Source organism: Apium graveolens, chromosome 2 (genome assembly GCF_009905375.1).
Source record: "Apium graveolens cultivar Ventura chromosome 2, ASM990537v1, whole genome shotgun sequence".
NCBI lineage: Eukaryota > Viridiplantae > Streptophyta > Magnoliopsida > Apiales > Apiaceae > Apium > Apium graveolens.
In genome coordinates this window covers 22,901,713-22,962,573 of record NC_133648.1, presented here as the reverse complement: position 1 = coordinate 22,962,573, position 60,861 = coordinate 22,901,713, and the positions used below count along the sequence as shown (strand labels likewise).

At 38.0% G+C, this 60,861-nt stretch overlaps 2 protein-coding genes across 2 annotated transcripts; both read left to right on the top strand.

Moving 5' to 3' along the window:
- Positions 1-20,784: 20,784 nt before the first annotated feature.
- LOC141686543 (uncharacterized) lies at positions 20,785-21,891 on the top strand. Its single transcript, XM_074491572.1, has 2 exons — positions 20,785-20,979; positions 21,346-21,891. The coding sequence occupies exons 1-2, from the start codon at positions 20,785-20,787 to the stop codon at positions 21,889-21,891; spliced, it is 741 nt and encodes a 246-aa protein (XP_074347673.1).
- Positions 21,892-24,400: 2,509 nt separating this feature from the next.
- LOC141686538 (uncharacterized) lies at positions 24,401-24,913 on the top strand. Its single transcript, XM_074491567.1, has one exon. It carries the CDS (start codon positions 24,401-24,403, stop codon positions 24,911-24,913), a length of 513 nt encoding a protein of 170 aa, XP_074347668.1.
- The last annotated feature ends 35,948 nt before the right edge of the window (positions 24,914-60,861 follow it).

Sequence of the window (60,861 nt, the reverse complement as noted above, 5' to 3'; positions counted from 1 at the left end):
GCAGCCAGCATGAGTTCATGTTCCAAGGGCCTCTCAGACATTTTATGTTCAGCACTTACCTCACCAGAAGCAGAGGAAGAGTGTAACACCCCCAAATCCGGGATCGGGGATCTGGGTTGTCACGAGTTCCATTTCCCTTAATAACACCCAATCTTAATAAATAATCAACTACTCTGTACTGTGTCCCCACAATAAACACACACACCACAAGTTATAGTCTCAGAGATGAATATCCAAAAATAATCACAAGTCGTTTTATTCCACCAATATGCCAATACACCTAAAAAGGGTTTTATGAATAAATTTACATTTCTTTGCCATTATTACAATTCATAAATATACATAAATCTGGTACATCAAAAGTTGAAAGCCTAGCCTATTGGTAGCTCCTACCTCAGCTACAGCGACATCAACGCCTATAGGAAACTGCGGAACGTTTCCTATCCGCTCGCGAATTGGGAGCTTGGTCCTGTTCATCTTGTCTATCTGATGTTGTGTGATGAAAGAAGAAAGCAAGGGTGAGCAGCAAGCCCAACAAAATAATATGTATAATGATTAACAATATATGAGCCTTCTCATAGTACTCATGAAAGTCTTGGTCAAAAGAAATGAACCAAGTTGATATCTTAATGCGATGAAGTCGCAAAACATTCAATATATATATATACATATATACTTTTCAAAATATTGGAAGTCCTCTTCCATGCATAATACACACAGAGTTCTAGTGTATAACTGTATAAAAATATCGTTGCAAGGTAATCTCATATATCTAACCTTGTCTCAACATTTTTCTGAAAATCTTTGTCATGCATAAGATAATCATTTACTAGATATAAGTTTAAAAGATGAAGTTACAAGATACTCCAATATACTTATATCTTTTCCAAATACTACTTGAACTACGACCATTCAAGTTATAATTAGTTTCCAAAGTTCATCACATAGATGAGACTACAAGACCAGATTTGAATAGATTAAATCTTTAAAATATCATCAAAATAAAATGAAGTTACGAGATACTTCATTTGATGCAAACATCATTTTGAAAACTTGACCCTGCCAACACTCAATAATCGCTCAACCGTAGCCTTTCTATCGAAGTGCTCTGGGTAGTGTTGCAGAAATATCCAATTGGATGATGAACTCATTACGGGAGTTTGCCGCGCCAGGAAGACCACTTACGATGATCAGTCGTAGTAGTGCAACCCCACCATTTTCTACATGTAGAGGAGAACCTGTCGGATTTACTTGTCAACCGAACACTGAACTCCTAAGGAATGGACCGCCTTAGCGGAACTTCCAGGCCATTTGGGCCAATATAATAAGGCTGGGCCGGCACCACTCGACCACTTACGCCACTCCTAGTTCAGATGAAATCCATGACTCTGAAACGTAAAGCTCGTTCCCCCTTTCCCCAAGTAGAAACTTGTTGATACGGCTCCACCAAGAAGTCGTATCTAGTTGGAAAGGAAAACTCACCGATATTTCCCAGGCGATGCCTGTTAATGGATTAACTTGTTCCAAGAATTTTACTTCCCGAGTTTTGGGTAAGTAATCAATTCATTTATCAAAACAGCAACCTTGTTGCGAATATAAAACACACCACATAGCCGGATCCCTCAGGTTTTGAGCGAGTATTTAAATCCCCTTCGAAAGGAGGATCTTAAATATAAAAATGAGTTTTGGGATCCGCTCTAACTTTTAAAAATCATTTTGAAGACTCGCAAAACATTTTTAAGAATGTTTGGAGTGGTGCTGATTTAACAAGGTAAATCAGTCCCAATATATTACAAAATATCTGAATATTATTATTTAAATAATATTCCCATAAAGAATAATCTTTATAAAAATAATTGAAGTAGAAGTTTTAAAACTTATACTTGAAATGAATATTAAATAACCAAAGATATACCTATACGAAAGTACTATCTTTATTTGAATAATCAAAAGTGAGTTTGATTATCGACACCTTATTCTTTAATAAAATAAAGAATATATCTCAGCAAATAATCGGAGTCATAGATCCTCAAATGAATATTCAAATAATATTCAATAAATAAAATAAGCTGAGTCATAAGCCCTCGAATGAATATTCAAAATAATATTCAATAATAAAATAAAAGAGTCATAAGTCCTCGGAAGAATATTCGAAATAATATTCAATAATAAAATAAAGGAGTCATAAGTCCTAGGATGAATATTCGAAATAATATTCAATAATAAAATAAAGTTATCGAATAAACCTTATTCGATTAATAGTTTTGAAAACTATAACCATAAATAAATATAAATATATATATATATATATATATAATCTACTCGGGATCCTCGACTCCCGGTTTTAGAAAATGTTTTCACCTTTGGGTCCCTATACTAAGGGTATATGCAAATTACTGATATTCTCTAGCATAGGTATTATCAACTGAACCAACAGATATATATGGCAAGAATACGAAACAGGCATGCATATATATACCATATCAGCATGCTTCAATATATCGCAACATTTGCTAATTAACCAAGATGCATCTATCACAAGATAATGCATATACATATATTTACATCACAACAACAGTATAATGGGTAGAAAACTTGCCTGAGCGACTGGGGGTTACAAATGGCTCGGGACGAGTCTGGTAACCTATAAACAACAAGTAAGTTGGAATTAAGCCAAAGTCACTTGTAAATCTATACATTAACCAACTTAGACTCTAACGCTCGCTTTGCGCTTACTGATTCTCTTAAGTCACTCGAGTACCCTCGGCTCCACCATTTTTAATAATTTAACCATTACGAGTTTTAAGGCGATTCTTTCGCGAGTGTCTTACCAACTTCCTAACACTCTTACCATAATTGTTTCATACACTAATTAACCATTTTTGGTCGTTAACCTATGTTTCAAAGTAAGGTGAGGGAAAAAGTTTCGTTCGCGAAACGCCGTTACTTAAAACGGTCGTTTCTCCTAAACCGTACATCGGAATCAAACGAAATACATATCAAAACGAAGCTCGTAACATGAACTATCTAAACATGGCAATGGTCAAAATCTATCAGGGAGTTCTCGGGTCCTAATGTTATGAACAAAAGCAGTCTAAAGTAAATTGGACATTACGATGGCTATGTTTACGCGATTTCCCAAATTTAAACCATTCCAAATCCACCACAATTCAACTACCAATCAACAACAACTCAAGATACACATCAATGCTACTGATTTCAGTCATAATAAGCTCAAGGATCTCAATCCAATCATATATTATAACATCTCCAAATTCAACTAAACTACTTAACAATTAAGCTCGAATCATGCTTATCATTCAAATTACTACTCATCCATCCAAACCATCTCCAAACTTCAACATTCAAACTTATTACTAAAGGGTGTGAAGATTTATACCTTCTTTGGGAGGTGTTAATTTGCTAGGAAGCCTTAGGGAGCCTCCTACAAGCTTGATCTTTCCAAAGAAATCAAGAACACAAAGTTAGGCTTTGAAGTTTCTAAAAGTCCGATTTAAAGAACTGTAAAAATGAGGGTCTTACCATGCTTATTTGGAAGAGACTTGTGAAGAAGAGTTGTAGGAAATCTCAATACCTTTCCAACGAGCTATAGAACACAACAATTGAGTGAGTATTGAAGGAGATATGGCAGTTTGAAGTTGCTGGGTTTGTTTTAGCCGAGAGCTTTCTTCTTGAAATGGGAAAGTCAACTTCTAATTTTTGTGTTTTATGATATTTGCTTGGTTGCTTCTCCTTTTTGGCCTTGGAAAATGTTTTAGCTTTTTACCATGGTAAATTTTACATGGCCCAAAATCAACCAACAAAACAAAACCCCTTGTCATGCTTATGTCATCTTGCACATGTCATAATGCTTCCACTTGTCCACACCTTGTTGATTTGATGACATCATCATCCCTAACCTCCTTGATTAACTCCTAATTACTTGCCTAATGACCGCTGATCTGTTATACGGTTCGCTTAACTTTCGTTTTCGTTTATCGTTTGAGGGATCATACCCGGGATCTTATTACTTAAGTTTCTTTAACCTTTCTCAATACATTATATTCCTTTCATGATCCTCTCTTATAATCCTTGAATTTAAATCATTTTTATTCTGTTACCTTATACTCAATTCTTTCTGTATCTGGTAGATTTTCGGGAAAAATCAAAGTATTCGGAATTGGATTCTGACGATCTTTACATACACTTATATACCATATAGAGTACTAATAAAATATCAGAATATCCATAACAGAACCCCTACATAGTGTGGCATGAAAAGTTTTCTCATTCAGCAAAAACACTATTCATAAGGGTTTCAAAAATTTCCAAAAATTGGGGTTATTACAGTCTCCCCTCCTTAAAAGGATTCCGTCCCGGAATCAAATAGAAAATGAATAGGGATACTCTCTTAGCATTGCACTTTCTAACTCTCGAGTAAATTTTCCCACATTGTGGGTCTACCATCAAACTCTGACTAGTTTGTTAACCCTTTTCCTAAGCAATTGTTCCTTTTTCAATCTATAACCCTTCCTGGTTGCTCCATATAGGTTACGTCGGGTTGCACGTCTATGTGCTTATATGCCCTTATTTATATGGAATCCGAATTACAATTTCTTAACATTGATAGGTGGAACACGTTATGAACTTGCTACATGTTCGGGGGTAGGGCTAGCTCATATGCTAACTTCCCAAAACGTCTTAATATATCCAAGGGTCCAACAAATTGTAGACTTAGCTTTCCTTTCTTTCCGAACCTCATCAATCCTTTCCAAGGGATACCTATAACATTACTAGGTCCCCTATTTCATACTCTTTGTCCTTTTGAGTCAAATCAGCATACCTCTTATGTCCATCTTGGGTTACTACCAGCCGTCCTCTGATTAGATCTATTATATCCCTGGTCCTTTGGACTACTGCGGGTCTGAGCATCTTGCGCTCTACAACTTCATCCTAACATAAGGGAGATCGACATTGTCTTCCCTCAAGGATCTCATAAGGCGATATCTCAATACTAACATATGATCTATTATCGTAAGAAAATTCGATCCGTGTTAAGTGATCATTCCAATTTCTTTCAAGTCTATGGCACATACTCTCATTATAGCTTTTAGCATTAGAGCTTTTGCTTCTTAATACCTATTCTTTTCCAGTTCATAATCGCTACTACCTTCCGTTCCTACTATTATACTGGTTATACTTTTGCTCGTTAGCGTTCTATAACCTTTTAATAACCACGTCAACCTTAGTATCACGAACGCGTTAGAATCGGAATACCACCGTACTGATACTACTTCCTTTAGCTGCTTCCATCTTCGAAAGCTTGGTCCTTCATATAGAAGTAAAAGAATTTATTGAGAGATCACTATGATCATGAACACTTGTTATATCGCATAGTTAGTACATAAGGTGGCCAGCCTTTAGTACTTGACAAGCAATTAAACAATAGCTGGTATCCTACTCAGCTTCTATCACACAGATAGATAGTCATTCGGCAATACCTCCCCTTCTGGAAGGGCTGTTCTTCTCAGCTTATATGAAATGAAAAGAAGAGAAAAGAACGAATTGAAGAGAATTGTATATATGAAAAAAAATATACTGCCACAAAATATCTGGCTTGGAACCTACCTCTGAATTATAGAGGTTTGTCATAGGAGAACAAAACATATGTGTATATATATCAACATCAAGCATTATAGCATCGTATTTCACATGCCTAAATATTTGCTATTCCGTCCATCTTTCTATGGACCCATGCTCTTCCTCGAGCTTATACACAATCACCTTTGAAACTCCCTCGATATCGAAAATCGAACCTGGGATCTCATTCTAGACATCATCGTTACTAGAATTCTATGCTTGCACCGCAACCTTCCTCGTATAATAATACGACTCTCTATTGATAAGAAAGAATAAATATTCAATAGGTAGATACTCTACTTAATTAGTCTATCAATGATAACTTATACACTACCACGACCCAATTAGTGGTACTCAATCTCAACATCCATTCCAATACAACTCTCACGGTTGTAACCAGCTCATTACTCGCAGAATCATTGTTGCATTACTATGGTCCACTACTGACCTACTGTCGTCATTCATTTTCCATAAAATCTTAATATCTAACCATACGGAGTCCATATATGTCGTATCAAATCCTTCTAAGGAGGTAACATAATCACCATTCCTGATTCATGAAGAACACTCCTGATCCTGACATACATACATGACATGAAGCAGATAAAATTGCAGAAGAGTTTCAGTCAAAGCAACGATAGCAGGTTAATACCATTCTTAATCGTATGCCTTAAATAGAAGACTTAACTCAAGGGTCCGTCTAGTCCTTTTTGAAACATGGTCCTGGCTATCTCAAGATAGTATCTTCTGAGATAGATAGCCCGCTCATGGCGATTACACGAATTAAACCTTTACCAACTACTATTACGGTTGGGTATTGCACAGTCATCAGAAGGAATGTCAATCTTCCAAACCATAATACAACCTTCTTAGCTTTAACCATCATCATTGTATTCCTTTGGCACAAGCGCCTATAATTATCCTCTTACCTTTAAAGTGTCGGCCACCTCTTTGGCCTTTCCTGATAGTAAAATTTCCTTACAGTCAATGTCATTTTAACCACCTCCAAATAAATTTTCTACCTCATTTCAATCACAGCTTATGTGAAGATGTTTTCCTTAACATCTGATGAGTAAAAAAAAAATCACCATTTTTCCATAAGTTATTGCCTCAGTCTTTAGAGGTTAATCACTGTCACGACTGACTCTCAATCATACTTAGAACATCTTTTATCTTAAGTCCTAATTGCCCTGAACAATTTCGACCATTACTGGTTCGATCCATACTTTCTCGTGGTTTAACACGTGCCCCACTTGGCATCATTATAATTACGTCATATTTCCTTTATCAATATTTCTATTCTTGAGAATTTTGAATATTACCTTTCTTTCTTATAAAACCTCTTAGGTTATTTTTGAATCGTTCCTCCTGCATTCCCTAGATACAGGGCATATCAAGATACCGTTTATTAATACCAGAATCATTGTCTATATACTTCTGAAAAATTTCTCCACTGATTCTTAAAGGTTGTTGTTACCTTAACCCTTTCCAAATCATACTGTCAAAACTCATACTGTCCCTATTAAGGGTGAAATGCCAACCTTTATGCATTCCCCTAGGATTCATTTTAAGTTACCGATGTTCTATCCTTAATTCTATCTTTAAAAAGGTACATGCATCCTTCCATGGATAAATCAAGTCATATATCCCTGATAAGGGTGTCTTATTCAATCATTCTCACCTCGATAGTATATGCCTAGTTTCACAATAACATCTGCATTCAAAATGAGGTCAATCAATATGGCCTCCAAAAGATAACAACGGTTATCCGCTTTTCTTTCCTAATTTGGTAATGATAACAAGGATGTTCTGGAAGATATTGGTCGTGTTCAACGTGAACCTCTTCTTAATAATTCCTTATTTACTTTTGTTGTTTATCTCAACAGTCACCTCAATGTTGGGATATCTTTCATATCTGGCGTCTCCCTTTCTGGGTATCATGCCACCGGTCTTACACTTCACCTTCTTGAAGGTTACTTCCTTCATCCAATTTTCTTAATTTCTTACTTTCTTGTCTCCTCAGTCTATCCGCGTCTCATTATTTATCCTTCGAATTATCTCAAGGTTTCCTCGAATCTTCCCAACTTACAGGGGATAAAATATATGTATCTCTTATGCCCTCAACCATCAATTTTAACTCATGGTGAATCACCCTCATCCTGACGATTACATACTTTTCTATTTCTATTGCTACGAGTCTTTAGGGTTTCCTCATACCCAACTCCCTTATCATTCCTCAAACTCTATTGCCTTTATATTCCTTTCCACTTCAGTTTCTTTTTATTTTCCTTTCTCTTATCATTATTTCATGAACCAACCCAACATAAACATCGATTTCAAACATCCCGTCATTCTGGATTCGTGTCCTCAGAACGAATCTTGACAACTTTTACCACTTAGATTTATAATTCATCATACTCTTCTGCCTTTGTTCTGTCTCTAAAGCTTTTACACTATCTCCATAACCTTGGGAAGTACTTTCCTAAAAACAATTGACTGAACTTAAATCAGTTTATTCTAACCTCTGGCTCCGTGCCTTCCTTGGCCTTTCACCAGCGGGTGGCCTCTCTCTTAGGAGGGTAAGTGACAAAACAGTCTTTTGTGATTCGTCAATCATTTAGAATCTCAAATGATTCCTATATTTCCTTTAGTCAGGCTCTTGCCTCGACTGGGTCAACCTGTTCCTTGGAACTCTGAGAGCTTAGCGATTTAAAGGTCATGAAAGAATTTCCTACCGCATTGTTTCCTCAAGGTGGTGGTTGGGGATAATAGTCTAAGTTCTTTTTAGACAGGTCCATGAATTGCCGTATAGGAGTACCGTCTCGGGTCTCCTTTCCTTACTCGACTTTCTGTTTCCTTAGTATGAAATGTTTCATCCTTCTCCCATACTTGGGGTTATTTTATACGTTAAAATCCTCATTTTCCACTTCATTATGTTATGGGTTCCTTCTATCTTGATGGCGACCTCCCTGACTATCACGTTCAGGGTTTGCTCTAAATCTTATTCCTCAAACTAGCTTTCATCTAAGATTTCATCTTTAGGCTCTTGAACATTTGGAACCCAAATTCTGTAGGAATACCTCATTATTCCCTTATCATCTCTCTCGGTATTAATCTCATATATATTTGTTGGCTCTCTGCCTTCATTCATCACTTTTACTGGCACAATATGTTCTTTTCCAATAATTCGGGCTGTATTGCAATCTCAAACAGCTTTTCAGTACCGGCTCCGGTTACCTTCTTTTCTATTTCCATTTTCTCAAAATCTCTTATAAACTCCCCAAAAGATATTATCATCTTGAGTCTCTCCTTTTTACTAAGGGCATCAGCCACCATATTGGCTCTCCCCGAATGATAAAGAATCTCCCAATCATAATTCTTGATTAGCTCTAACCGCCTCCTCTGGCGTATGTTGATCTCTTTCTACGTAAAAATGTACTAGAGCTCCTATGGTTTGTGAATCTCGCACTTCTCTCCATACAAGTAGTGCCTCCAATCTTTAGGGCAAAACTATTGCCACGAGCCTAAGCTCATGGGCGGGGATATCGAATTTTATATTCCCTTAATTGTCTTGACACGGACGCGATTATCTTGCTGTGCTGCATAAGAAGCACCCAAATTCCTTATGCGAAGCGTCATTACAAATCACAAAATCTCCTTTTTCCATCCGGCAACGCCAACGTAGGGGTCGTCACCAACCTTTGCTTCAGTTCTTAACAGCAGTTCTCGCATTTCTCTGTCTATTCGAACTTCTCAGTCTTATGAGTAAGCCGCGTTAAAGGGGCTACTATCTTTACAAACTTGAACGAACCTCCGGTAGTGACCGACCAATCCTACCTCTGGTAGTCGCTCTAACCATGGTTATCAATTCCACAGTGGTCCTTTATTCATTCTTGTCAGGATCCTCCACGGGATCTTCCTCAACCACAATCCCTTCTAGGACAGCATCCTCAACTGCTACATCCTCAATATGAACATCATCTGGTCCTGCGTTAGGACGCTCTATCGGATCCACAATCTGATCTCCAATAAGTAATAAAACATCATCGCGTTGTTGCTCCTCAACCTCAGGGTTCGGAGTCCCGCTACCATCTACGATAACGAACTACGCTTCTATCACGATATTTATAAGGGTTCCCATAAGGGTTTTAACTGTCAGTACTACATTAGGTAGTCCGACTATGAACTTGGCAAGAGTTCTTATTTATCTTAGTGAACTTATTATCTTAACGTCACATCATCTCTGAGGTTTACAATGCTTAGCTCTGATACCACTTCTGTAACACCCCCAAATCCGGGGTCGGGGATCCGGGTTGTCACGAGTTCCATTTCCCTTAATAACACCCAATCTTAATAAATAATCAACTACTCTGTACTGTGACCCCACAATAAACACACACACCACAAGTTATAGTCTCAGAGATGAATATCCAAAAATAATCACAAGTCGTTTTATTCCACCAATATGCCAATACACCTAAAAAGGGTTTTCTGAATAAATTTACATTTCTTTGCCATTATTACAATGCATAAATATACATAAATCTGGTACATCAAAAGTTGAAAGCCTAGCCTATTGGTAGCTCCTACCTCAGCTACAGCGACATCAACGCCTATAGGAAACTGCGGAACGTTTCCTATCCGCTCGCGAATTGGGAGCTTGGTCCTGTTCATCTGGTCTATCTGATGTTGTGTGATGAAAGAAGAAAGCAAGAGTGAGCAGCAAGCCCACCAAAATAATATGTATAATGATTAACAATATATGAGCCTTCTCATAGTACTCATGAAAGTCTTGGTCAAAAGAAATGAACCAAGTTGATATCTTAATGCGATGAAGTCGCAAAACATTCAGTATATATATATACATATATACTTTTCAAAATATTGGAAGTCCTCTTCCATGCATAATACACACAGAGTTCCAGTGTATAACTGTATAAAAATATCATTGCAAGGTGATCTCATATATCTAACCTTGTCTCAACATTTTTCTGAAAATCTTTGTCATGCATAAGATAATCATTTACTAGATATAAGTTTAAAAGATGAAGTTACAAGATACTCCAATATACTTATATCTTTTCCAAATACTACTTGAACTACGACCATTCAAGTTATAATTAGTTTCCAAAGTTCATCACATAGATGAGACTACAAGACCAGATTTGAATAGATTACATTTTTAAAATATCATCAAAATAAAATGAAGTTACGAGATACTTCATTTGATGCAAACATCATTTTGAAAACTTGATCCTGCCAACACTCAATAATCGCCCAACCGTAGCCTTTCTATCGAAGTGCTCTGGGTAGTGTTGCAGAAATATCCAATTGGATGATGAACTCATTACGGGAGTTTTCCGCGCCAGGAAGACCACTTACGATGATCAGTCGTAGTAGTGCAACCCCACCATTTTCTACATGTAGAGGAGAACCTGTCGGATTTACTTGTCAACCGAACACTGAAATCCTAAGGAATGGACCGCCTTAGCGGAACTTCCAGGCCATTTGGGCCAATATAATAAGGCTGGGCCGGCGCCACTCGACCACTTATGCCACTCCTAATTCAGATGAAATCCATGACTCTGAAACGTAAAGCTCGTTCCCCCTTTCCCCAAGTAGAAACTTGTTGATACGGCTCCACCAAGAAGTCGTATCTAGTTGGAAAGGAAAACTCACCGATATTTCCCAGGCGATGCCTGTTAATGGATTAACTTGTTCCAAGAATTTTACTTCCCGAGTGTTGGGTAAGTAATCAATTCATTTATTAAAACAGCAACCTTGTTGCGAATATAAAACACACCACAGAGCCGGATCCCTCAGGTTTTGAGCGAGTATTTAAATCCCCTTCGAAAGGAGGATCTTAAATATAAAAATGAGTTTTGGGATCCGCTCTAACTTTTAATAATCATTTTGAAGACTCGCAAAATATTTTTAAGAATGTTTGGAGTGATGCTGATTTAACAAGGTAAATCAGTCCCAATATATTACAAAATATCTGAATATTATTATTTAAATAATATTCCCATAAAGAATAATCTTTATAAAAATAATTGAAGTAGAAGTTTTAAAACTTATACTTGAAATGAATATTAAATAACCAAAGATATACCTATACGAAAGTACTATCTTTATTTGAATAATCAAAAGTGAGTTTGATTATCGACACCTTATTCTTTAATAAAATAAAGAATATATCTCAGCAAATAATCGGAGTCATAGATCCTCAAATGAATATTCAAATAATATTCAATAAATAAAATAAGCTGAGTCATAAGCCCTCGAATGAATATTCGAAATAATATTCAATAATAAAATAAAGGAGTCATAAGTCCTCGGAAGAATATTCGAAATAATATTCAATAATAAAATAAAGGAGTCATAAGTCCTCGGATGAATATTCGAAATAATATTCAATAACAAAATAAAGTTATCGAATAAACCTTATTCGATTAATAGTTTTGAAAACTATAACCATAAATATATATAAATATATATATATATATAAAATCTACTCGGGATCCTCGACTCCCGGTTTTAGAAAATGTTTTCACCTTTGGGTCCCTATACTAAAGATATATGCAAATTACTGTTATTCTCTAGCATAGGTATTATCAACTGAACCAACAGATATATATGGCAAGAATACGAAACAGGCATACATATATATACCATATCAGCATGCTTCAATATATCGCAACATTTGCTAATTAACCAACATGCATCTATCACAAGATAATGCATATACATATATTTACATCACAATAACAGTATAACGGGTAGAAAACTTGTCTAAGCGACTGGGGGTTACAAATGGCTCGGGACGAGTCTGGTAACCTATAAACAACAAGTAAGTTGGAATTAAGCCAAAGTCACTTGTAAATCTATACATTAACCAACTTAGACTCTAACGCTCGCTTTGCGCTTACTGATTCTCATAAGTCACTCGAGTACCCTCGGCTCCACCATTTTTAATAATTTAACCATTACGAGTTTTAAGGCGATTCCTTCGCGAGTGTCTTACCAACTTCCTAACACTCTTACCATAATTGTTTCATACACTAATTAACCCTTTTTGGTCTTTAACCTATGTTTCAAAGTAAGGCGAGGGAAAAAGTTTCGTTCGCGAAACGCCGTTATTTAAAACGGTCGTTTCTCCTAAACCATATATCGGAATCAAACGAACTACATATCAAAACGAAGCTCGTAACATGAACTATCTAAACATGGCAATGGTCAAAATCTAGTAGGGAGTTCTCGGGTCCTAATGTTATGAACAAAAGCAGTCTAAAGTAAATCGGACATTACGACGGCTATGTTTACGCGATTTCCCAAATTTAAACCATTCCAAATCCACCACAATTCAACTACCAATCAACAACAACTCAAGATACACATCAATGCTAATGATTGCAGTCATAATAAGCTCAAGGATCTCAATCCAATCATATATTATAACATCTCCAAATTCAACTAAATTACTTAACAATTAAGCTCGAATCATGCTTATCATTCAAATTACTACTCATCCATCCAAACCATCTCCAAACTTCAACATTAAAACTTATTACTAAAGGGTGTGAAGATTTATACCTTCCTTGGGAGGTGTTAAGTTGCTAGGAAGCCTTAGGGAGCCTCCTACAAGCTTGATCTTTCCAAAGAAATCAAGAACACAAAGTTAGGCTTTGAAGTTTCTAAAAGTCCGATTTAAAGAACTGTAAAAATGAGGGTCTTACCTTGCTTATTTGGAAGAGACTTGTGAACAAGAGTTGTAGTACATCTTAATACCTTTCCAACGAGCTATAGAACACAACATTTGAGTGAGTATTGAAGGAGATATGGCAGTTTGAAGTTGCTGGGTTTGTTTTAGCCGAGAGCTTTCTTCTTGAAATGGGAAAGTCAACTTCTAATTTTTGTGTTTTATGATATTTGCTTGGTTGCTTCTCCTTTTTGGCCTTGGAAAATGTTTTAGCTTTTTACCATGGTAAATTTTACATGGCCCAAAATCAACCAACAAAACAAAACCCCTTGTCATGCTTATGTCATCTTGCACATGTCATAATGCTTCCACTTGTCCACACTTTGTTGGTTTGATGACATCATTATCCCTAACCTCCTTGATTAACTCTTAATTGCTTGCCTAATGATCGCTGATCTGTTATACGGTTCGCTTAACTTTCGTTTTCATTTATCGTTTGAGGGATCATACCCGGGATCTTATTACTTAGGTTTCTTTAACCTTTCTCAATACATTATATTCCTTTCATGATCCTCTCTTATAATCCTTGAATTTAAATCCTTTTTATTCTGTTACCTTATACTCAATTCTTTCTGTATCTGGTAGATTTTCGGGAAAAATCAAAGTATTCGGAATTGGATTCTGACGATCTTTACATACACTTATATACCATATAGAGTACTAATAAAATCTCAGAATATCCATAACAGAACCCCAACATAGTGTGGCATGAAAAGTTTTCTCATTCAGCAAAAACACTATTCATAAGGGTTTCAAAAATTTCCAAAAATTGGGGTTATTACAAAGAGGGTCGACTTCATGGAGAGAATGAGGCCTACGAATAGAGGAGAATGAAACCCTTCCACGAGAATCAACCTTGAGATGAGGCTGGGAGTCTGAATTGATTAAACATGCCCACAATATACACACACAATTTTTACCGTTCAAACACTAATATACCAACTTTACCAATCAAACACTTAGCGTTAACGGTCATATTTTACGGAAAATTACAAAAGGGGTGTAACATGAAATGGGTTTTAAAGTTAAAGGATACAACTACAATCTGCAATTTATCAAAACAGGTATACAACTTTGAATTTTGGCCAAAGTTAAGGGGTGCATTCTGCAATTCTCTTTAAATCAAAATACATGATATTTGTAAGCATACACTGGGCAAGAAGACTCAAGCATGATTTGGGCCCAGATGGAATTGCTTGAGACTTGAAAGCAAGAGTTTAACCACAAAACCTCTCACGAAAGTTATCTTGTGGATAAGTTAACAGTAGAAATATCTCAAAAAAGATATGTCATAACATTTACGTGTTTGAAATGATTATGTGCATAATAGCAGGAAAATATATTCTAGAGAAACTAAGAGAATTATTCGTGAGCACAAATATTTAACTATTACAAACCACTTATTTGAAATGATTATGTGCTTAGTAATGGGAAAATATATTCCCGAGAAACTAAGAGAATTATTCATAATTATAAAATTGAACAATTAAAAATCACAAGATTAAAGACCCTAGTACAAGTCAACCTTAATCTAAAGGCATAGGGCATGACACATGAGCACCCTCAAACCATGATAAGTTAGAAAATTATGCAACCTTATAGACATAAGAGAAGGAAAGGGTAATAATACCTCCTGTAAATATTAGGGATTTGTTGATCCTGGATATAAACTCGATTCAATAACGGGGATTGACACTTATTAAAAAGATTAATATAGTCCCAATGGATCATTAATGTTTTATTTTAAGAAATATATTACAACTGGAAATATATTAAATGAAGAAATTTTACAAATACGGGTGACTTGCTCATAAGGAAAAGGAGTATTGGTCCACCAAAAAGTACGTGGTCTTAATTCCTATATAATGATATATAGGCACCTTGAAAATGGATCCTAAGCACAGGACCAAGTCATAAAAAAACTCTAATTGTTTTTTCAAAATTACCAATCTCTAATTTTTTGGCTCTAAAATAATACTCGAACAAAATCTTAATTTGATTCCTGTGATGAAAATTGGCATCAATAATGTGTTAACAGTTTCAGCTTCAAGATCAAAAAATTTTATACCAAATACAAATGCATTGCATATTTAAATAGCATATGGTATACTTTCAAAATCAATATGAACAAAGTAGATATTTGCGGACTATATTTAATTGCAATAAGACATGTACAATGCTACAACACAAGATCACCTTGCAGTGATCACAATATCTTCTCCACTATCACACTCATTCTTTTTCATTACTTCATTTTTTTTGAGAAATTATATTTCGTACTTCTTTTTATATGTTTCGTTACTCTCAATATCTCCCTTAACCATAGTGAAGTACAAATTTATATATACGGCGCTCCTTGTAAATTCTTGTGAAACTTCTATACTCTAGTTAAACATGATATTTATTTATGTACTTATAGAATAAACACTTAGAGTTATTTTGAGTAAGTTTAAATACTTATAGAATAAACACTTTGAAATATTGAGTAATCTGGAAACTTTACATAGAGAAAGAGGTGGTGAACTTTACCAATTATGTTAGTATAAAACTTACATTTGAAAATACTATTACAAATACTTCAATTTTTTATTAAAATATAGATGACGAGGATGAAACTGATAAAGTTTAATAACAATTATACTTGACATTTTAAATCTAATTTAGAATCTCATAAAAAAATATATATGTTATATATTTTATTACGATTTAATATAGGTTTTCATTAAACCCCCCCCCCCCAATTACATGTTATGTTTATCAAATGTGTTTAATATGATTCATTAAATAACTGATATCATTTTATTAAGATTATTGAAAATTTTAAATTTAAAAATTAAATATAATATTAAATAAATAGATTCATCAACATTACCCTTAGATATATCATATGTTAATATTTTTAGTACTCATTATTTGTTAGTACTTAAGTTGAAAAATTTTATGAATTAGAAATATCAGTCACAAACATCATATAATATCTGAGCCGTTCGTTTAAAGTGCATATCATGTGTTTCATATTGGTCACAATCATTTCACGCGGATCGCGCTAACTTCATATTAACTTGTGATAAGTTACGTTTATTCTAAAGTTCTATATTATACCATACATGAGAAATATATATTTTTATGTCATTTATAAATTTATGTATTAATAAATTTGCATACATGTGATCGTTGACGATAACACGGGGGTAATAATAAATTTAATCCTAACTTGTGATCCGTTAAAAATTACTTGGAGAGAATAAATTTTAACCATCATGTACAACTTCAATATTGAAGTAATAAATCAATTGGTGCAAAGAATATGTACAATTTAGTGAGCAGTCCAAATCAAAAATATTTATAAACACTTTGAAAATTGGAAGCACAAATTAGCCGAAAAATTGTATTTAATGTTATGATAATTCATATATCGGGGACGACTTACCAGAAGATGAGATGAGATATCGGGGATGACTTACCAGAAGATGAGATGAGGTATTGGTAAGTTGAGTCCTTGGATAATTTTGTGGCTTATAGATGACTTCATCAATGTGCAAGTGGAATGGAGTATGATATTTAATAATTAAAACACATGATGTTTGGAAGCATACACTGCGCAAGAAGACTCAAACATGATTTGGGCCCAAATTGAATTGTCTAAGGCTTGGAAGCAAGAGTTTAACCATAAAACCTGTCACGGAAGTTAACCTGTTGATATGGATGCTTTTATTGGGCGGCGTTATGAAAGAAGAAGAAACAAATATGCATAATAAAGGAAGGAAAGGATTATATTTGATATTCTGAGTTATCTGATTTATCTGCTTTCCACTATTGCTATTATTTCACTAGTTATGATCCTAAAATATTGCCTGTAATTTAGGATATGGTCAGTGTATTACATGTAGCTTTTATATAAAGCATGGAACAGGGAATAAGAAAAGTAATTTTTCTGGATTCAAAGTTTTGTGTAAGAGGGCTCTGTCAAGGACGAGTCTTGCTTAGACTAGTTCACTATAGATTTATCTAAATGAACCTTTGTGTCAAGGCCTGTGACTAGATTCTACGCCAAGGAACATAACATCTTGGTATCAGAGCTTGGCGTCATGGGTGACACAACGAATCTGATAACCAAACTTGAGGCCTTCATGGAACAGATGGCTATACGATAACGAGCGCTGGAAGAACAGATGGCAGAGTTGTCAAATTCAGTCAGAGAGAAAAGTAAAGTGGGTGAAAAGCAGATCTGAATCACAGATGGGAGGAACTATGGTACCTCAATATTCTAAAATGGAATTCCCTACATATGATGGCACTGATGACCCTTTAGGATGGTTAAAAAGATGCGAGAAGTTCTTTATCAACCAAAAGATTGCGGAAGGAGATAAGATAGGATTACTTGGCACTGATGACCCTTTAGGATGGTTAAAAAGATGCGAGAAGTTCTTTATCAACCAAAAGATTGCGGAAGGAGATAAGATAGGATTACTTGCTTTTCATTTATTAGGAGAGGCACAATTGTGGTTTGATCAGATAGAACAAGAAGAGCCATAACTGAACTGGGAACAGTTTAAGGAATTTTGTCATGTGCGATTTGGACCACCCATGAGTAATAACCCTTTGGGGGAGTTAGTCAATTATAAACAAGCCGGATATGTCGAAGATTATCAATGCCAATTTCAATCATTATTGGCCAGGTGCTTAGATCTTACCCCACGTCAGCAAGTGAATCTTTTTACTGCTGGATTGAAAGAAGAACTTAGGATTGATATTGAGTTGCAGCAACCAGGGAATCTTGGAATTACGATGAATATGGCACGTGCCTTGGAACGGAAGCAAATAGTTTCACAAGGAATCTTAACATCACGAGCTAATTTAAGTTATCCTGTTCCCAAATCTAATAACAACGAATCTGTTGCTACTTCTAACAAGAATATAGGTACCAAAGGCGGGGGACAATCTGGAAAACCAAGTGGAAGCAGTAACAAGGTGACCACTTCTACACAGTTTATTAAAAGGTTAACGCGAGCAGAAATGGCTGAACGAAGGGCTAAGGGACTCTGTTATAACTGCGATGAATCCTATGAACAAGGACATAAATGCAAGCGATTATTTTGGATCGAGGTTCTTGATGATGATGTTGAATCAGAAGAAGACCTAACGGCAGACCTCAGAATTTCTTTAAATGCCATCAATGGAACTCGCAATTCTCCTACCATGCAGGTATTTGCTGAAGTATCTGGTGTATTATTTCCGTATTGGTAGACTCCGGCAGCACACATAACTTCTTGCGAGAGGGGTTAATTCCCAGTTTGGGACTGAAAGTGTGGAAAAGACCAGGACTACAAGTATGTGTGGAAAATGGAGAACGTGTACCAAGCATGGGAATATGTAAGTCAGTTTTCCTTCAAGTTGCTAATAATAATTTTCAAGCAGATTTTTATACTATTCCACTGGAGGGGTTTGATGTGGTCTTAGGAGTAAAATGGTTATGCACCCTCGGACCGATTTTGTGGGATTTCAGTTCTTTGACTATGCAATTTGTTCTAAACGGACATAAAGTTTTATGGCAAGGGAAGCCTCCTATAGCAGAACCATGACTTAGTTTGATGCAGACATATAATTCAGCTACAGTAATATTGGATAATTTGTTGTCCGAATTTACAGATTTATTTATGGAGCCTTCAGGTTTGCCTTTTAGTCGTGATAGTGATCATCATATACATCTTTTACCTGGAAAATGGCTTGTTATAGTGCGACCTTATCGGTACCCGCATTTTCAGAAAGATGAAATTGAAAAACAATGCGAACAAATGTTATATCAAGGGACTGGCCGGCCAAGTAAATCTCCCTTCTCTTCTCCGGTCCTTTTAATGAAAAAACAAGATGGCACATGGCATTTTTGTGTGGATTATCTTGAGCTTAATTCTAGCACTGTTAAGGATAAATTCCCCATACCAACAGTGGATGAGTTATTAGATGAACTCCATGGAGCGCAGTACTTCACAAAGTTGGATGTACGAGCAGGTTTTTATCAAATCAGGGTGGCCTTGGAAGATATAACGAAGACAGCTTTTAGAACTCATCATGGTCATTTTGAGTTTCTGGTCATGCCCTTTGACCTTACAAATGGCCCATCCACCTTTCAGAGTTTGATGAATGAAGTTTTCAAGTCCCATTTACATAAGTTTGTATTGGTCTTCTTTGACGATATATTGATTTATAGTAACACGTGGGTTGAACATATGTAACATATAAGAATAGTCTTTGAACTCTTATGCTCTAACTTGTTGTTTCTTAAGAAGTCTAAATGTAGGTTCGGCGAGTCAAAAGTAATTTATCTTGGACATGTCATCCATGGGGTTGGTGTTGAGGTTGATAATACAAAAATTAAGGCAATTACTGATTGGCCTACTCCTCAATCTACCAAGGCTTTACGAGGTTTTCTTGGTTTGACCGGATACTACCGAAAATTTATTAAGGATTATGGACATGTGGTTGCGCCATTAACTAGTTTATTGAAGAGAAATTCGTTCAAGTGGAGCCCAGAAGCTGACAATGCATTCAATAGCTTAAAGAACTCTCTCTCAACCATCCCCCATCTTGAAGCTACCCAATTTTGAAGAGGAGTTTGTAGTTGAATGTGATGCTTCTGGCATCGGGTTTGGGGTTGTGCTACAGCAAACTGGTCATCCTATTTCTTTTTTCAGCCGTAAAATTGTTGATCGTCATATTAAACTTGCTGCATATGAGCAAGAATTGATAGGTTTGGCAAATGCGATTTCTCATTGGCGACCGTGTCTATGGGGCAGACACTTCCTTGTCAGAACTGATCATTTTAGCCTTAAATATTTGCTGGAAGAACGGATCACTACATCCCCACAACAACACTGGATCAGCAAACTAATGGGTTTTGATTTTCGCGTTGAGTTTAAGGCAGGAAGGTTAAATAAAGCTGCAGATGCGTTGTCTAGATGCGATGAAAACTCCATGCAACTTATGGCAATCTCTTTTCCATAAGTTGAAATCCTTGATGCAATTCGAAACGAAATATCAACCTCTCAAGAATTACTACAATAGCAATAGCGTATTGAACAGGGGGAGTTAGGGGCAGCTTGGTATGTAAGGGAGAAGCTGATATTTTATAAGGGAAATGTATATCTTCTACCTACATCACCGCTTATTTCTACCATTATTTCAGCCATCCATGATATGGCTCATGAAGGTGGGCAAAAAACTACTCAACGCATCCATCATGATTTTTATTGGAAGGGAATAAAACGTGTTGTACTGGAATTTGTCAAAATTGTTTGGTTTGCCAACGCCACAAATGGCAAAATCTCCAACCAGCGGGTTTGCTTCAGCCCCTTACCGTTCCACAACAAGTTTGGGCTGACATTTCTATGGACTCTATTGAAGGGTTACCTAAGGTTCGGGGTAAATCAATTTTAATGGTGGTGGTTAACCGACTTTCCAAGTATGCTCATTTTATTCCATTGGCTCATCCATATACTGCTATCTTTATTGCCACTACCTTCTTTACCGAGGTGTTTCGTCTTCATGGACTGCCTAAATCAATAGTGTCCGGTAGAGACAAGGTATTTCTTAGTTTGTTTTGGAAAGAGTTATTTATCCTTAGTGGATCTAAGCTTGCCTTTTCCTCGGCTTATCATCCCCAATATGACGGTCAAATTGAAGTTATTAATCACACTATTGAAATGTATTTATGATATCTCACCAGAGATCGACCGCAACAATGGGTTACTTGGTTATCTTGGGCTGAATACTATTACAACACATCTTTTCACACTTCTCTCGGCACTACCCCATTTCATTTGGTTTATGGAAGAGAGCCTCCTAGACTTCTTTCTTATACACCTGGTTCTACACGGGTCGAAGAAGTGGATAAAGCTCTACAAGAATGAGATACAATACTCAAGATTGCTCGTGACTAACTTTTACAGGCTCAACAACGGATGAAAAATGCATATGATTCTGGTCATCGCGAATTAACTTTTTCAGTTGGAGAATGGGTATGGTTGCGCCTTCAGCCCTATCGTCAACTGACAATAGCTCGACAGAATTACCATAAACTACTTCCAAAATATTTTGGGCCTTATAGAATCCTGGCTAAAATAGGAGTTGTTGCATATAAGATGGAACTTCCTGAAGATAGTAGAATACATGATATTTTTCACGTGTCGCTGCTCAAAGAATATAAAGGACCTCCACCAGGTAATGTGAGCAATCTGCCACCTTTATTTGAGGGTAAAGCTTTACCAATCCATCAGTCTATTGTCCACAGTAGGCTCAATAGAGGCCAGCGTGAGTTGTTAGTACTGTGGGAAGGAAACCCTCATGAGAATGCAACTTGGGAACCTTTAGAAAACTTCCGAGCTGTTTATCCAGAATTTAAGCTTGAGGGCAAGCTAAAAGGCGAGGTGGGGAGTGATGATATGGATGCTTTTATTGGGCGGCGTTATGAAAGAAGAAGAAACAAATTTGCATAATGTGCAGGAAGGATAAAAAATCAGGAAGATTGTATTTGATATTCTGAATTATCTGATTTATCTGCTTTCCACTATTGCTATTATTTCACTAGTTATGATCCTAAAATATTGCCTGTAATTTAGGATCTGGTTAGTCTATTACATGTAGATTTTATATAAAGCATGGAATAGGGAATAAGAAAAGTAATTTTTCAGGATTCAAAGTTTTTTGGAAGAGGGCTCTGTCAAGGACGAGTCTTGATTAGACTAGTTCACTATAGATTTATCTAAATGAACCTTTTTGTCAAGGCCTGTGACTAGATCCTACGCCAAGGAACATAACACATGTGGATAAGCTAACACTAGAAATATCTCAAAAAAAATATGTCCTAACATTTACATGTTTGAAATGATTACGTGCTTAGTAACGGGGAAATATTAAATATATTCTAGAGTAACTAAGAGAATTATTCGTGAAACAAAATTTAACAATTTCATATCATTAGGTTAAAGACCCTTGTACATGTCAACCTTGATCAAAAGGTAGAAGGCATGACACATGAGCACCCTACCAGGATAAGTTAGAAAATTATGAAAGCTTATAGACATAAGAAAAGGAAAGCATAATAAATACCTACTATTGGGGACTTGTTGATACTGAATATAAACCTGATCCAATAACGAGTATTGACACTTATTAAAAAGATTAATAAAGTCCCAATAGATCATTAATCTTTAATTTCAAGAAACAAGTTACAACTAGAAACATATTAAATGAAGAAATTTTACAAATACGGGTGACTTGCTCATAAAGAAAAGGAGTATTGGTCCAACAAGAAGTACGTGGGTTTAATTCCTATATAAGGATATGTAGGCACTTTGAAAATGGATCTGAAATTTTATGATCGTTAGTTCTCCCAAAGCGCATGCTCAAATCACAAAAACTCTAATTGTTTTTTCGAAATTACCAATCTCTAATTTTCTTGGCTCTTAAATTAATGTCTGTGACGAAAATTGGCATCAATAATATGTTAACGGTTTCAGCTTCAAGATCAAAAAATATTATAGCAAATATAATTGTATTACATAGTTAAATAGCATATGGTATACTTTCAAAATCAATATTGAACAAAGTACATATTTGCATACTATATTTTATTGCAATGTCTTCTCCATTGTCACACTCATTCTCTTTCATTACTTTATTTTTTTCGAAAAATTATGCTTCGTGCTTCTCTTTGTTTATTTTGTTACTCTCAATATCTCCCTTAACCATAGTGAAGTACAAATTTATATATGTAGTGCTCCTTGTAAATTTTTGTGAAACGTCTATACTCTGTTAACTGGATATTTATTAATGTACCTATAGAATAAATACTTAAAATTATTTCGAGTAAGCTTAGATACCTATAGAATAAACACTTCGAATTATTTCGAGTAATTTGGAAGCTTTAGGTAGAGAAAGAGGTGGTCAACTTTGACAATTATATTATTATAAAATTAACATTGAAAAACATTCATTTTTTATTAAAAAAATAGGTGATTAGGATGAAACTGATATAGTTTAATAACAATTATACTTGACATTTAGAATCTTGTTCAGAATCTCATATAAAAATAAAAAATTAATATGTTATATGTTTTATTACGATTTTAATATAGGTTTTCATTTACCCCCAATTACATGTTATGTTCATCAAATGTGTTAAATATGATTCATTAAACAACTGATATCATTTTTATTAAGACTATTGAAAATTACAAATTTAAAATTTAAATATAGCACTAAATGAATAGATTCATTGTAACATACATCTTAGCCATATCATATGTTAATACTTTTAGTACTCATTATTTGTTAGAGAATTGATTTAGTACATAAGTAGCAAAATCTTATGAATCAAAAATATTAGTCAGAATAATATAATATCTGAGCCGTTCGTTTGAAGTGCTTATCATACGGTTCATATTGGTCAAAAATCATTTCACGCGGATTGCTCCAACTTCATATCTAAGTCGTTCACTTATAGTGTAATATCATGTGGTCCAATTGGTGATCCGTGTGGTAGGATTTTATTGGTCAAGATCATTTTGCGCGGATCACTTTTGTATCTTATTATTTGTCTATTAAAATTATATATCATGTGGTCCATATTGATGATCCGCATGAAAGTAGCAAAGGATCGTCCCTAGCCATTGGATTATTTTAGTCATCAAAAGGAAGCGTTACGCAAGTCACTCCTATATATTACTCATGTTGTTCTCGCTTATAATTCATATCTTAAAACACACTCTCTCTATTTCTATCTCTCGCCTTGTCTCTATATATATATCCTGCTCTTTTTCTCTCCGACCCTCATCAAACACATCCCTTTTATTTTTTAGGCGAGTTTATATCTCCTCCTACCAAATTCATCGCCAAATTTTTTGAACCTCCTCTCAAACAAACATCATGCTTCTTGTCATTCTGAACACTGTTTATCCCTCAAAATTCATCTCAAAATTTGAGTACAAAAAAAGAGGATTGTTCATGATACATCAAAACTTTCTATATACCATACACAAACACTGGCCTCAACCAATCTTTTCTCTTAGGATTCCTGCTATTGAGGTCCCTGATGAGGTGTACAAGTTGTTCCACACAATTGACAGGCGGCTTTTGCCTACCCTGATTCATACCCTCAACTGCGATTTGTTTGATTCAATCAGCGTGGTTGCATTCCTGTTGTGGCTGGAGAGGAGCAGGCTTGGTCCCAAGGCTGTGCTCAAAGTCAATCAGGACTGGCCTAATCACTTGATCGACATGCTGGTGGATCAAGTTTGCGCTGCTGGAATGGTTGAAGAATCCGACGCTTGTCTGGGAATTTCTATGATCCGGGAGCTGTGTACCGAGGACGTAGGATTTGTTTATCTACATCAAAGACGGTTGGAGATTCTAAGAAAGAGGACCGAGATTGTGAACGAGATGGCTGAGAAGGCCTTCAAGGATATGTTTCCTAATGGAGTTGTGGACCCGAGTGTTCAAGATGGTGTTGGACAATGAATTGACTTCAGTTCCGAGATCTCCTATTTACGTCTCTTATCAGAGGAAGAATCGAGGAATTTTGAGCAACCATGCGTGCATACAGTGCTTGCACCCTCTCTACAACTTTATTCATATGAATTGGCTTTATGAAGTTCCCGAATCTCCTGTTTATGTCGCATATCAGAGGAAGATTTAGAAAAAAATTGAATAAAAATAAGGATCTTTTGTTGAGCACATTATATAAAGGTTATCTTCATGTATAGAATGTAGAAATCATATAGATTCCATCCTATTTTTTCTTCAAGTTCTTAGTTTTTCGATTTTTACAAAGATGAAACCCTCCGTGTTTTTCCAAGAAAGACCCTTAACATACCTAATTCAAATCTCATACTCTATCTCGCCATAGGTTTAAATGTCTTTGCTCTGTAGTTCAAATTTAGTCTGTATATGCTTACAAACCAGGTAATGACATTCCAAAATTTGGCCTTATCTCTATATTTTTTCTTTATTCCAGAATTACTAGTGATATTAGCTCAAAATTGCTTCTCTTTGTCTGCCTTTGTCTTATGTTTCTCATCGTGAAGATCCTTTTCCTCCGCTTAAACAGGCATTGGAAATCACACATATTCCTTGAGGAAGAGTAAAAAACATAGTATCCGATTCTACTAATGAACATGTATTCACTCTTAGTTACAAGGTGCATTCTCTATTTGGCCTCGACATAACCGCTGTTATTACCTCCAGGCTCCAACGAAGATCTCTAGATATCAACCATTTGTGATAGGAAGTGCACATTTTTAGGCATTATTTACCTTGTGTACTTTTATAATATCAATAATTTGTAGACACTATATATTTCCATATAATTTTCTTTTCTGTTAGCTTGACCAATATATATCTTTGCACATTAAAATTTAGTGAGATTTAAAATAATAAGCATCATATTCCATTTCAATTTATAATCTGGTATGGTGCAGATTAACCATAGGCAACCATCGGTGCTTAGGATATATCAGAACAAACTGTGGGCGAAGGACCTGACAACAGATCCCTATTTTTGGTCTTATTTATTTCCCTTGACATTTTTGTCTAACATATTTCAGCACTCTCATAGAAGAGTGAGCAATCCATCGATCCCCTCTCATTTCAAATAGCTCTCCCCTGCGCATGTTTTGTGGAGTCTACTCTGTTGTTCATTATATATAGACACTGTTTATCTCAACAGGTCAGTTCAGTTGTTTTTATAGGTAAGAAACTACTATTGCCTAGAAACCATCTTGAGGGTTTGATAAAATTTTAAACTGGGGATAATTTCTGGACATATGCATAATAGTCAATATATAAGGAGCCGTACTCAAGCCTCAAGGTCTGATCAAATGCTTTCTATTTGTGTGCCATACTCAAGCCTCAGGTGATGATCTGGTCAACTGCTTTCTGCTTGTTCATACTCAAGGCTCGATGGTTATGATGTGATCAACTACTTTCTCATTTCCATGTGATTATTATCATTTGTTTTTATAAGTATGAATGCATTTAGCTTTTTAGGTGTATGATGATAGTTGATGTTTAAATCTATCATTATTGATGTATTTTATAAATTCGAGCATACTTATAAAAGATGTCTACACTAATCGAGGAATTTTAAGGTAGCTCACATCTTTATTGTGAGGTAGCTCATGTCAGAGCTTTCGTTTTTTAAGAGAGGAATTTTGTTGGCAAGAGAGGATATTGACTTATTTAATGTATAGTTTGATCAATGTCTATATGTGGTCTCTTTATTAAAAAACTAATGAGAGTCGAGACTATCTACGGGGAAGCTAATAGAGCAGCAAATGGGTTTGGCCTGATTAATATGCAAAAATGATTTTTTTGATGTGAAGGTTTTACTTTCCGTTTTGCGTGAGCTTTAGACACTCTTTGAAATAAAGGAAGCATATGTTAAAGGTTGTATTAATTTTAATTGCCATTCTTATATTTGTGGGAACAGCATGATTCTTAAACATCAAATTCTTGTAGGTACAAAATCGTTAACCAATGAAAAACCTGTGTTGTGAACCTCAAAGTCTCAGAACAAACATGTGTGGTAAGCAATCTAAGGGAGGTGAGGGTGAATCTCAAGTAATGTGTGATATGTTAGTCGATCTTACGTACTCGATACCTATTGATCTTTCATTCTTATGTAATGGGCTTGATCACTTTTCATTAACGTGTAAAGAAAGGTTTCACGAGCAACTCTTGAAGCATTTGAGATATATGGGTCAGCAAAATCGAGGATGCCGGAAAAGCCATACATGGTTGTAAGAGTCTATCCCTGGTGGCTGGTGCCATCATTCAGGAGGGACTTCGGAATCTAAAAGAAATATGTGAACATCGAAGAATTGAAGTTCCAAAAGTATCGAGAAACAAGTATTGGATGTGTTTCAGAAGATTATAAATCACCTTGCAGGGGCATTCAAAATTTGCAAGGACTGAACAACCTGATGAAGCAATAAATAGAAATGTCTGCGAGATGATTATCGGAAGATAGAATCAAAGGAAGGTAGTTTAAAGCAACAGGAAAAAGTACAAATATCCTACTTCCTAACAAACATGATCTGCAATCGAAGGAAGGTAGCTCAGGGACTGAATGTGTGAATATGAAGCATACAAGAAATAAGTTCGTGCCAAAATTCTTGTCAAATAAATCCAGCAGCCGGAAAAGGAATAAAAAATTTATGGAAAGAAAAGGAGGCAGCTAGCAACAGTTGTTTAAAAAAGAAAAGGAGCGTAATAAAAGAATTACGCTCCCACTGGAGCTGGAAAAAAAGAGGAAGTACTTATGCAGTCTTGCTACAGCGCTGCGACAGACATAGTACATGAATAATTTTATGAAATCAATGGCGTGTGATATTGGAACTCAAACTCAAGGGAGGATTATAACTACTAATCAGTAGGCCAACGAGCCACACATGTTCACTGCATAGTTCAATTGCAAAATTTCTGGAAGGATTGATGCGGTATCTATCATGGGAAAACCACATCAACACTCTCATGTTGTCTCTATATATAGAGATGAAGCCTGCAAATCGATCGGCAAAAGGCTGCTCAAGTTCACTCCTAAACCGTATTACAGACAAATATTACAAGCAATATGTAAATCAAAAAGGAATCACAAAGATGCAATTCAGACATCAGAATCTCATTCTGTACTCGGTAACCGAAGGATAAACACTCTGCAATAATAAAATTGAAAGAAGAAGAAAGGACTGCAAAAAAAATGTTGGCTGCATAAAGAAGTGCTAATTTTACAACACCTCTCTGGCTGAACATGCAATTTTGAAATCAGGATTTGCTTGCCTTGAGTTGAGATCAGTTACATTTGTTCTAAACTTCCATATTATACCGTGCATGAGAAATATATATTTTTATGTCATTTATAAATTTATGTATTAATAAATTTGCATACATGTGATCGTTGACGATAACACGGGGGTAATAATAAATTTAATCCTAACTTGTGATCCGTTAAAGATTACTTGGAGAGAATAAATTTTAATTGTCATGTACAACTTCAATATTCAAGTAATAAATCAATTGGGGCAAAGAATATGTACGATTTAGTGTGCAGTCCAAATCAAATATATTTATAAACACTTTGAAAATTGGAAGCACAAATTAGCCAAAAAATTGCATTTAATGTTATGATAATTCATATATCGGGGATGATTTACCAGAAGATGAGATGAGATATTGGTAAGTAGAGTTCTCAGATAATTTTGTGGCCTATAGATGACTTCATCAATGTGCAAGTGGAATTGAGTATGATATTTGATAAATAAAATACATAAGACTCAAGCATGATTTGGGCCCGGATCGAATTGCTTGAGGCTTGGAAGCAAGAGTTTAACCACAAAAGCTATCACGGAAGTTAACATGTGGATAAACTAACACTAGAAATATCTCAAAAAAGATATGTCCTAACATTTACGTGTTTGAAATGATTACTTGCTTAGTAACAGAGAAATATTAAATATATTCTAGAGTAACTAAGAGAATTGTTCGTGAGTACAAAATTTAACAATTTCAAATCATTAGGTTAAAGACCCTTGTACATGTAAACCTTGATCAAAAGGTAGAAGGCATACTTTGATTTTACTTGGACAAATGTAATTTGCAACAAGTGTATTTTAATATTAAAATAGAACGTCAACTTTAAACTAGTTCTATCTTGTTTGCACATCAATCTTCTATCAAGGTAGTTCTTCTTTTAAAGTTTTTCTCTCCTATTGTGAGAGGCTTGTTTTTCTCTCCTATTTTCTATTTTCTGAATAGTGGGAGCTTTTGTTTTCTTTGACGAAATGGTTAGGGTTGAAGAAATAAATGATCAACAGGGGAGTATGGGCATCGATGAGGAAGAAAATGAGGAATTGTTCTTTAGGGAAGAGGTCGAAGAAGCAACGAATAAGTTTAATCTGTGTCTTGTAGGACGATTTTTATCGGAGAAGAGTGTGAATGTCAGAGCCATGAAATCGAAACTTGCAGATATCTGGAGACCTGTTCATGGGATAAACATTAAAGATCTGAAACCAGGTATCTTCTTGTTCCAATTCTATCATGTAGATGATATGCAGTGGGTTATGAATGGTGGTCCGTGGTCGTTTGATGGAGCTATGCTGGTTGTTAATACGATTGACAAAGGATTAGATCCTTTGGAAGTTCCTCTGTTCGAGCTTGCAATCTGGATTCAATTACATGGGTTGCCAAATGGATTCATGACTGAACAGGTGGGTAAATAATTGGGTGACTTTTTTGGTTCATTCTTAGAATATGATCCGAATAACAACTCGAGTATCTGGCGTGAATGCATGAGAGTTAAGATCAAGATCGACGTGAGGAAGCCGTTGAAGCGAAAGAAGAAAATTTATCGGAAAAATGGAGTTGAAAACATCATCCAGTGTAAATATGAAAGGCTCGGGGACTTTTTTTTACTTGTGGCATGGTTACACATACTGAAAGATTCTGCAACATGAGATCAAGCATGGCCCAAACAGATTCGATAAGAGAATGGGGATCATGGCTGCGTGCACCAGCACGACGGCTCGCCGGGCAAGAACGAAGCAAGTGGCTCCGTGACGAAAGAGACGTTGATTGGGGAGTGAATAACGGAAGCAGTAACTACTCTTAGCATTTTTCGGGGTCACTTACTAAGGTGGTGGAAAGAAAAGAGATAAACAGGAGTGATTTTAGGGCAAACAATAAGGCGCTTGGTACGGGATCCAGCTCTCAGTTAGATATTTCAAAAATTGTGGAGGAAAATAATAATTTTAAAGTTATTATTGGGCCGACCGAACAGGAGTTACATGGGCTAAACATAGAAGAGAGGAAAAGAAGACGTGGGACTGGAGTTACAGAATTTATGGATATTGAAGACGCAAATGGGTTACATCAATCTGGAGTTGCTCTTTTTAATGTTGATTGTGCACTTCTTCTCCTGAGTTATTGGCTAAGCTTGCCATGCAAGCTAGCTAATCCAAATGAATGGTCTTGAGTTGGAACTGTCGGGGGTTGGGGAACCTCAAGACAGTTCGCGTTCTAAGTGATTTGATTAAATCACATAACCCGGATATTCTTTTTTTGTCTGAAACAATTTCGAAAATAGATAAGATAGAGCAGCTTCGTATTAAACTGGGATTCAGTCAGAGTTTTGCGGTTGATTGCATTGGCCGGAGTGGTGGGTTGGCTCTGTTTTGGCGCAATAATGCAAATTGTGAGATAAGTAGTTACTCCCAAAATCATGTAGATGTCAATTTTATGCATAATAATGTGGCTGTATGGAGACTCTCGTGCTTCTACGGCTACCCTGAACGTGCTAGACGGCAAAGTTCGTACGGGGGGAAATTTACATGGGAAAAGAGTAGGGGTAAACCGGAGTGGGTGGAAGAAAAGCTTGATCGTTGTTTTGCCACTCAAAGCTGGAGAGATCGTTTCCCTCTTAGTAAGTTATCTGTCCATCACACAATCGTTTCAGATCATGATCCTATCTTTTTAGACTTAATGAGCACTTCATTTTCGAAAAAGTATTCCGGTTCAGGTTTAAAAACACCTGGCTTCGGGAACATTCTTTTCGTAAGGAGGTTACAGACTATTGGCTTGCTCTTCCGGCCATTAATATAGTGCCCAAGCTTATTTCAGTCTCTAGCTTTATGGCACGGTGGGGTAGAAATTTTTTCCATAAATTTCGGGAAAAAGTGAAAAGGCAAAAAGAAACTCTCGCTCAACTAGCTGATCGCACTGATATAGTTGGGGTAGAACAGTATTTCTCGGAGAAGAGTAAACTGCAAGAGCTGCTTCTTCATGAGGAAACTTATTGGAAGCAGAGAGCAAAAAATTATTGGCTGGCAGAAGGTGATGCCAATACAAAATTCTTTCATGCTACTGCTGCAGCGAGGAAGAAGACCAATCACATATCTTACTTGGAGGATAGTCAGGGGAACCAGGTTCATGAACATAAGGCAATGTGTCGAATAGTTGAAGATTATTTCAGAGAGGTGTTCACAGGGACTCGTAATAGTAGTACTGACCTCAACTTGGTGGCTGATAGGATGGTTACGGATAACCAAAATGCAAGTTTAGTGGCAGATGTTACCTACGCAGAGTTCACAATGGCAGCTAAACAGATGCATCCCGACAAGGCTTCTGGCCCTGACGGGTTGAACCCGGCATTCTTCCAGCAGTTTTGGCCTATACTAGGTCATGAAGTTTTTACGTGTTGCAAATAATGGCTGGATACATGTTCGTTCCCTGCTAATTTTAATGATACAAATGTGGTGCTCATACCAAAGAAAGACAATGCTCGATGCATGAAGGATTTGCGTCCAATAGCCCTGTGCAATGTTCTTTATAAGATACTAGCAAAGGTATTGGCCAACCGCTTGAAACTAGTGCTTCCGTCTCTGATTTCTGAAAATCAGTCGGCTTTCGTTCCAGGTAGAAGTATCATAGATAACGTGTTAGTGGCGTTTGAAGTTATTCACCATATGCAACGCAAGAACAGAGGTACGGATGGTGAAGTAGCTTTAAAGCTTGATAATAGCAAGGCTTATGACAGAGTCGACTGGGCATATTTAAAAGCTCGAATGAAAAGTATAGGTTTCGACAAAAAATGGATAGATTGGATCATGATGTGTGTAAGTACAGTATCTTATGAATTCTGCTTAAACGGTACAAGTGTTGGTCCGATACAGCCTAGTAGGGGGTTACGTCAAGGAGACCCCTTATCCCCTTATTTATTTCTCCTCTGTGTCGAAGGAATGTCATCTGATCTTCAACATGCAGCAGTAGAGGGATCTATTCACGGGTCTCAGATTTGTCCAATGGCTCCTACAGTAACCCATTTGCTTTTCGCAGATGACAGCTTCTTATTTTTTCGAGCAAATCTTTCAGAAGCTGGATCTATCAAGTCCATTCTCAATAATTATGAACAGTTATCAGGTCAGTCAGTGAACTTCCAAAAGTCTGGGATTTTATTTAGTTCGAATGTCAAGCAGGATACTCGCAATGATATCTCTTCCCTGCTAGGTGTTACCAACGATCTTAAGGGTAGCAAGTATCTTGGGTTGCCCTCTCTTGTTGGTCGATCTAAAAAAAGAGTCTTCGATTTTGTAAAAGATAAGGTCTGGAAGAAAGTGCAAGGGTGGAAGGCTAAGGCTGTTTCTCAAGCGGGGAAAACTGTGTTGATAAAGAATGGTGCGCAATCCATCCCATCATACTGTATGTCATGCTTCCTACTTCCTAAATCTCTATGTCCGGAAATTGAGAGGATTCTTAATAAATTCTGGTGGAACTCGAATCCAAGACAGAACAGAGGCATTAACTGGCTATCCTGGAATGACATGAGCTTGTCGAGACAGAAAGGAGGCATGGGCTTTCGCAATTTGTATGGCTTTAATATTGCTCTGATTGGTAAGCAATGTTGGAAAATGTTGAAGGAGCCTCAGTCGCTTGTAGCTCGCCTATATAAAGCTAGATATTTTCCGAATACTCAGTTTTTGCATGCAAAGAAGCAAACAGGAGCGAGTTTTATTTGGACGGGTATGATGACGGCTAAGGATGCTCTGCACAGGGCATTTAGATGGGTGGTGGGAGATGGAAAAGATATTGACGCATTGAACGACCCTTGGCTTAAAGATAAAGAAGGTTTCCGTGTGGATCACACTGTCAACTACGGCTCCTCTCATTTGCGCGTCTCTGATCTTATGCTGCATAATACAAGAAGCCGGGATGATACAAAGGTGCTTCGGTTATTCTCTGAGGATGATGCACGCCTTATTATATCAATGAGTATTCCACAAGTCGATACTTCTGATCGTGTAGTTTGGTCCAGCTCAAATAATGGTCAATACTCTGTCAAAGCAGGCTATCAATTCTGGTGTGACAACAATCTACATAGCTTCAACATAACTCAAGGGGAAGGGTGGAGTAAATTGTGGAGGCTGGATGTTCCTCAAAAGGTTAGAAACTTTCTTTGGCGATTCTGTAGAAATAACGTCCCTGTGAGAAGAAGGTTGAGTACGAAGGGAGTAACTCTACCAATCACGTGTCCTATGTGTGGTTTCGATATTGAGCACAAACTTCACCTGTTCTTCGATTGTCCCTTTGCCACCAGTTGTTGGCAGTATATAGGTGTTCAGTATGATATGAGCACAGAAGAATTTGCACCTGGCTGGCTGTTTCATAAGCTTAATACGGCAGGTCAAGAGGAGCTCATCCGGATAGCTAGAGTTCTATGGGGGGGTGTGGTTCTTTCACAATAAAAAGGTTTGGGAGAACAGGACGGTCAACAATGTAGTAGCGATGGATTGGAGTGCAAAATTTTTTGCCGACTGGAGGTTGGCCAGAGCAAATAGCAGTACTAATCCAACTCTGTGTAGTAGTGGCAGGTCACAACCGGTTCATATATGGAAACCTCCAGCTTTGGGATCTCTCAAACTTAACACTGATGCAGCAATCACAGTGGGAGCTGGTTACTTTGTTGTAGGGCTTATTCTTCGAGATCATCTGGGAACTTTTATTGCTGGTAAGGTGATCAGCGTGGCTAGGCGATGCTCCGTATTTGAAGCATAAGTGTCTGCTATCTTTGAAGGTATTAAATGGCTGGATGAATTCCCATACCAGAATGTAGAAGTCGAGACGGACTCCCTTCTCTCAGTCCAAGCTATTAAACGGCCTCAGGACAATCATTTGGAAGTTGGTTTTATGCTGGAAGAATGTCATCAAAGTATCACCTCTAAACCAGGCTTATCCATCTCTTTTGCTAAACGGCAGGCAAACAAAGCAGCCCACTTAATGGCTAGAGTACCTTGTTTGTTAGGAAGCCAAAGCACCTTTTTGTCTCCTCCGACTGAATTGTTGGAGACGTTAATGTATGATGCAAAATTTTAATGAAATCAGTTTAGTTTTTCAAAAAAAAAAAGGTAGAAGGCATGACACATGAGCTCCCTACCATGATACGTTAGAAAATTATGCAAGCTTCTAGACATAAGTGAATGAAAGCATAATAAATACCTACTATTTGGGACTTGTTGATACTGAATATAAACCCGACTTAATAACGGGTATTGACACTTATTAAAAAGATTAATAAAGTCCCAATGGATCATTAATCTTCAACTTCAAGAAACATATTACAACTAGAAACATATTAAATGAAGAAATTTTACAAATACGGTTGACTTTCTCATAAAGAAAAGGAGTATTGGTCCAACAAGAAGTACGTGGGTTTAATTCCTATATATAAGAATTTGTAGTCACCTTGAAATTGGATCTGAAATTCTATGATCGTTAGTTCTCCCAAAGTGCATGTCCATATCACAAAAACTCTAATTATTTTTCCAAAATTACCAATCTCTAATTTTTTTGGCTCTATAATAATACTCGAACAAAATTTTAATTGATGTCCGTGATGAAAATTGGCATCAATAATATGTTAATGGTTTCAGCTTCAAGATCAAAAAACATTATACCAAATACAATTGTATTGCATATTTAAATAGCATATGGTATACTTTCAAAATCAATATTGAACAAAGTACATATTTGCATACTATATGTTGACGGAGGAATTTTGTATCAACAAAGTTTGAGGTTCGCCGCCGGAATCAAGATCTATGATGGTGGTTCCTTGCCTGAAAAATGAGTGGAGTGTGGTGGTTGTGATGAATTGGGGGCTGAGATTGTTTAAGGTTGGTGGTGGCTCCTTATGGCTCTCGTTTCCGACCCCCCTACAATTTGCCTACGTATCCCTTTTTATAGGGAATCAAGCAAACATAGTTCTTGGGGAAAAGAAATCTAATGGGTTTGGACTTCTTATTCCTAGGCCCGGTAAAAGTCCTTCCAGAATCCATCTTCTGCTAGCTTTAGGAATGTCCAACTATGAGGCCCAACCGCGAAGGCCCAAGCCTCGTTTGTAATTGCAGGACTTCACGGATAATGCATCTCCCTGCGCAAGGATAACATTCCGCTACAGCTATCTCCCTTGAGTTACGAACGCAGGTTTAGCCACGGTTCACCTCAAATGCCAGACGCGTCCCTGTCCCCCGAATGAGGATAACCCACCAGATAGTAGGACAAGTGATCCCAAGCTCTTGGGTGCAAAGTGCAGGATGACTCCAAAGTTCTCCCACGATGACACCTGTTGTATACAAGAATGGAGCTCCCAAAGCACACACCAATGATAACCTCTGCATCCCCAACGAGGACACCCGTTGAATACAGGAGGAGGCCTTCAATCATCAGGCATACCCCTGGAGGCCTTTAAGCTTTTCACGGACATCCCCCTCCTTGACCGACTCAAGAAGGGAATTATTCAAAGAGTACCTACAACAAATATGTTAGTGAAAATAATCCTTCATTGCTCCTTCCATGCCTGCCTTGTCCTGAACTTGTCCTTATTTTCCTTTTCCTAGGTGAGGACAAGCCCAACTATCCAAATGAATTCAAAAGTATGCATCTCACTAGATTGGGACGTGTCTTCACTCTATGGAATGCACACATTCTCCCTTGTATTGTAATCCAAACACATAGATAATCCATATCCTACATTGCATCTAATGAGAGCGCGTCCAATACTGGGGCACGTCCTCACTCTATGGGGTGCACCCATTGCATCTTACTTCCACATGACTCATATTACTTACTTCACCCAATATTCGGCGCGTCCTACCCCTAGGGCACGTCCTCCACTCGTGCGTTGCAGTCTAAAACCTAATTCTTCATTCTTTTGCCCCAATTCAATTTTATTTGACCCGTATTTGACCCGAGATGATCTACTACCAAATTTTGGCTATAACATCATATTTTATCGCAATAAGACAGGTATAATGCTACAACACAAGATCACCTCACAGTGACCACAATGTCTTCTCCATCGTCACGCTCATTCTCTTTCATTACTTTATTTTTTCGAGAAATTATGTTTCGTACTTCTCTTTATTTGTTTTGCCACTCTCAATATCTCCCTTAACCACAGTGAAGTACAAATTTATATATGTAGTGCTCCTTGTAAATTTTTGTGAAACTTCTATACTCTGTTAACTGGATATTTATTTATGTGCCTATAGAATAAATACTTAGAATTGTTTTGAGTAAGCTTAGATACCTATAGAATAAACACTTTGAATTATTTTAAGTAATCTGGAAGCTTTAGGTAAAGAAAGAGGTGGTGAACTTTGACAATTATATTACTATAAAATTAACATGGAAAACCATTTAGAATCTAGTTCAGAATTTCATATAAAAATAAAAAATAAATGTGTTATATATTTTATTACGACTTTAATATAGGTTTTCATTTACCCCCTCAATTACATGTTATGTTCATCAAATGTGTTAAATATGATTTATTAAACAACTGATATCATTTTTATTAAGACTATTGAAAATTACAAATCTAAAAAATAAATATAGCATTAAATGAATAGATTCATTGTAACATACACCTTAGACATATCATATGTTAATACTTTTAGCACTCATTATTTGTTAGAGAATTGATTGAGTACATAAGTAGAAATATCTTATGAATCAAAAATATTAGTCAGAATCATAATATCTTAGCCATTCGTTTAAAGTGCATATCATGCAGTTCATATTGATCAAAGTAATTTCACGCGGATCGCGCTAACTTTATATCTAAGTCGTTCATTTATAGTGTAATATCGTGTGGTCCAATTGGTGATCCGTGTGGTAGAATTTTATTGGTCAGGATTATTTTGCTCGGATCGCTTTTACATCTTATTATTTGTCTATTAAAATTGTATATCATGCGGTCCATATTGATGATCCGCGTAAAAATAGCAAAGGATCGTCCCTATTCATTGGATTATTTTAGTCTACAAAAGGAAGCGTTACGCAAGTCACTCCTATATATTATTCATATTCTCACTTATAATTCATATCTTAAAACACACACTCTCTCTATCTTTGTCTCTCTCCTTGTCTCTATATATATCCTACTATATTTCTCTCCGACCCTCATCAAACACATCTCTTTTATTTTTTAGGTGAGTTTATATCTCCTCCTACCAAGTTCATCGCCAAATTTTTTGAGCCACCTCTCAAACAAACATCATGCTTCTTGTCATTCTGAACACTGTTTATCCCTCAAAATTCATCTCAAAAATTGAGTACAAAAAAAGATGATTGTTCATGATACATCAAAACATTTCTTTGATGAGGAGAACAACTTTCTACATACCATACACAAATAATGGCATCCTCAAACAACCTTGCCTCCTCAACCGACCTTGCCTCTTGGAGACCTGCTATCGAGATCTCTGGCGAGGAGTACAAGTTGTTCCACACAGTTGACAGGCGGCTTTTCTTGACCCTGATTAACACCCTTGGTCGCAATTCTTTCGACTCGATTAGCGTTATTGTGTTCATGTTGTGGCTGGAGAGGAGCATGCTTAGTCACAACATGGTACAGAAAGTCAATCAGGACTAGCCGAATCACTTGGTCGACATGCTGGCGGATCAAGCTGTTGCGCTGCTGGAATGTTTGAAGAAGATGAGATGAGATGAGATATTGGTAAGTAGAGTTCCTGAATAATTTTATGGCTTATATATGACTTCATTAATGTGCAAGTGGAATTGAGTATGATATTTGATAAATAAAATATCAATCTAAGGAAGGTGAGGGTGAATCTCAAGTAATGTATGATATGTTAGTCGATCTTACATACTCGATACCTATTGATCTTTCATTCTCATGTAATGGGCTTGATCACTTTCCATTAAGGTGTAAAGAAAGGTTTCACGAGCAACTCTTGAAGCATTTGAGATATATGGGTCAGCAAAATCGAGGATGCCGGAAAAGTCATACATAGTTGTACGAGTCTATCCCTGGTGGTTGGTGCCATCATTTAGGGGCTTTAGAATCTAAAAGAAATATGTGAACATCGAAGAATTGAAGTTCCAAAAGTATCGAGAAGATTATAAATCACCTTGCAGGGGCATTCAAAACTTGCAAGGACCGAACAACTTGATGAAGCAATAGATAGAAATGTTGGTGAGATGATTATCGGATGATAGAATCAAAGGAAGGAAGGTACAAATATACTACTTCCTAACAAACATGATCTGCAATCGAAGGAAGGTAGCTCAGGGACTGAATGTGTGAATGTGAAGTATACAAGGAACAAGTCTGTGCCAAAATTCCTGCTATAAAGAAATACAGCAACAGGAGGATAAAAATATTTGCAGGGCAACTAGATGATAAAAGGTTCTCAATGCAACAATCTTTAGTAAGAATAAAAAACATTACAAGCTGAAAAAAAAAGTTATGAACGGTGACGAGAATGGTACGGAGGTGTTGTAAAGATGATGCAAGACCATACTTATCAAGTGAACTGGCTAGGTTAAAATGCAGAATTTGTGGAAAGAAAAGGAGGCAGCTGGAAACAGTTGTATAAAAAAATTATACGAGGCACAATATAATAACTCTTGGTGGCGGGGCCGCTCCTTCAACACCGACGCCGTGCCTGGATCTTTCGTCGCTGTGGAGGTGTAGTTGTGGTGGGGTTCCTATAAAAAATATCGGAAGGGGGGTTTGGGCCCCGCGGCGCCTCCGGTGTGAGAGTAAGAACTCGCTTTTGGGGAAGATGAAGATAAATATGAATGCAAGGTGGTTGTTTATGTATATGAGTGTAAGAGAGTGATTAATCCCAAAACCTTTCCTCCTTGGACAATTTATAGCCCAAGGGTAGGGTGTAGGGGTTGGTACCTTTAAATCGTAGTCGTCGGTTCTAAAAGCGGAGGAAACCTGGCTGGAGTGGATGCTTTACACGTGTCTAAGCGAGAGTGGCTTAGAAATGTTCTGAGGATCCTTTGACACGTGCCTGATTATTCCAATGATTGATGGGTGACAGTTGTCCCTATCATGTGCCTAGGCAAGTGCCTCACGTGCTGGGATTTCCCAAGATTGGGCTCGCGGTACTGGGCCAGTTAGGACTAGTAGTGTGCAGGACTGGATTGAGTTAGGAGTCCGAGCCTGGTCCTTGCAGGAGCTACATGTACTATCATGTGCCCCCCACTCCCTTATGCAGATTTTCTGGATGGGGGAGTAAGGTTGTGTTTGCTTGAAGAACCTGAGCTTTGCTTGCCCCCAGTCCGGATTGCGTTGGGTTCAGGTAATCAGGACTAAGGTTGGTTGTTCTTAGAAAAATTTGAGTTTTGCTTGCCCCACAGTCCGGATTGGGCTGAGTTCAGCCAATCAGGAGTAAGGTTAGTTGTCTTTAGGAGAATTTGAGCTTTGCTTGCCCCCCAGTCCGGATTGCATTGAGTTCAGCCAATCAGGACTAAGGTTGGTTGTCCTTGAAAGATTTTGAGCTTTGCTTGCCCCCCAGTCCGGATTGGGTTGAGTTCGGCCAATCAGGACTAAGGTTAGTTGTCCTTATAAGAATTTGAGTTTTGCTTGCCCCCACTCCGGATTACGTTGAGTTCTCCCAATCAGGACTAAGGTTGGTTGTCCTGAAGAGAATTTGAGATTTGCTTCCCCCCAGTCCGGATTGTCTTGAGTTCAGCCATTCAGGACTTCGGTTAGTTGTCCTTAGAAGAACTTGAGCTTTGATTGCCCCCAGTCCGGATTGCGTTGAGTTCAGCCAATCAGGACTAAAGTTTGTTGTATTTAGAAGAACTTGAGCTTTGCTTGCCCCCAGTCCGGATTGTCTTGAGTTCAGCCAATCAGGACTAAGGTTAAGGTTAGTTGTCCTTAGAAGAATTTGAGTTTTGATTGCCCCCAGTCCGGATTGCGTTGAGTTCAGCCAATCAGGACTAAGGTTGGTTATCCTAAGGAGAATTTGAGATTTGCTTCCCCCCGGTCCGGATTGTCTTGAGTTCATCCAATCAGGACTAAGGTTAGTTGTCCTTAGAAGAACTTGAGCTTTGATTACCCCCAGTCCGGATTGCGTTGAGTTCGGCCAATCGGGACTAAGGTTTGTTGTCTTTAGAAGAACTTGAGATTTGCTTGCCTCCCATTCCGGATTATCTTGAGTTCAGCCAATCAAGACTAAGGTTAGTTGTCTTTAGAAGAATTTGAGCTTTGATTGCCCTCAGTCCGGATTGCATTGAGTTCAGCCAGTTAGGACTAAGGTTTGTTGTCTTTAGAAGAACTTCAGCTTTTCTTGTCCCCCAGTCCGGATTGTCTTGAGTTCAGCCAATCAGGACTAAGGTTAGTTGTCCTTAGAAGAATTTGAGCTTTGATTGCCCCCCAGTCTGGACTTGGAAGGTGAAACGGTTTTGGGATTCCCCCTCAATGACTTGAATTATTACAGTTGTCCTTTTTCAAAAGATGTGAATTACCTTGCATATATGTATTGTTGTTTGTATATATGTTTATGATGGACGGTCAGGATCAGGCCACGTGGCGTGGCCTTTCAGTTTTCATCCTGCCTATAAAAGGCGTTGCTGCCATACTATTTATTTTTTACTTTTCCTCAATTTCTCTTTCGCTTTTTGTCCTCTTCTTTTTTCTCTAAAGCTTTTCCAGAGTTTGTTCATAGGAGATTTTTGAAGTTTTGGGTTCGTCGATCGGTCGTCCCCAATCGCTCCGTAATTTCTGACTTGTAAGCTTTCTTTTCGCTTCTTTGCACTTTTCCTTTTGTATCTGTTTTTCGGTTTACTTTTGTTTGCTTTTGTTTTGGTTTGAAGTTGTTCGTTCATTTTATGTTTGTTTGCTTGAATGCGCGTATATATCTGTATGTATATGTGTTTGTGTTATATTTTGGTTTTTGATTTTGGCTAATCATGTTTCTGGAATTAGGATTTTTTAGTTGAGTCCGGATTTGGATATTTAGTCTGGACTAATAGGTTGGCGTTTGTATTTCTTTGAGTTGGTTGCATTTTGAGTTCGGACTAAGGTGGGTTGTGTATATTGGTTTAGTGTAATTTTAGTCCGGATGTTTTGGTCGAGGATTATAGTATTTTTTTTGGGGATGAGAGTATTGTGTAACGAATTCCTCGTCTCCGGACTTGATGTTTAAGACTTTAACAAAATTGGACATAGGGTAGTCCAGACCATTATAGGATGCAAGATAAAAATTTATAGGGATTTAGACTAACCTTTATCATTTTCTTTAGGTATATGGTCTGGACTAAACTTCGTGCAAAGGCTTACATCTCCTGCTACGCGGGGCCGTCAGATTCCGATTCAGATTCGTCTACTAATTCTGAGCGCCTTGAAATGGGAAAGAAGGCGTCCACTTCGGATGCCAACGTGATCACACAACTGAACATAGGAAAGATATCGCCAAGGAAAGTCCCCTGCACTCCGGAAGGGTTGTGGGTTGATGTGCCGAACTACTTTATTACCAAGAGTGAGGAGATAGAGAATAGTTGGTACTATAGGAGTATTAGGTCCGGGTACGCGAGGCAGCCTCATGCTGGTCTGGGGCCGTAAGAACGAGCTGAGTTTGATAGGAGGTTTGCTGGTAGTATAGTTGCTAAGGAGCCTTATCAGTTAAAAGAAGAGTATGCTACTCTGGATCATGCAGCTCAGGACCCCTCGATCCGGGCTGCTTTCCAACTGGATCACCGGATTGAATGGAGATGGTCGGAGCCCGGGGAAAGGATCTATCATAGGTCGGCGGATGGTTTTGTTCCGGTTTGGCTGGAGCATCTCCGGTCTGGGTGGAATCCGTATTGGCATCTCTTCTTGAAGCATTTGTGTAAATATGAGTACAAGCTTTCTTCGATGCAGATAACTCCCAACGGAATATAGTGGATGACTTGGTTTATTGTATGCTATAATAAATTTAAGGTGCATCCCACATTTAGGTTGTGGCATCACATGTTTAGCTTAGTTAGGTCCAGTCAGATGCCCTGTACGAGCTTTGGTTCCGGGCTATAGAGTATGGTTATGGTTCTTCATACAGGCCGGTTATCCAGCAATCCTCTTTAAAGCATTGGAATGGTGAGATGATTATGCTGAGGGGTCTGGATTTGATGTAGCTGCTCTACATAGCTGCCAAAGGGGTCCGGACTAAGTTCCCTAGGGTTGTTCTCCGGGGGATGCAATCCAGCTTGTATTTTCTTTTTGTGAGTGTGTTGGGATTCAGCTAACCCGGGACACTTTCATGATGTATAAAACTATGAACAGGCTAGGATGTAAGTTTTTTACTTGTAGTCCGGATTACTTATTTTGCATGCTTTTTGTTGTTGCTTCTGTAACTTTATCCTTGGGGTTTCCTTGTGCTTATATTTTTGCTTCCCTTTATTTTACAGGTCTTCCCCATTATAATCCGGATATGTCTTCATCAGCCTATAGTGATGCCTTGAAAGGTTTAGGGAGTACCTTCAAGCTAACAAAGAAAGCTTCAGTTGCTGGGTCCGGATCTAATCCTTCCCCGAAGGAGGGATCTCAAAGTAACGCTGTTTGTAGACCGGAGTCCGGGGAGCAGCAGTGGGGTCTGGAGAAGGATGTTGAAGTGGAGGTTAGGGATGAGTTCGAAAACTTGGAAGAGTTTGAGCCTCTTGGGGAGGTTCCTGAGGTGGTGGTCACTCGGAGGAGGAAGAGGCTCTGGAGTGTTGGTTCGAAGCCTCCCCGGCGTGGGAAGGTTGATGTTTGTGCTGAGCCCGGAGTGGACAAGGGTAAGGGCGTGGCGGAGGAGCGTTCGGAGAGGACCAGTCCGGGGCTGGATTTGAAAGTTGCCCATTTTATGGCTGAGATTCCCTCACCCGCTGACTGGAAGGAAATGAATGGCTTCAGATTCGATGGAATGATGAAGGAGTGTACTCATCTGTGGGGCCAGGTATACAACGTTTCTTTGGTTGTTCCGTTTTTCTGTTGCTGACTTGTGATTTTTTCTGAAATTTGTAACTTCTTCTTTGCAGCTTGGTGGGTACATGGTCGGAGCTGCTTCTCTTGCATACAACGAATTGAAGAGTTCCCGGACTACCATTGTTGACAAGAATACAGAGATTGGGGAGTTGAGGGATCAGATTATTGTTAAGGATACCTCTCTCTCTGGACTGAATAAACATCTCAGCGAGGTTACAACCCGGGCTGAGAATGTTGAGAAGGAGGCTGCAGATCTGAAGTCTGGATTAGCTGAGCTCCGGAAGTAGATTTCTGCTATGAGGTCGGAGGCTGAAGTTATTGCAGCTTACAAGAATTATGAGGAATATGACAGGTCTATCGTTAACGCTGGTGCTCCGGAGATTGGTCGTTGCTGGGTAATTGTCCAGAAGCATATCAAGACTAATCCGGAGGCGAACTGGGATAGCTTTGTTGAAGAATTTACTAAGGCCAAGCAAAATATTAAAGCTGGACTTGGTGATCCGGAGCCCTTCGATGGTCCTTGTCCCAGCTTCCTCCCGCCAAATGCCCCGGAATTGTAGATTCATATTTGAATGCTTGAATTTTGATTCTGAACTTGATGTTTTAGACTGATTCATAATTTGTGTTTATAATACTGCTCTTAGGTCCGGGCTTTTGTGGTCCGGTTAACTCTGTTATATCTGTTCCTTTGGTTGCTGTTGTTCTCCTTTATCTTTGGTTTTCTATACTTTGTTTGCCTTAGAAAAAAATTCTAATTTATTGTGTTTCCCCTAGTCCAGACTAATCTTTTGTCCGGACTAGTGATGGCTTATTAACTTAGAAAATTAATTTGAAGTAAATATGTTTTTTCTAGTCTAGACTAACCTTTTGTCCGGACTAGTGATAGCTTATTTACTTAGTAAATTAATTTTAAGTAAATATGTTTGCTCTAGTTCAGACTAGTCTTTGGTCTGGAGTAGTGATAGCTTATTTACTTAGTAAATTAATTCTAAGTAAATATGTTTGCTCTAGTCCAGACTAATCTTTGGTCCGGACTAGTGATTGCTTCTTTACTTAAAAAATTAATTCCAAGTAAATATGTTTGCTCTAGTCCAGACTAATCTTTGGTCCGGACTAGTGGTGCCTTCTTTACTTTAAAAATTAATTCTAGGTAAATATGTTTGCTCTAGTCCATACTAGTCTTTGGTCCGGACTAGTGATGGCTTCTTTACTTAGAAAATTAATTCTAAGTAAATATGTTTGCTCTAGTCCAGACTAATGTTTGGTCCGGACTAGTGATTGCTTCTCTACTTAGAAAATTAATTTAAGTAAATATGTTTGCTCTAGTCCAGACTAATATTTGGTCCGGACTGGTGGTGGCTTCTTTACTTAGAATATTAATTCTAAGTAAATATGTTTGATCTAGTCCAGACTAGTCTTTGGTCCGGACTAGTGATGGCTTCTCTACTTAGAAAATTAATTCTAAGTAAATATGTTTGCTCTAGTCCAGACTATTCTTTGGTCTGGATTAGTGGTTGCTTCTCTACTTTGAAAATTGATTCTAAGTAAATATATTTGATCTAGTCCAGACTAGTCTTTGGTCCGGACTAGAGATGGCTTTTTGGATAAGTTTACTAAAATTAATATAGATAGATGATTTTCATAAACCTGAGATTTCGTTCATACAAAATGTAAAGAAAAACAAACTGGTTGCTTTCCATATTGGCTACAAGATTTTGGATGCTTTGTTTGTTTTTTCCTATTGGTAGAATTTCCTTAGTCTGAGTCAATGCCAGGTATTGGGGACTTCTGAATCATCCATGTCCAAGAGTTTGTAGGTTCCTGCTCTCAGGACTTCTTTGACCTTGTATGGTCATTCCCATTTAGGAATTAGCTTTCCAGTTTTTGTAGGATATGATGCTTCTGTGTCTCGAAGAACCAAGTCTCCCACTTGGAAGTTATTTACTCTGGACTTCTTACTGAAGTGCTCCATGGTCTTCTCCTTGTATCTCTCCATCTTTTTTACAGCTTGGTCCCGTACCTCATCAATTAACTCTATATTTGTTCTAAGTCCTTCTTTGTTGACTTCTTCGTTAAAGTTTATCGCTCTGTGTGAAGGAGATCCCACCTCAATAGGAAGCATTGCTTCTGTGCCATAAGCTAGTTTGAATGGAGTCTCTCCGGTGCTTGTCTTGGGGCTTGTCCTATAGGACCATAGTACACTTGGTAGTTCTTCTGGCCATTTTCTCTTGCTTTCTTTGAGTCTCTTCTCAATGCCCCAGAGCAGGATTCTATTGGTGACTTCTACTTGACCATTTCCTTATGGATATACTACTGATGACTTTTTGTGCTAAATTTCGCGCTCCTGGAGGTAGGACTCGAATTCTGATCCGATGAACTGTGGTCCATTATCTGATACTAGGACTCTCGGGATCCCAAACCTCATCAAAATATTGTCCATAAACTTTATGCAGTCCTGCTGGTTTATGGTCCGTATTGCTTTCGCTTCAACCCATTAGGTCATATAATCAATTGAGACTAACAAGTACCTGAGATCTCCTTTGGCCTGTGGAAAGGGTCCCATAATGTCAATGCCCCAGGCAGCAAAGGGGATTGGACCTATATATATATTGATATATTATTATAAAACCCTAGGAGAGACCTATAAATAGAATGAGATGGCTCATTCTAGATATACTCTTGGTTTTGTGAAAACCCTAAGAAGAGCAAGCTTCCATCTTCTTCCTCTCTCTCTCTCTCCCAAAACTCCATTTTTATAAAAGCTTGGTTTTATAAAAGCTTCATCGAAGAGAATCATTCTTGGTGGATACCGGTAGAGTGCTTCACACACTGAGGAGCAACTGCTAGCAACCATATTATAAAGCTTCGGTTTTCAAGGTATGGTTACGATTCCTCCATTTTTCTGTTTTATACGTTTTTCTATATGTGCGATACATGGTTTTTACGGAATAATTGTTATATCACGCTTCCGCTCATCCGTAAATTCCTTCATTGGTATCAGAGCTAGGTTTTGCATATAGAGATTCATATAAAAAAATCAGATTTTTTATGCATGTATGGATTTGTTATGATTTTTGCAAGTTTATTTAGATTTAATTATGAATTAATTCGAAATAATTTTTGTATAAGATCTTGACTACTGATCTGGGTTCTACAAGTGTTGTAGATCATCTAGGTATTTTTTCATAATTTTGTAATTTGTAGATTATTTGTTATGAATTTTTTAAAAATGTTTTAATTAAAATTCATGAAATAACTATGCATGTGAATAATTATGATTAAAATTTGCACAAGGACCTCTGGCTGATCTGTTAATTTTCTGCTGTTGCCTGATTTAAGAAATTATATTATTTTGATTTTTATTAATTTATTAATTAAATGTTAATTAATTTATTAATAGTAAAATTAAAATAATAACATTTTAATAAAAGTTATTAGGTGAGGTAGTAAAGGAAAAGGGGGGTTACCTTTTTGTTGTAACGGCTGGAAGCAGACAAACGGCAGGAAGAAAACAAAAAAAAAAGTTTGCAAACCGTTGGCTGTTGTGCAGGCGCGTGAAGCGCACGCGCGAAAGGGGGGGGTGTCGCGCATTCCGGGAATGCGTTACACCCTGCTGCGCATTCACGGAATGCGTTACACCCGTTAATGGCTTAACAGGGTTGTAACGCATTACCAGAATGCGTTACAGCTCTTGTAACGCGTTCCTGTAATGCGTTACAGACCGTCTGTCCACATTAAATTTGATTTTTTGGGAGTTTCGTAACTCCGTTTTCGGCGTGCAATATATCGTTGGATTCGTTTTTCTGAGACGGATCTAATGGAGTGGTCAAATATTTTTTATATAAAAGTTTTGAACTGTTTATATTCCCAAAAATGTTTTAAAGCATATTTTAATTGCTTTTAAATGCTATAATAAATCCATACATTATTATATCAATGTGTGACATGATATTACTTGCATGCTTACTTGTTTATTTATTTTTATATATGAGATATATGCCAATGTTTACCATGCGATGATAGATTTAGGTGAACTTAAATCAATATAAGGCGTGCTCTAGAAAATCTAGAATAAGAATCGTTTCTTGCCTTAACAATAATATTATGAATACAATCATGAGATTCTTATATTTATGAAACATGTAATTAAATATGAATTTTCAATTTTAGGAGAAAGGATGATTTTGTCAAAAGCAGATTTCGATCTGTAAGAAAGGGGTATTAAGTGACGCCTCTTGACAATACTCCCCCCGATCTGGGAATCATCTGATTATCGATTATTGATTTGAAATATTTAATTTAAAAGGAAGAATCTCTTTATAATATGATTATGATTGTAACATAATATAATCCCTCTAAAATTAAATAATATCAAGTAGTAATTGGCCAATGACACAATGAGTTTGTGTCGGTCATAGCCTTCCAACATGGTAGAAAGTAGTTCTTATTTTTAAATCATTATCATTTCGTGCTACAGCCGAGGGCTTTGATTTCGAAATAAGAAATACTTGTCTATTACATAGAGATGTGTACATTGAATTAGAATCTAAAGGTCGTTACGTGCTGCAGCCGTGGGCCGTTGGAGACTGATTCAATTGTACGAAATGTTGGGTTAGACTTGACTTAGAATATTGAGTCTGTCGTGCTACAACCGTGACTCAATTATTCAAGAGGCTAAAGTTTTATTAGGGAATAACATAAGATGTAACTGACAATAGTTGTCTGCCTATTGAACATCACATGATGTTTCGTGCTACAGCCGAGGTTGTATGATGGAATGTAGGATCCCTATTCCCACTAGCATTATGAATGCTTAATTTTTCACTTAGGGGGTTGTATAAATTAGATTAACTAGTGGGAGGCACTTATGAATAAAGACCCGATTCATATAGTGTTTTGAAATGAAATTGAATATTTGCTAAGTGTTGTTATGTGTTCATCATTTACAGATTTACTATATACGTTATGTCTTCTACACTATCACTCCGGAGCATACTAGATGCTCACAATTTGACTCACCTAAACTTGAGAATTGTTCTCAGGGTTGAGAAGCTGGAATATGTGCTTGACTCACCTAAGCCTGCTGAACCTGCTGACGATGCACATAATGATGAACATGTTGTGTATCGTAAGTGGATAGATGATGCAAATATTGCTCAATGTATCATGCTAGCTTCCATAAACATTGAGCTACAGAAGCAGCATGAGCATATTGATGCTCACACTATCCTAGCGCATTTATAAGAGTTGTATGATATGGCAGGGAGGACAGCTCGATATGAGATATCGAAGGAGCTGTTCAGTTGTAGGATGTCTGAGGGATCATCTGTGAATGACCATGTACTTTAGATGATCAATTTGATTGAACGTCATGGACAACTTGGTTTTGCCATGGATGGGGAGCTGAGTCAAGACTTGGTCTTGCAATCACTTTCGGGTTCGTTTTCGCAGTTTGTTGTGAACTTTCACATGAATAAGTTGGATGTCAGCCTGGCTGAACTCCACAACATGTTGAAGACTGCGGAATCGAATTTTCCCTCTAAGAAGAGCTCAGTTCTTCTAATTGGTGAAGGTTCCAATCCTAAGAAAAGGAAGAAGAACCCTTCCAAGAAGAAGAAAGTAGGTGAGAAAAAGCCTGTTCCTCCAAAAGCTGAAGACCCCAAGAGCAAAGCTGTTTGCTTCCACTGTAATAAGGTGGGGCACTGGAAGAGGAAGTGCAAGGTTTACCTTGCAGAATTGAAGAAGAAGAAGAAGAAGGGTAGTGAGACTACTGCTTCTGTTTCAGGTATGTTCATGATTGAAGTGCATATGTCATTAAATCAAATTTCTACTTGGGTATTAGATATCTCCTATGGTTCTCACATTTGCAATTCGTTGCAGGGACTAAGGAGAAGTAGGACTCTTGAAGAAGAGGAGGTGATTGTACGGATGGGAAATGGAGCAAGAGTTGCTGCTGAAGCTGTAGGATCATTTCATTTACATATGCCTACGGGCAAGACTATTATTTTAAATTATTGTTATTTTGTTCCCTCGATTGTGAGGAATATTATTTCTATTCCCATGTTAGACTTGGCTGGATTTTCGTTTGTTATTCAGAATAATAAATGTTCAATTCTTAGAGATAACGTTCTTTATGGAAGTGGTATTTTAAATAATGGTTTGTATGTATGTGACGTAGAGCATAATTTACTACAAATTGAACATACTAATAAAAGAAAAAGGGATGATGAAAATCTCACCTTTTTGTGGCACTGCGGACTTGGTCATATTAGTGAAAATAGACTGCGGATATTGCATAAGGAAGGGTTACTTGACCCCTTTGATTTTGAATCATATCCTACATGCGAGTCTTGTCTATTGGGTAAAATGACCAAATCTCCATTTAGTGGACATGGAGAGAGGGCTGCAGATTTGCTAGGATTGGTACACACAGATGTATGTGGACCAATGTCTACGCAAGCCATGGGTGGATTTTCATACTTCATTACTTTCATAGATGATCGATCTAGATTCAGATATGTGTATTTGATGAAACACAAGTCTGAAGCCTTTGAAAAGTTCAAAGAATATAAGCATGAAGTGGAGAAACAAACCAAACATAATATTATAACTCTTCGATCAGATCGAGGTGGTGAATACTTGAATGGAGAGTTTTTAGATTATCTCAAAGAAAATGTTATAGTCTCCCAGTGGACTCCTCCATATACTCCACAATTGAATGGGGTATCTGAAAGGAGAAATCGAACTTTGTTAGACATGGTTCAGTCCATGATGAGCTATGCGGATCTTCCAGTATTCTTGTGGGGTTTTGTATTGGAAACCTCAGCATATTTACTGAATAAGGTGCCTTCCAAATCTATTCCTCAAACTCCATATGAGATATGGAAATAAGGGAAACCAAGTCTTAAACACGTTAATATTTGGGAATGTCGATCTTATGTCAAGAAAGTTGACCCTGATAAGCTGGAATCTCGATCCATAAAATGTAGTTTTGTGGGATATCCTAAAGAGACTTTAGGTTATTACTTTTACACCGATCAAAGGGTGTTTGTCTCCAGACATGCTACCTTCTTGGAAAAGCAGTTTATCCTTGAATGAAACAGTGGGAGCAAAATTGAACTTGATGAAGTTCAAGAAGCACAAACTACTACGGTTCAAGTGGAAACACCTGTTCAGACTGAACAACCTTATGTGGAACAGCCCATTCATAGGTCAGGGAGATTGTCTCGCCAACCTGAGAGGTATTATGGCCTTGTCATTGAGAATGATAATGAGTTGTCAATCATTGATGATGATGACCCTATGACCTATAATGAGGCTATGAGTAGTGTTGACTTAGAGAAATGGGAAAGTGCCATGAAATCTGAAATAGAATCTATGTATACCAACCAAGTATGGACTTTGGTTGAAGCACCTGAGGGTGTGAAGCCTATTGAGTGCAAATGGGTATACAAAAGAAAGATTGGAGCAGATGGCCAGGTGGAGACCTATAAGGCCAGGCTCGTGGCAAAAGGATTCAGACAAAGGCAAGGGATTGACTTTGATGAAACTTTTTCGCCTGTAGCCCTGTTAAAATCAATTCGGATTTTGCTTGCGATTGCTGCTTACTATGACTATGAGATCTGGAAAATGGACGTGAAAACGGCCTTCCTCAATGGGAAACTTGAAGAGGAAGTGTATATGACACAGCCAGAGGGTTTTCTTTCCAAGGGAAATGAACACCTAGTGTGTAAGCTGCTGTGAATCATATATGGTTTAAAACAAGCTTCTCGTAGATGGAACATCCGTTTTGATGAGACAATCAAAGAGTTTGGTTTTATCAAAAATATAGATGAACCGTGTGTCTACAAGAAGGTTAGTGGGAGCGCGGTAACATTTCTTGTATTGTATGTGGATGACATACTTCTTATAGGAAATGATATACCGATGCTGCAATCAGTCAAAGTGTGGATATCGAAGAACTTCACTATGAAGGACTTGGGAGAAGCATCCTACATTCTCGGTATGAAGATCTATAGAGATAGATCTAGAAGAATGATAGGTCTTACCCAGGGTACATACATCCAGAAAGTGCTTAAAAGGTTTAGCATGGAAAACTCCAAAAGAGGTCTCATACTGATGAGCCATGGAGTGTCCCTTTCCGAAAAGATGTCTCCTAAGACACCTGAGGAAAGAGAGCGTATGAGTAAGATTCCTTATGCTTCAGCAATAGGATCTATCATGTACGCGATGTTATGTACTAGGCCTGATGTTGCTTATTCAGTTAGTGTGACGAACAGATATCAGACTAATCCAAGTGAAGACCACTGGAAAGCAGTGAAGAACATCCTTAAGTACTTGCGAAGGACTAAGGATATTTTCTTGTTCTTAGTGGTGGATCTGAGTTAAAAATAGAGGGTTATACTGACTCTAGTTTTCAATCAAAAAGTGATGATAGCAAATCCATGTCAGGGTACGTGTTTACTCTGAATGGTGGTGCGATTAGTTGGAAGAGTTCCAAACAGTCTACAACGGCTGACTCCACAGCGGAAGCAGAATATATAACTGCAAGTGAGGCTGCAAAAGAAGCCGTTTGGATGAGGAAATTTGTTTCTGAGTTGGGAGTTGTTCCTAGCATTGAGGAGCCTATTGTGTTATATTGTGATAACAACGCAGCAATAGCACAAGCCAGGGAATCTAGGTCTCATAAAAATTCCAAACATGTTTTTTGACGCTTTCATTTGATTAGGGAAATCATTGAAAGAGGAGATGACAAGATTGAGAGAGTTGACACACATAACAACGTAGCAGACCCACTCACAAAGTCATTGTCTCAGATTCTCTTTGATCGTCATAAAGAGAAGATGGGTATTAGATACCAGGGTGATTGGCTTTAGTTCAAGTGGGAGATTGAAAGTGTTTGTCCTATATCCAATCATGTATGATGAGTTAGGAAGAACTTTCTTGTATTCCTATTTGATTTCATTGAAATTAATAAAAGACTTGTTATGTTTTTATCATGGGTTTTATCTATTTAAAGTGTTTTAAATTAGATGCTCCAAAGTTTAGAGTAAAGCTTCTAGAATTATAATGAGATTATAATAGTGAGATCTAGAAGATGATAACTCTAGACTTAAACAGTTCCTGATCATAGGATAACTAATCGGATGTTAGTGGATCCACAAAGATTGGTACATACTATGCTTGCTCCCTTCAGGAGGATGTCTGTTCTCATAGGCATTTGTGTGGTGACACTATAGCTAGTATGTAGGTGCTTACTAGGGAATAAGTTCACTGAACATGACTCGATAAGTTGAACAACTAATGGAGATTACTCACGTGTCAATAGTTATTCACTGAGTGATAGTTGTACAAGTGTCCTTAGACTTGAGATCGTTAAAGTTATCTTATATATAATGAACTGTGCTTTGGTTTAGTCCTTAGTCTCAAGGACATCCATTAGGTCTATTCTGGGCATAAGGATTTGTGTATAGAGATAGTTAACGTCAATAGAGGATCTACCCCTTCCAAGATAGGAAGAGAATATTCTATGTTATTCTTAGTATGCGAGTTCTGGAATCTCTGGCCAGAGTGTATGAAATTAGAAAGGAGTTTCTAATTTGCATTAATATGAACTTTGCATTATGAATAAGAAATCATATGATTAAATTTGATAGGCCTGACACGAGATCCATGCCTTGTATTTAATCGGGATATTGTAAGGGTAGAAGGAATTCATTATACGGTAACTAGTCACTGACAGGTTCTTGGTATTCTAAGCAGTGAATTCATATTATCCGGATAGTCGCGATATGTTAAGAAGCATCACTCACGATGTAGAATAAATATAATTAATCAGTTAATTATATTTAGTAAATTTTATTATTCATGTAAATAATTAATAAAAGTTTATTATTTATTTCTACTACCGGCATAATATTGAACCTACAGGGTCACACCATAAAGAATATTTTCTTTGATGAAATAAGGAGAGATATAATTATTTTCTAAATAGTTTAGAAAAAGAAATAATGATTAAAATAGTTTTAATTATTATTAAAGCATTTTATAAAGATAAAATGTGGGGCTAATATATATATATATATTGATATATTATTATAAAACCCTAGGAGAGACCTATAAATAGAATGAGATGGCTCATTCTAGATATACTCTTGGTTTTGTGAAAACTCTAAGAAGAGCAACCCTCCATCTTCTTCCTTTCTCTCTCTCTCTCCCAAAACTCCATTTTTATAAAAGCTTGGTTTTATAAAAGCTTCATCGAAGAGAATTATTCTTGGTGGATACCGGTAGAGTGCTTTACACACTGAGGAGCAACTGCTAGCAACCATATTATAAAGCTTCGATTTTCAAGGTATGGTTACGATTCCTCCGTTTTTGTATTTTATACATTTTTCTATATGTGTGATATATGGTTTTTACGGAATAATTGTTATATCACGCTTCCGCTCATCCGTAAATTCCTTCACCCTTTCTCTAAGTAGTTGATGAAAGGAGTCATCTAGTTTTGGTTGCTTTAGATCTCCAAGACTTCTCCGGAATCAATAGATGGTTTTTGGAGTTCTTCAAAGTAGACTGAGCAGTCCAGATCTGATGAGTTCCGGACTAACTTGGATAGGATATCCGCTTCTTCGTTTTCTTCTCGACATATCTGAAGGACTTGATACTTTGGGATCGAAGCTAGGTACCTTTGAACCAGTGCTTGATACTTTGCCAGAATAGGGTCCTTTGCCATGTATTCTCCGTTTGTTTGCTTGACCACTATCTGGGAGTCGCTGTAGATTTTTAAGTCCTGGACCCTCAGAGTCCTGGAGAGCTTTAGTCCTGTAATTAATGCCTTATATTTTGCCTAGTTGTTTGTTGCCGGGAAACCGAAAGATATAGTTGATTGAATGGTGAATCCCTCGAGACTTTTTAGTATAAGTCCAGCTCCCGATCTCTCGCTTGTTGAAGAACAATCTACTTTCAAAGTCCAGGCCAGATTTGCATCTTGGTTTGTCTCCGGATCTATGCTCATTGGCTCTGGTTCTTCCTCCGGAAAGTTGCATTCGATTATGAAATATGCAAGTGCTTGAGCTTTAATGGCAGTCCTGGGAATGAAACTTAAATTGAACTGGCTTAACTCCACAGCCCAATTGACTAGCCTTCTCGAGACATCTGACTTGTGAATTATCTTTCTAAGAGGCTGATTTGTGACCACTCTGATTTCTCTTCTTTGGAAGTAGTGCCTGAGTTTTCTTGAAGTTGTGACTAAGGCGAAGGTAAACTTCTCTAGTCTTGAGTATCTAGTTTCCACATCTTTAAGTACTTGGCTTACGTAGTAAACTGGTTGTTGTCTTCCTTTTTTTTCCCTGATTAGGGCAGCTCCGACTGCTTATGCTCCTGTTGATAAGTATAAGTAGAAAGGCTCTCTTGGTTGAGCTTTAGTTAGGAATGGTGGCTTAGAGAGGTAGGACTTGATTTTCTCAAATGCCTTTTGGCACTCCGGACTCCAGTTTACCTCTTTTTTGTTGCTTGCTCCCTTGAGTAAATCGAAGAATGGTAATCACCTCTCTGCTAGCTTTGAGACAAACCTCCTGAGTGCTGCTAGGGATCCTGCTAGCTTCTGCACATCTTTTTGGGTCCTGGGATCCCTCATCTCCTGGATTGCTTTTATCTTCTCCGGATTAGCTTCTATTCCTCGATTGCTGATCATGAACCCTAGGAACTTGCATGTTCCTACTCCGAAGGTACATTTCTTCGAATTCAGTTTAAGTTGGTTCTTCCGCATGTTGTCAAAGCACTCTTTCAGATCTTCTACGTGTCCTGGTATAGTTGTTAATTTGGAAATCATATCGTTGACACAACATTCCAAATTCCTCCCGATTTGGGACTTGAATATCTTGTCCATGGCTCTTTGGTAGGTGGATCATGTGCTTGTCAGTCCAAACAACAACATCACATAAGCATAGACTGCTCTGTGAGTTATGAATGATGTCTTAGGTATGTCCTTCGGATTCATCTTGATCTGGTTGTATCCGGAGAAGGCATCCATGAAAATGAGCATGATGTGTCCGGAGGTGGCATCTATCAACTGATCAATATTGGGGAGAGTGTATGGGTCCTTCGGGCATGCATCATTCAAATCTGTGTAGTCGACACACATTCTCCATTTGCCGTTCGACTTCTTTACCATGAAAACATTAGCTAACCACTCCGGGTATTTGATTTTTCTAATGATTCCTGCTTTGACTAACTTCTCTACTTCTTCGTCTATTACATTTTGCCTCTCCGGCGTGAAGTTTTTTCACTTCTGCTTGACTGGTTTTCTGTTAGGGTTGACATCCAGGTTGTGCATTGCCATGGACTCATGTAGTCTGGGCATGTCCCTTGGACTCCAAACGAACACATCTTTGTACTCCGGGAGCAAGGACACTAGTCTTTCTCTGAAGGACTCTTCGAGTCCTGACCCAACTTTCACCTTTTTGTTAGGATTGATTTCATCGACCTGGACTTCTTCTGTTTCAACTGCTACCTCAATTTTTGCTTGTTCTTTGGTTGAGACCATTGATGAATTCGGGCTTTGGAGTTCTTCTTCAAGTTGAAGTTGACTTGTTCTGATCCTTTGTCTCTGGTTGCTTGCATGCTAGGACTAGCTCGGTCTAGGACCTGATTTTCCTTGTCGACTACCATGACTTGGTTGATTGTCGGTCCCTCCGTACTTGGTATGTTTGCTTCTGGGTCCGGACTTGATTCAATGAGTTGTACTTCTTTTGTTGTTTCTTCCCTTATCTGGGATCGGTGCTTCTTTATACTTTGCTGTTTGCGAAGGACTGTGGCCATTCTCGTATTATCCTGGTGGGTTTCTGCCATGACTAACCCCTGGCTATAACATGTTTCAGCAACTCCATAATCTCCTTTTATCTCCCCGACTCCTGTCGGTGTTGGGAACTTGATTATGAGATGGGAGATTAAAGTTATCGCTTGCATCATGGTTAGAGCTGACGTGCCAATGATTCCATTGTATGATGAAGGAGTGTTGATGACATAGAACTTGATGACATGAGTTACTTGGTTAGGTGCAGTTCCAAAAATGTAAGGCAGATACAGGGTCCCTTGGATCGGGACTAAGTTGTGTCCGAACTCATAGAGTGGATCCTCTCGACAATCATTTGAGCGGACGCTCCCTAACTGCATTCGATCCACTGTGTGCTTGAAAAGAATATTTACCGAGGAGCCATTTTCTATCAGCATTCTTCTTACTTCATTATCAAAGATGTCCAAGGTGACAACTAAAGCTACATTGTGATAAGGGTTGACTCCTTCATAGTCCTTACTGCTGATGGATATCACCAGATCTTGGAGTGATTGGATTGAGAGCACTTCTTCGCCGAAGTCTGGGCTCCGTGGTGGGGAGTGAGAGCTTCCTGGGACCACATTAACTACGTTTTTCCTCTCTTTTGCACCTCCCTTCTGTTGTTGTTATCCCGGACCAAGTACTTATTCAGGTTTCCTTTCTTTACTTGGTCCTCGATGAAGTACCTGAGTGATAAGCAGTTCTCCATCTTGTGCCCGTGTGTCTTGTGATAATCGCACTGCCTATTGTATGGCCTGCTCTTCGTAGAAGTTTACATTGGCTTCGGAGGATAATAGAAAGGTTTTTCTTTTACCTCCTTCAAGATTTCCTCCCGGGTCATGTTGAGAGGAGTCCAGTCCGGCTCCTACTTCGGCTCCCGGGGCTGCTTCGCGAGTCCTGGATCGCTCTTGGACTTCGGCTTAGGACCGAGTCTCTGAAAAACTGGAGTAGTTGGTCTTTCTTGGTTCTATTGATTTTGCTTGAACTTCTTGTCCTGATGGGAACCCCCTTTCGGTCGGTCATCAGAGTTTTTACTCCTGGATCATCCACTCCGGGTCATCCTCATTGCCTGGAGTACATCAGTTTCCTTTATGAATATGGCAGCCATGGAGTAAGCTACTGCGAGACTTTGTGGCTCCTTATTGATCAATTCCACTATATATCTTTCATTGTGCTCCGGATCTAAGTTTTTCCTGAAGATGCTCTGAGCTTCGCGCTCGTCCAAGTTCGAGACCTTATTGATTCCGTCCTGGAACCGGCGCATATAGGCTGATAGGGACTCATTGTCGTGCTGGCGGATTGTTTCCAGGTGACACATATGCATTTCATGTGTCTTATTTGCTCAAAATCTTCGGAGAAAATATGCGTGGAACTCCTTCCAACTATGGATGCTACGGGAGGGGATCGTGGAACTCCTTCCAAAAGAGTCAAAATTATAGTGCTTCAGGTCCCGCTGCCGGGGGATAGCCTCCAAGGAGTGGTTAAAAAGAGTTAAAGTCTCCCCAATTTCTACTCCCGAGTCTCTGTCCATTTTCTTTTGCAATTCATAGATCATATCTTTTAGGACTTTCTGCTTCTCTTCGTCTTCGTCATCAGAAATCGGTTCCAGAGTGGGATCCCTCCGGGATTTTTTGGTCCTGGACTTGGCCAGCAGCTTTTCTTCTTCTAACTACATTCTTTTTTGGATCTTTAGCTCGAGCTTTGCTTCTTCTTCCTTTTAGATTTTCCCAAGCATCTCTTCTAGCCTTTTTTGCTTGGTAGTTCTCATTTCTTTCTTATTTCCCTAATCCTTTTTGTTCTTCTTCCCCTTTGCTCCAATTCGGTCAAAGACAGATCTCTTAGATTGCTGGGAGTCCCCGAACTCCTCCAGTTCTTCCTCAAGTTCAGCTTCTTCTTGCAGCCGGGTTTGCTCCTACCTGTAAAGCCGGATTGCTTCTGCCAACTCATTACTTGTGAGGTTGGCCATGTGCTCGTCAGCCAACAGGACATTAGTGTACTTGTATTCGTTCAGCTCGATGAGGGTCCTGGCGTCCCGAGTGTTGACAATCATCTCCATAACTGGAGTTTGTTGCAATGGTTGCTCTTGGAGTGTTTCTTGTTCAACCCCCGGGTCCTGAGCCTAGGAGTAGTCCGGCTCCTGGACCTGAGCACTAGCAGAGGGTCTCCAAGAAGTATGATTTCCTGCTCTTACCGTTGTTTCAAAAACACCAACAATAACTAACAAAAGTTTCCAACTAATAATATTGATCCAAGGTTGGTTTTTCAAAAATCGCAAAAACTATCCAGAACAGTAACAAACAGCTTTCTGGGACTAGTTCAAACAATTTTCTGGAACTAGTTAACAATATGGTAGAAAGAGTGCAGCTGGTTTTAGGACATAAAAGCAATATGCAAACTAAAGCAAATTCGGGGTTTCTAAAATAATCGAAACTATCAATAGCACACACAAACGTGGCTTGAATCAACGAAACTGGGCTCACACAAAGGTGGCCTAAAATAACGAGCACACACAAACGTGGCTTAAATAAACAACATTCATATTTATGAGAGAGTTTGGTTGATTGGGTTCTTACAAGTTAAAGGAATGGACTCTTTCAAGAGCTTGCTGATGAAGGTGAATCCAGGGGCACCGAGACCCAAGGATGGAGAGCCCCTCCTTCTAGCGCCAAATGATAACTCCTGGTGGCGGGGCCGCTCCTTTGACGCCGTGCCTGGATCCTTTTCCGTTGTGGAGGTGTAGCTATGGTGGGGTTCCTACAAAATAACACCGGAAGGGGGTTTTGGGTCCCGCGGCACCTCCGGTGTGAGAGTAAGAACTCGCTTTTGGGGAAGATGGAGATAAATATGAATGCAAGGTGGTTGTGTGTGTATATGAGTGTAAGAGAGTGATTAACCCCAAAACCTTTACTCCTTGGGCTATGTAGGGTTTAGGGGTTGGTACCTTTAAATCGTAGTCGTCGGTTCTAGGAGCGGAGGACACTTGGCTGGAGTAGATGCTTTACACGTGTCGGGGCAGGAGGGCTGAGGAATATTTTGAGGATCCTCTGACACGTGCCCTGATTATTCCCATAATTGATGGGTGACAGTTGTCCCTATCATGTGTCTAGGCAAGTGCCTCACGTGCTGGGATTTCCCAAGATTGGGCTCGCGGGACTGGGCTAGTTAGGACTAGTACTGTGCGGGACTGGATTGAGTTAGGAGTCCGGGCCTTGTCCTTGCATGAGCTACATGTACTATCACAATAAAAGAATCACGCTCTTACTGGAGCTGGAAAGAAAAGGAAGTACTTATGCATTCTTGCTACGGCGAAAGCAAAGCAGCGAGTGAAATAGATATGCAGTGTTGCGACAGACATAGTACATGATGCACAATTCTTTGAAATTAATGGCTTCTGATTTTTGAATTTAAACTCAAGGGAGGATTGTAGCTAGTGATCAGTAGGCCAACGAGCCACACATGTTAACTACATAGTTCAGTATGCAATCGTGAAGCCACTTCTGTACTTGCAAAATTTATGGAATGATTGATGTGGTATCTATTTGTGGCGTACGCGGTTCGGATCGGTTTTGGAATAAAAATTGAATCAAACCGCGAAGAGCGGTTTTATAAAATTTTCATCCGCAAAATATATATTTTTATGTCATTTATAAATTTATATATTTATAAATGTGTATACATGTAATCGTTAACGCCAACACGTGGGTAATAATAAATTTAATCCTAACTTGTGATCCGTTAATCACTTGGAGAGAATAATTTTTTTAATTGTCATTTACAACTTCAATATTGAAGTAATAAATCACTTGGGGGCAAAGAATATATACAATTTAGTGTGCAGTCCAAATCAAATATATTTATAAACCTTCGAGAATTGGAAGCACAAATTAGCCGAAAAATTGCATTTAATGCAATGATAATTTATATACCCGGGTCGACTTACCAAAAGATATTTGATAAATCAAAGAGAGAATTGCAGATTGCACCTTTAACTTTGGCCAAAATTCAAAGTTGTATGCTTGTTTTGATAAATTGCAGATTGCGTCCCTTAACTTTAAAACCCGTTTCACATTGCACCTTTTTTGTAATTTTCCGTGAAATTTGACTGTTAACGTTAATCAATGAGGGTATTTTAGTACTTACATAACTACAACATAGTTACATCTTCACCCAACATGACTGAAACCCGAACACATAAATTGACATCAAGCAAGATTGGTAAATAGTTGAGTTGCCCTCTCCAAGACACGTATTAACATAATAGATGCTCCATCTCCACCAGAACTACCAAGTGGATGAAGGGGTGGCTGCTCAGAAGAAAAAACCACTACAGCAATGCATACACTGAGAGAATTAAGGTCCATCGGTTTGGATTTAGCCTAACTGATGTTCCGCTACTTCCAAGTGGGTCAAGAAGTTGAACTAATGTTGTTAAGCCTTCTAAAAGGATGTGTCGTCTCCACCTCAGCTGAGTCCCACCACCTTGGGGCTGACTAAATTGTAGAAACTGGTCGATATCATCGACATCAAAGAGGAAGCGAAGGCCATCCTTACTTGTTATTCTTGCAACCAGCATGAGTTCATATTCCAAGGGCCTCTCAGACATTTTCTGTTCAGCATTTACCTCTCCAGAAGCAGAGGAAGAGGGTCGACTTCAAGGAGAGAATGAGGCCTACGAATAGAGGAGAATGAAACCCTTCCACGAAAATCAACCTTGAGATGAGGCTGTGAGTCTGAATTGATTAAACATTCCCACAATATACACACACAATTTTTACCGTTCAAACACTAATATACCAACTTTATCAATCAAACACTTGG

What these genes read in the sequence shown, in the direction of transcription:
- LOC141686538 (XM_074491567.1), top strand. Translation starts at nt 24,401, where the DNA reads ATGATACATCAAAACTTTCTATATACCATACACAAACACTGGCCTCAA.
- LOC141686543 (XM_074491572.1), top strand. Translation starts at nt 20,785, where the DNA reads ATGGACTCTATTGAAGGGTTACCTAAGGTTCGGGGTAAATCAATTTTA. An exon ending in TAGTGTCCGGTAGAGACAAG is followed by an intron (nt 20,980 to 21,345) that starts GTATTTCTTAGT and finishes TAACTTTTACAG; the next exon opens with GCTCAACAACGGATGAAAAA.